Source organism: Zootoca vivipara, chromosome 1, assembly GCF_963506605.1.
Source record: "Zootoca vivipara chromosome 1, rZooViv1.1, whole genome shotgun sequence".
Lineage (NCBI taxonomy): Eukaryota > Metazoa > Chordata > Lepidosauria > Squamata > Lacertidae > Zootoca > Zootoca vivipara.
Window position 1 is genome coordinate 13930377 of NC_083276.1, and position 72089 is coordinate 14002465.

General features: G+C 44.9%; 1 protein-coding gene across 2 annotated transcripts; it reads right to left on the reverse strand.

Annotated features, from left to right (window-relative positions):
- Positions 1-30775: 30775 nt before the first annotated feature.
- On the reverse strand, positions 30776-57565 carry TNFAIP2 (TNF alpha induced protein 2). 2 transcript variants are annotated; one of them, XM_035105438.2, is made up of 12 exons: positions 57242-57459; positions 51945-52332; positions 49030-49669; positions 46582-46696; positions 44701-44823; positions 42921-43021; positions 42131-42226; positions 38966-39086; positions 38522-38644; positions 36923-37078; positions 34947-35068; positions 30776-32500 (listed from the first exon to the last, which is right to left on the reverse strand). In XM_035105438.2, the coding sequence occupies exons 2-12, from the start codon at positions 52321-52323 to the stop codon at positions 32362-32364; spliced, it is 2115 nt and encodes a 704-aa protein (XP_034961329.2). In that variant the 5' UTR covers positions 52324-52332; positions 57242-57459; the 3' UTR covers positions 30776-32361. The 2 variants fall into 2 exon arrangements, with proteins under 2 accessions (XP_034961329.2, XP_034961311.2); XM_035105420.2 differs by lacking the exon at positions 57242-57459 and adding an exon at positions 57466-57565 and having other exon boundaries at positions 30777-32500.
- Between the last annotated feature and the right edge of the window lie 14524 nt (positions 57566-72089).

Below are 72089 nucleotides of genomic sequence, written 5' to 3' on the forward strand. Positions count from 1 at the left end.
CTGACTGGTTGTGTGTAAGAAGGCAGGCAGGTGGGGCTGGTTCAGGGCAGGCTGGGGTTGGTAGGGCACTGTCCTGTTTCCTCAAATGGAGCTGCCTCTGCTGAGGGGAAATGGTGAGGAGACTGCTGCCACCCCCCAGCATCTGCCACCTGAGGCAGCTGCCTCACTCTGTCTAATGGTAGGGCCAGAAACAAACCCCTGTGTTGCAATAAGAACCAATCACAACAATACAAGCACAACACGTAGGCTAATAGTTAGTAGAAAATATACAATAGAATAATTATATCATTCAAATTATAGGAGTAAGCCAAACAAAGTTCATATCAAAGTTCCTCTGTCTTCAACAGAAGACGTCTCAAAAGTCTCTCAATAGTCTTCCGTTGAAACTTTTGAAAGACTATTGACAGACTTTGCTTTTGAAACTTTTTAGATGTCTTCTGCTGAAACTTTTCAAAGACTATTGTGAAACTGTCCTTAGACATCTGTTTTGAACACACAGCTTGACGGTCCTTGCTACCACTCTGTTATATTGTACATATGAACTTTGATTAGCTTACTCCAATAATTTGAATGATATAGCACTTTATATCATTTAAATATAATGCGGGTTGTGGTAGGGCTGCTAGGAAATTTAATATAGGGTTTGGGGCTTTAGCCTAGGCCACAGGTCATGCTGAGTAATGGGGGTGTGGTTATGTAAATCCTGGATCAATGATTGGTCAAGGGGCTTCCCTTTTAACCTTCTGCCCTCCATTTTAGAGCTCACTTTTGCCTTAGCTTTTGAATCCCCTCCCACCCACCCCTTTTTTCCTTGGCAGGTTAGCCTGACATTGCTTTGCCTTTGGGGCCGCCTGTATACAGGGGCCAGTAGGAATTTTTCCAATTGGCTGATTGGCCTTGCCTCTTGGTTTTCGCCTACTGCTTAGCACAATGTCACAACTTGTTAGGTTGGCGGTTAGGCTTTTGGTTGGTTAACAGTCGGAGAGGGGTGTGGCATCTAGATGCCTACCCCCCCACCTTTTGCTCCACATAGAAGTATTCCGTTAAAGGAATCCCGGGGCTTACGCTCTTGTCCTTACCATCCAGCCATTGGCAGGGATGGTGGGCCCAATTATAAGAGTACGAGCCTTGGGGAACATTTTTGGGAAAAGAGAGGAGGGAATGCCTGAGCTCAGCCACCTCCTCTCCCAGAGATGTTCACTTGACTTCCCAGGAAGTTGGAGCAGGTACTGTCCAAGCGGACAGTGGTGAGTCCTGTCCCTTGGGGGCAGCTGAAATGAGTCCTGCCCCAAGTTGGCAGATGATGTGAGTCCTGTCCGAAGGGGACAGATGGTTGAGTCCTGTCCCAACTGGACAGATGAGTTGAGTCCTGTCCTTAGAGGACAGATGGAGATAGTCCTTCTTAGGGAAGGACCAGTGGTTAACCAAAAGCCTAAGCCAACACTTGGATTAAAATTGTGTAATTAAAGTTGTGGCCTAAATTAATTGCCAAAAACCAAACCATAATTCTTGTGTCAGTGTGAGTTATTTAAGGTTAATTTCTGGTAAGCCTCGACACACAACATTATTCTACTACAGTCGTACCTTGTTTTGCGACTGGGATCTGTTCTGGAGCCTCAGCTGCTAGCCAAAAAGGACACAGGGCAAAGTGTTGCGCCTGTGCACCCGCGTGGAGAGGTTTGCGCTTCTACGTGTTGTGTTTGTATTGTCGTAATGGTAGGGCCAGCCTTGGCTGACATACACATTTTGCAAAGCAATTTCCCCACATATAATGCATTTTGGGATGCTGTTTTTTTTAAAAAAAGATTCATGTGCACATTTTAACGCACACTTTACCCTCATGTATGTATTTTTTTATTTTTTTTAGTGATGTATGGAAGTGAGAGCTGGACCATAAAGAAGGCTGATCGCCAAAGAATTGATGCTTTTGAATTATGGTGCTGGAGGAGACTCTTGAGAGTCCCATGGACTGCAAGAAGATCAAACCTATCCATTCTTAAGGAAATCAGCCCTGAGTGCTCACTGGAAGGACAGATCGTGAAGCTGAGGCTCCAATACTTTGGCCACCTCATGAGAAGAGAACACTCCCTGGAAAAGACCCTGATGTTGGGAAAGATGGAGGGCACAAGGAGAAGGGGACAACAGAGGACGAGATGATTGAACAGTGTTCTCGAAGCTACGAACATGAGTTTGACCAAACCGTGGGAGGCAGTGGAAGACAGGAGTGCCTGGCGTGCTATGGTCCATGGGGTCACGAAGAGTCGGACACGACTAAACGACTAAACAACAATGTATTTTTTTTATATATATATACATTACTTGTCTGGAGAAGTGCACCAAACACCTCGGGTTACAAACACTTCGGGTTACAGACTCCGCTAACCCAGAAATAGTACCTCGGGTTAATAACTTCACCTCAGGATGAGAACAGAAATTGCGTGCTGGCGGTGCAGCAGAGGCGGGAGGCCCCATTAGCTAAAGTGGTACCTCAGGTTAAGAATGGTTTCAGGTTAAGAACGGACCTCCGGAACAAATTAAGTTAGTAACCAGAGGTACCACTGTACTACCATAAGCTACACTGTGCATAATTTGTAAATGTGTAGCTCAAAAGAGGAATGCTGTGCTGCAACCACATTTTAAAAATACAAGGCAGTATCTGAATAATTTGTTCCATCAGCACAAGGATTTCTGCTTTTACAATGGAACTTCCTCTCTCTCCGCCCCCTAAATAGGTTCTGGGGTTTCTGGGGATTTCTTCCACCAGAAATCCTTGTACTGATGGGGAACAAATTTGTTGGATATCATTGCTCATAGGATGAGGAATCATGTGACGTTTATAGTTCCGGTATTTGCTATCCTTTTTTTTTTTTGCTTTCGTTTTAATCAGGCTTAGACATAAAGTGGTTTGTCTTTTAGGCGGATATTGGGAGGAAGCAAATGTTAAAAAGAGTCTTTTGTTACTGCTGGGCACTGGCAGAATGAAATCAGCCCTGAGTCGGTAATCCCTTTCCTCTGTCATGTGCTACAATGACTACACTGTGTTCTAGCAAATGGGCAGGCCAAAACAAACAAACAAACAAACAAAATACAACCTCAGTTTCTGCGTTATACGGTATATATGGGACTACGTCACCACCTCAAACTCTCTTATTAGCTGAAATGCTTTTCAGCAAAAGTATCAATATTTGGCGAATCATAAAAACAGAATTCTAAATTTAATTAGGTCTTCCAACTGTGTCGTTATTCCATTTGACACTTCCTGCAAATGGTAGCAATGTCCAAAAGCAGATTTTAATAGGACCCATCCCCTAATGAGGAGAGAGTATTATTAGAATTACTATCACAACATTTATTACTCACCATTTCTCCCAGGAGTTCAAGTTCTTGTTCATGGGTATTTCCTTTCCATTTTATCCTCGCAACAACCCTGTGAGGTAGGCAGGACTGTGGCTGTGGAGACTGATCTGGGAGAGACATGTTTTGTTGCAGCTGGGGCAAATGAAGGCATCTGGTTGTGCTGATGCAGGGGCACCGTGGCATTTCTTCTCTCTGCGCTCCTGCCAGAAGTCATTCCTTCTCTGGCCACTGCTGTGGATACACGACCCGACTGTCTAGTCTCCAGGCAATGCTGTCTGGGATTCACTTGTACATTACCTCTGACTGTGGAGGTAGAGCATAGCCATCAGGGTTAGTAGCCATGGATAACAATATCTTCCCTGACCCTTATTCACTCTGTGATCCCTCACTACACTTGCCACATGGCTTGCAGAAATCCTTATGGAAGCTGCCACGTGGCTCAAAGCCGTCGTTTGATTCTTTTCTAAAAGTAGGCGAAAACGTTTGCAAACTGCAGCACATGGCTTGGGGTGAGCTGAGCAAGTGGGTGCCATTTCACCACCCTTGTCAGCTGCAGCCTGGGACTCATGCAACATATGTTTCATCGCATGAGAGGGGTCATGTGACCGGACCTTGGCATGAATTTCCCCACTCGGCATGCAGCCCAAACAAGCCATTGTAATTTTTTTGTGCTCTTTTTGTTATGCAAAATGACACCATGCCTAGTCTAGACTATTCTATAGCCCAGCATTATTCTACAGCCCGGCATTGTCAGCGAGGTCAAGGGAAGTCATAGTCCCACTCTATTCTGCCTTGGGCAGGCCACACCTGGAATGCTGTGTCCAATTCTGGGCGCCTCAATTTCAGAAGGATGTTGACAAGCTGGAACGTGTGCAGTGACCAAGGGTCTGGAAACCAAGCCTTACGAGGAGTGCTTGAAGGAGCTGGGTATGTTTAGCCTGGAAAAGAGGAGACAGAGGGGAGATATGATAGCCATCTCCAAATATCTTCACATGGAAGAGGGAGCATGCTTGTTTTCTCCTACTCTTGAGGGTAGGACTCGAGGCAATGGCTTCAAGTTACATGAAGGGAGATTCTGACTAAACATTTGGAAAAACTTTCTGACAGCTCGAACTGTTTGGGCAGTGGGATGGTCTCCCCCGGAAGGTTGTGGACTCTCCTTCCTTGGAGGTTTTTAAGTAGAGATTTGATGGCCACCTGTCATGGATTCTTTAGCCGAGATTCCTGCATTGCAGGGGGGGGTTGGACTAGAGGACCCTTGGGTCCCTTCCAACTCTAAGATTCTATGATTGTATGATTGCATGTGATAGTGGATAACAAGGTCCTAAATAATGGGATTTGGTGGTTGGCGATTACTCAGGGCCGGCCCTACGGCCAGGCTGGGTGGCGCAGGGCACATGGTGCCGGCCCGCCAGGAGGGTGCCGCGAGCTGCGCCCGCCCACTGGCCGGCCGGTCCGCCGCGCAGCTGCGCCTGTGGCAGCCGCGCTGCGTGCTGCGCCCACCGCGCTGGGAAACGGGGCAGGAGGGCGCCGGAGAGATTGCGCTGTGCCTGCCTGCCCGCCCGCCCGCCACGCAGCTGCGCCCACCCGCCCACCGTGCTGGGAAACGGAGCGGGAGGGCGCTGGAGAGATTGTGCTGTGCCTGCCTGCCTGCCCGCCCGCCTGCCGCGCAGCTGCGCCCACCCGCCCACCGCACTGGGAAACGGGGCGGGAGGGCGCCGGAGAGATTGCGCTGTGCCTGCCTGCCCGCCCGCCCGCCACGCAGCTGCGCCCACCCGCCCACCGTGCTGGGAAACGGAGCGGGAGGGCGCTGGAGAGATTGTGCTGTGCCTGCCTGCCTGCCCGCCCGCCTGCCGCGCAGCTGCGCCCACCCGCCCACCGCACTGGGAAACGGGGCGGGAGGGCGCCGGAGAGATCCGGCGCACCACAGCGCCAGGGGCGCTTAAGACGGCCCTGCTTACTTATAAATCACAGGAACGTGTGCCCCACCTCATCTGTCTGAAAGCAACACTTTCCACTCACAAACTGGATGTAAGCAATGGGTGGCTACTTGCCTTGATGGCTATGTTCTGCCTCTGAATGCCAGCTGCTGAGAATCGCAGGTGGGCAGAGTGCTGTTTCAACTGGGTTTCAATTGGGTCCCACTTGCAACCTTGCCACGTATGGGGCACTGGCCTGGTCCAGGAAGCTCTTCTTATGTTCTTACATGCTCCTAAGCAAGATGGTACGGGGAAACAAGCCTACCATTTGGAAGATTGCTGGGGAAAGACTGCAGACAGGCTTTGGATGGGAAGTCGAGTTCGGGGACGGAGAGCTGCGGTGGTGCTTCTCTGCAAGCAGCAGTTGCGGCAGGGCATGCAGCAGTGGCAGAGTGGGTGGTGCAGGGAGCAGCAGTGGCAGCAAGTATGGCAAGTATGGCGGTGGTGGGAGCGGTGCCTGTGGCAAGAGTGGTACGGCAAGGCGGCACTCCCCATTTCACCTGAAGTGGTGAAATGGGACACTCAGCCCATACTGGGGAGCCATGCCTCGGAAATGTATAATAGGCCAGCAAGACCCCAGTTGGCTCCACAAGTCACCTGGTTCCTCCCTGGTTGACCAATGATGGTTTTTTTCCCCTTGCCACTGTCACGGGGGCACTGTGGAGCAACAAAGCTCAGACGCACCAGTTCGTTCAGTTGTTCAGCTGGCACAGAGAATATGTTACTTGGCTCCGACTGGCAGATCCTCTGGTATGAGCCCATACCATTCAAAACCATAGAGACCAGTCCGAACCCTCTTTGGCTATTGAGATACATAGGCTCAACCCATAACCTTTAGGGTTAAGGAAGTATGGGGGAAGAAGGTGAACCTACCAAATTTTCAATTTCTGAAATAGATATGTGAACCGCAGCACAGCTACCCTTGGAGGCAGCACAGCAGGGAGTTGGGTTTGCAGGCAGATAAGCACAGAGGGAGACAGAGGCATGGATGGGATTTTCCATCCAGCAGTCACAAGACGCTTACTGGGGCAACCGAAAAGCAAGAGAAAACAAAGCTAATGCCTAATGATAGCAGCAGTCATATTGTGCGGCAAAACTTTGGAACGGTTGTCAGGAGTTTGCTGGATTTTTATTTTATTTTTTAAAAAAAGCACCAACCAACAACATTATTGCCTCAACAGATTTGCCAACAGACTACTGTACACTTATTTACATAGGGCTGCTTGTCACAAAAGATTGATCCCTCAAAGGACTTTGCAGAAGAGAGCCTTCTGCACACACACAGTGTACGCACCAGTGCGCTGGCAAATAGGCATTGACACGACTGATGTGGCTCTTTCTCCATTGCCCACAATGTGCCCGCAACACTGTTTTGCCCTGGCAGTGGAGAACCTCTGGTCTAATCCAGCCTGCCTGGCCCCTCCAGGCCATTTCTAGCCAACTCTGCCCTACCATCAATAAGGTGACACCATTTTGACCTGCCCCACAACTTTCTGTCAGTTCTGCCCTTCTACTTCCGCCACTTCCTTTGTGCCAGGCCTACAATTTTGTCGGTGAGGGACTGACTGTTAAACCACTCTGAGAAGTGTAGCTCTCCGTTGTAAACTGCCTTAAAATAATAATAATAATAATAATAATAATAATAATAATAATAATTTATACCTCACCCATCTGGCTGGGTTTCCCCAGCCACTCTGGGCAGCTCCCCACAGAATATTAAAAACATGATAAAACACCAAGCATTAAAAGCTTCCCCAAACAGGGCTGCCTTCAGATGTCTTCTAAAAGTCAGATAGTTGTTTATTTCCTTGACATCTGATAGGAGGGCGCCACTACCAAGAAGGCCCTCTGCCTGGTTCCCTGTAACCTCACTTCTTGCAGTGAGGGAACTGCCAGAAGGCTGGACATTTTGGATTTTTAAATGAAAAGCAGCCTGGAAATGGAATGAATGAATGAATGAATGGTCAGGGTTGTGCAACTGGGATCTCTTGCAACCCCAGCAGCAAAGATGAAAGGAAAGCAAGATAACTCACAACATGCAGAACAGAGCAGCCCTCCCCAACCTAGTGCCTTTCACTCACACAAACACATGCCACCTGATATCTATGGAAAAAATTGAAAATGTTATGGTAGATCTATTACTTGTATACATTGCTTTTGGGCATATATATTTTCTCAGCTGAAACACAGCCAGCTCAGTGTTGCCTGTTGAAAGGATCTCAGACAGAAGGGCCCAGGAATACCACATTGTAAATTAAAAAAGACATACATAGGGGAAAATTTTTGAAATCTAAAAATGTAAACTGGCTTGCTTAAGCCCTGCAGTTCTTTTCATTGCTTTCATTGGTGGTCTTCAGAACACCTCTCCACATAGCTGCCAAGTTATCCCTTTTTTAAAGGGATTTTCCCTTATGCTGAATAGGCTTCCTCGCGAGAAAAGGGAAAACTTGGCAGCTATGCCTCTCCAGCTTCAGACATACCTGGAAGGGAAAACAACAACAACCAGGGACAATTAGTGGGATAACTACCACCTGGCAGTATCACTCAGACACCTCATTTGGCTTCTTCCTGGTGACTTCATCTGCTAACTTCATCCATTCATGAATATTCACCAGTTTCCCTTCACACACACCCTGTTTTGTCTTTCACATATCACATCAGCAAACACCAGTCACTTCAAAGCCTCTCATGCCCTCACACATTAAACATTAAACAAAAACTTCCCTATACAGGGCTGCCTTCAGATGTCTTCTAAAGGTTGTCTACCGGTAGTTACTTATCTCCATGTCTCGGGGGTCATTCAGATAACTCTATACCCTCCAACATTTCCCCAACGAAAATGGGGACATCCTAAAGAAAAGTGGGATCAAATCAGAAACTGTGACGGCTTCTGTCAATCCGGGATCATCCTTGGAAAACAGGGACACTTGGAGGGCCTGTGGCTTCAACCCACAAATCTATCCACCGGCTTCTGTTGACCGGCTTCTGAACTTCAGCCAGCTGAGATCCACAAACATCAGTTTGCTTCAGCGTTGCAGCATCCACTGGCTTCCAAATGCAAACGCCACCAGCTTCCACCCACCAACTCCTGCCTGCTTCTATGAGGTCCATGGCTAGGCACCAGCCAGCTTCTGACGATGGATATCAGCAGCCTTCAAGCCACAATCTCCCACTCAGCAAGCAAACTTGCCTTATTATCTCTCCACAGCATCCCATTGCTGGTTGATCACCTCCTTCCATTCACAGGTTCGCCTCTTCCAAGTGGAAGGAAATTGGGCACAGCTGATTGTCACAGTAGTTGCCAGCTTTGTCCTGTGGGGAGGAGAAAAATGTCTTTCTCCTTGGCCTGCCTTTTTATCAGCTCAGCTGCCAAGTGCAATGGCAGCAGCTGGGGACTCATCTTCTTCATCTCTTCGGGCCTCACAGTTATGGGAGCATCTCAGTAGCGATTTAACTGTCTGCTTGTTTATTATGGAAAGAAATTACAGCCTGCTCTTCATCTGCCCTGATAATGGGCCAGGGGACATCATAAAACTGGGGCAGGGCATGTTTTCCAGCACAAGGGCCACATTCCTTTGCAGGGAACTTTCCAGGGGCCGTATGCAATGACACACAGAGTGGGTGTCACTCTAGCTCTGCAGAAGCCAGAGCTTTCCATGCCCCCTATAATCTCTCAATCCAGTCAAGCAAGAAGCATCATCACAGTCGAAGGAAACTTTCCAACCAGGCAGAAGTTCCCGGGGAGAGTGCAGAGAGAGGCTGGTGAGGGACACGGCGTGAGAAAAATCTTGAGGAGCAGACAGAATGGCCTGGAGGGCACATTTGGCTCACAGGCTAAAGTTTCCTACCACTGCCATAAAATAAATGATAACTGTAGCTTGTTCTGGTTGCTGAGAGTTGTTGGGAGATGCCCTTTCCCCTCACAGAGCTACATTTTCCAGATTTTCCTGGGAAATTGGGTGCTCCCTGTCGGGAGTATGGGCAGGGGTCAGGCTCTGGGGCCTGTAGTGCTTTGCAGGACTGGGGCCTGCCTCAGCTTGTGCTGGAGAAGCGAGGAGTGGCCACTCAGGTGAGGCCACTTGATACCTCACTGCACCTGGTGGCAGGAGCTGGGAGGGATGAAAGCTCAGCATTTCCCTTCAGCTCTTTGCCACAGTAACGCTATCCTTGCCTGGTTGCCTCTGGCCTCTTGCTCCTTGGACCCTTGCCTTGCTGACGCCTTGATCCTCGACCCTTGCCTTGCCGACGCCTTGCTCCTTCACTCCCAGACCTTCGCCTCTGCCTTGCTCCTTGACCCTGCGACTGTCTGCTGCTGGACCCTCAGCCCTGCACCTGTTCCTGCTTCTACACCACCATCTTGGCTCTGGTCCTGACGTCCTCAGACAGGGCTTCAACCGCCCGCCGACCGGACCGTGACACTCCCTAACAAGAGGGCATGTGTTGCGGTGTGACCTGGCGACCAGACCCTGTGTTGTGGGTGGGAACGTTTGGATGGCCACAACACCCTATTGGAGGTCCCTCGATGCTGGGTGCAATTAGACCAATGGGATGCCAGCAAATTTATATCGAGGGACCTCTATTTAACCCGATGCATGTGTCCCTGAGCTTCCTCTTTGGGGACAGTGCATCGGAACACCCGCCCACCTCTCCCTATATTTAGGGCTTGCATGCATGACCTTGCTATGCCGTTGTGTGTCGTCTGTCTTGGGACAGGGGCACGGCAGGAATTTTCCCCACTTGGCTGATTGGCTGGTGCCATTTGGGTTTCGCCTGCCGCGTAGCAAATCACACAACTTGTAAGGTTGCGGATAGGCTCTGGTCATAGCTGCCAAGTTTTCCCTTTTCTCACGAGGAAGCCTATTCAGCATAAGGGAAAATCCCTTTAAAAAAGGGATAACTTGGCAGCTATGGCTCTGGTTCAGGTGGATAGGGGTGGCAGAGCGGTCTGGCTATCCCTATGCAATGGGTATTCCATTAAAGGAATCCTGGGACTCTTGGTTGGTCAACCCTGAGAGGGGTTGTGCCAAGAGCCAGAGTCCAAGTGGGCATCTGGCTGGTGGACTGGCTTGACCCTGCCTTCCACTAAGCTGGGTGTTTACCCAAGGCTGACCTATGGTGTGCCCTGGGTCAGCGCTGCCTGCTAGGGTGAAGGGAGCTAGTCGAACCAGAGCCTATGCAACCACTCGCTTTGATTGTAATCAATAAAGTTATGACCTAACTTCTGCCAAAAACCAAACCAAAAATTTGAGTCTTGTCTGAATTTATTTGGGGAAAGTTAATGGGTCTACACACACAAGAGGGATTGATTGAAAAACCACTCAGGGAATTGTAGCTCTGCGAGGGGAGCAGGGATCTCTTAACAACTCTCAGCACCCTTAATAAACTAGAGTTCCCAGGAAGCCGTGACTGTTTAAAGTGGACTCTCCTTCCTTGGAGGGTTTTTAGCAGAGGCTGGATGGCCATCTCTCATGGATGCTTTAGTTGAGATTCCTACATTGCAGGGAGGCTGGACCAGATGACCCTTAGGGTCCCTTCCAACTCTACAGTTCTATAATTCTATGGAATTTGGTTGTATTTACAGAGATCCTGTCAGCTGCAGGAGGGTGAAAACATCCAGAGAAAATGTACCAAGTGCCACCTAGTGGGGATACCATACAAGGACGAAAGAAAAATAAAAAAAATTCCTTCAGTAGCACCTTAAAGACCAACTAAGTTTTTATTTTGGTATGAGCTTTCGTGTGCATGCACACTTCAGAAAGCTCATACCAAAATAAAAACTTAGTTGGTCTTTAAGGTGCTACTGAAGAAATTTTTTTTATTTTACTTCGATCCAGACCAACACGGCTACCTACCTGTAACAAGGACGAAAGAAAGAAACTGAAAAGTTGGTGCTTTCATTTCTGTATTGCAGGGGTAGCCTTCTCGACATTGTGGACTATGTTCTTTAGTGTTCCTGGCATTGGGCAATGGGGACACATTAAGTATTCTGCTGCCCAGCAGTCTCCCTGTCTCAGCTGACAGAGCTGGTCTTAGAGGAGATATTGAGGACTCCCAAACTGCTGGTTTTGGGGGACTTCAACATCTATGCCAAAGTGACTGGCTTTGGGGTAGGTGAGGACTTCATGGCTACCATGACAACCATGGGGCTGTCTCAACATGCCATTGTGCACACTCTGGACCTTGGTTTTTTTTTTGGTATAATTTTAGTAAGTTTTTCTATTTTACATTTTAGATTATTCATTTAAAAAACCTTCAATCAATGACATCCCTTCTTCTCTTTCTGTGGATCAGTTTACATACCATAAATCCCTGCATATTTCACATAAGCTAAACCATTCAGTATTCCATTATTACATCCATCAAATTATCTATACTGTTGAATTCATCTTAATGCTGCCAGTGTTTTTAAATGTACACATGCCCACCCATATATTTAGTAAACGTTTTCCAATCTTCTTTAAACGTATGTCCTTCTTGTTCTCTTATTCTATACAGTGGTACCTCGGTTTATGAACACAACTGGTTCCGGAAGTCTGTTCATAAACTGAAGCGTTCATAAACTGAAACAAACTTTCCCATTGAAAGTAATGGAAAGTGGATTAATCCGTTCTAGACGGGTCCGCGGAGTACTCAACCTGAAGCTTACTTAACCCGAAGCATGGGTGTAATTGGTTCCGGAAGTCTGTTCATAAACTGAAGCGTTCATAAACTGAAGCAAACTTTCCCATTGAAAGTAATGGAAAGTGAATTAATCCATTCCAGATGGGTCCATGGAGTACTTAAACTGAAGCGTTCATAAACTGAAGCATCGGTGTAATTGGTTCCAGTTCATCAACTGAAGCATTCATAAACTGAAGCAAACTTTCCCATTGAAAGTAATGGAAAGTGAATTAATCCGTTCCAGATGGGTCCGCGGTGTTCGTAAACCGAAAATTCGTAAACCGAGGTGTTCATAAATCGAGGTTCCACTGTATATTAAATCTTCAAGCTGCAGATATTCCATCAGTTTAAGTTGCCAATCTTCTTTGGTTGGGACCTCTTGTTTTCCATTTCGGGGCTAACAAAACACGGGCTGCAGTAGTGGCATACATAAGAAACCTTTTTTGAAACTTGGGCATTTCCCATCTGAATTATCCCCAACAAAATGGACTCTGGTCGTTTTTGGAAAAGTACTTTTAAACATTTTTTTCCAATTCATTATAAATTATTTTGCAATACATCCTGGACCTTGCGTTCTCAACTGAGCCAGAAGAGGATGATCTGAAATTGACATCAGTCCCTTGTCATGGTCAGATCACTTCCTGTTGAGCCAGTTATTGAACCTTGGACTGTCTGTTGGACCCACTGTTCAAGAAATGCTGGGTAGACAACCAAATGTATATAGCAAATTCCTGGATTGAGGGCAAATACCTGAAGAGGGAACTTCCTGTTGGAGTGTGTGGGAGGAGGAACCAAATGTGGTTCCCATAGGCCACACCATACTATGCCCTGTTCTGGGCGTCACAAGTTAAGAAGGATATTGACAAATTGGACTGTGTTCAGAGGAGGGCAACCAAGATGAACAAGGGTCTGGAAGCCAAGCCTTATGAGGAGCTGCGTATGTTTAGCCTGGAAAAGAGGAGACTGAGAGGAGATATGATAGCCATCTTCAAATATCTCAAGGGCTGTCACATGGCTTCAAGTTACAAGAAAGGAGATTCCAACTAAACATCAGGAAGAACTTTCTGACAGGAAGAACTGTAGAATGGTCTATCCGCAGGATGTGGTGGACTCTCCTTCCTTGGAGGTTTTTAAGCAGAGGTTGGATGGCCATCTGTCATGGATGCTTTAGCTGAGATTCCTAAATTGCAGGGGGTTGGACTAGATGGCCCTCGGGGGTCCCTTCCAACTCTGCAGTTTTATGATTCTATCCTTCTATGAGTAAGCAGGGATCCTTGGCTATTGGACTTAAATAAAGCCAAAGTGTTTCAAAGATAGGCTGCCCTGCTGAGCAACGACACAGATAATGAGCCAGATGGATCAATCTTCTGACTCAGTATAGGGCATTTCCTGTGTCCCTGCGCAATGGGGCCTCAGATCCTGCTGTCAACTTTATGCTGCTATAGAAACCTAGCAAACTGCCTTATACCAAGGGCACTGCAGGAACTCCTAAATACAGCACATCAGACCATTTCCAAACGTTTTGCTCAGCGTTGCCCAGCCATGCTGCAGTGTGAGCACATTTGAAACCGAAAGCATGGAAAGAGTGGCTGACTTCAAGAACGGCAGTGAAAGATAATCCCTCGTGGTGCAAATAAAAGGTCACCATGACGGCACTTGGCTTATTTACTTTAAAAAAGAACAAGACTCCGAGGTTAATGCCCTTTAACTCTTCGTAGGACTTTCCCCAAATTACCAAAGAGTAACACCTGTGCTTTCTAGAGCTGGCTGGTTTCAGTTTTGGTTCTCGGAAGCGAGGCCATATATGCAAAGCGAGCAACAAGTTAGGGGGCTCAAAGAGAATTTCACTGTGCTCCAGGAACAGGAACTATGTTGTTATAAGAATTTTGAGGTCATATATATATATATAATAATTGTTCATAAAACATGTACATGAATGTACAGAAACATGTCTGAAGCAGCACAGGAAAACAGGCCTGACTGACACCATTTTGACTCTCTCTGACCAGGTGTTCCTCTGCAAGGAAGAAGGGGGGTGGGGGGAACCTTCTCATTGTCTCAGGAATTAAAGTGATAATCCCTGGCATCCTGATACCTGACTGCCAGACAAAAGGGTGTGATTAACTTGGCTGGGAAACAGGGAAATGTAAATATCTCTCAATTTTGTTGATTAGGTTCTGGGGGCAGGGGGCAGGGTCCAGGGTGCTCAGATTACTGCCACCAGACCTCCCCTTTCATGATGTACCTATGATGAATCTAGGGAGGGGGGGTCTTGGGCTACACCCCTTCTGTGACATATGGATGATGCTTCTGGGGGGTGGGCTGAAACCAATTTCAAATCTCTTTTTAAGGGCAAGACATCTTTGTTTGGGGTTCCTTCCTTGTTCTCCTGTGTGAGAGGAAGGACCCTGTTGCAACAGCAATAATAAAAGTGCCTTGCTTCGCACGTCCTGGTTTGGTCTCTGTTATTTGGTGGGCAGGAGACGCTTAAACTTTGTCTGCTTGCCAGGATACCTGGACTCTTCCTGGGTCAAGGATCCACTTAATTCTAGGGCCGTGTAGCTCTGCAAAATTTTTACAACAGTTTGGCGACCACTTCGGGGACCCAGTTTTGCCTTGAGCTCCGGGTTCACTGAGGAAGGGGAGCCCAGCGCGCCCTTGCCTCTTTTGCAGGGGGGTAAACCAACCTCAGGACCCGAGGCACTTGGTAGTAATTGAGAGTCCAAGCGGGACCCCCAGGACGAAGCAACGTTTAAAGGGACAAGGCTGTTTTTTTTTTAGGAACCAGTTGGAAGCTGGAGACAACGGGATTCGACTGAAAGGATCGGTCGTGAGTATTAAAAGGGGACACCTTGGGTGAGCTAAGAACCACAGCAACTAAAAATCTATTTCTCCACTTGGACTATCCTTTTCTACTCTCCTCTTTGGACCTTAGTTGCAGCAAGGCTGCCAGGCACAGTTACAGAGTAGAACTGAGGTCCCGGGCAACAGTCTTTACGTTAAACGCAGAGCTTAGAAAGACTGTCCCAGCTCCCTTCTGCCAAACTGAGCAGAAGTCTGAGCAAACTGTCGCTTTTCTACCAATCTGGGAATCTGGCTATCCCAGCTCTGTTTCCTATTCCTCTGCTCTTAATCTTCGGGTGAAGACGCCCCCCTGCCACGGCGACCCTTGTTGGGTAGGACCCGTGACCAGGGAATGCAAGTGCGCCTGTTCCTTTCTACTCTGTATTCCTCAGTTCCGACCTGACATTGCGTAGGCAAGCGTTCAGTAGGACCTGAGTCTAGTGTGTAAGAGGCAGGGAAGTTGCTGTGGAACCCTCAGGCAATTGATGACCAGTGGGAGGGTTCCAATAGGGTTTTAGCTGCACCAGGCCGCCTAGTAGTTAGTGCACGCGAACGGCAGGCAGGAACACCACTAGGACGTGGGGGTGAGTCATAGACTCGGGAAGTTAAGAGTGTCCAGGAACAGGGTCGGGGACCCAGAACTGCAGTATAAAAGGACAGAAGTAAAATGGGTGCAACCCACTCTAAGGAATTCCTTTCCCAGACTCCCAACCGAGGCAAAGCACAACTGAGGCTTTGCTCCGGTAAGGACTTTGAGGATGAAAGTCCACTCCAATTCGTTCTCTTAAATTGGCATGAAATCCCCGGGGCGGACAAGCTTGAAGGGAACCAATTGCAAAAACTTTGTAAGAAAAAAACATAGGGTCCGATTTACTATGGACCACCCAGATGAGGGGAAATGGCTACCAGGAGGTTCCTTTAACATACAGTGAATCTCCGCTTTAAAATTAACCCTGGTGAACTCTGAATGGGAAAAGTTTTGTGAGGAATCCTGCAAAGTATGTTATGGTATAAAATTATATATGTTTGCATGTTACATGTTGTCTGTGTTGTCTGTTACGTGTATGTGCGTCTGTTCCTTGTGTCTGCTATAGATAGTTGTTTCCTTTAAAGTAAATGAGAGATATAATCCAGGTTTAGGAAATTAGGGGTTTGTGTTTAAAATTTGGCCATGACACCCACAGACTGCCTTTTTTAAAGCATGCATAGTTTAAAATAATATAAAAATTAAGGCAAGCTTGCTTAAATAATCTTATGTAAGGGCTTGATCAACCCAAAAACATGGCAAATATTTAAAAGAGTGGAGGTAGTGTGTAAAGGTTTGTTTTAAAGAGGCTGTAGAAGGCCATTGTTTCCTCTCCAAAAGTAAAAAGAGGGGGCAGGATGAAGGAAAATAACGAGCTGTAAGTTTAAAAATGCTTGCTCAATGCTTTGAAAATATTTTAAACTTGAAAATGTTCATAAACTCCAGCTATAAGTGGATAAGAGATGTACTCAAGGTTTAGAATGTTATGGGGTGTGTTTAAATTGGCTACAACATCCATAGACTGCCTTCTTAAGTGTGCATAGTTAAAACTGCCAACTTGTTTAAATTTCTAGTATAGAAACAATGTTGAACCGATCAATCTTAAACATTATAAATATGAGAATGAGGTGTGCAAATGTTTGTTATTGAGAGAGGCTCCAAAGGGGAGTCTTTCTCCAAGTGACTAGATGAATATTGACTAAAGGAAAATTGAACAGCTATTCCAATAAAGGTGATTTGTTTGTCAAAGGTAGAGCTTCCATAGCCAGGAATTGTCTATCTGAGTCTAGTTTTAACTTCAATTGTGTTGGACAGAAGGGTTATTGTTGGGCTCCTAATATCAGTCTCTTAAGAAAAAAACAACTCATCTGCTCAAGGGTTCTGTATAAAGTTGGTATTTTCATTCAAATCTTGTGAATCCTGTATCTTAGAGGGTTAGACTAAATGACCTCAGGGTCCCTTCTAACCCCCATTTTAGAGCTATGTGAAAGGCAATGTGTCTGATGTGGTGATGGGTTGAAATTCAGCCCAGCTCTGCTTTCTGGCAAGGAAAGATTATTGGTTTTCAGAGTTGGAACAAGAGTGTAATTGTTTTTTTTATGGAGTGATTATATAAGTTTTTATCACGTTGTCTATTAAGGTTTAAAGTTTAAGCACATATGAAAGTCTTGAACATTTCCCAATCTTTATCCAATCTTAAGGTTTGCTAAAGGCTTCTATATAACGTTGGTACTTTTAATCTTCCCCTTCCTTATTTTTCCCTTAGTACACACATGTGCTTCCGTGATAGGGCATAGCCTGTGTTTCCTTCCCAGTCAGGCGTCTGTACTCAAATGTATGTGTATCCTAAGGGCAGTGATAGTGTTGAGATCCCCATATTTCAGAAGGGGGGGACTAGATTACTCAAGATCCCTTCCAACCCTTTCCAAACTTAGAAAAAGGAGGGAGAGAAAATGTGTTTGTAAGCACTGAAAAGTGAGTTTAAACCCTGGTGGTATAGTGAAATGGCCTGAATTCAGTCAAGCATTACTCTTTGGTGGAGAAGGATGGAAAGATAGATTTTTAAAGTTTGGCATGAAGAGTTTGAGGTGCCATTCAGAAAGAGGTAGAGATGGTATATCATGCATTGAAAATGAATGTCTGGTGTTATTTTTTCCACCATATTGTCAGCTATTTTTTTTAACTGCAAAACTCCAGCCAACAGTTCAAGTAAATAAAGGGCCAGAAAATTTTGTCTGGAATTGGTAAGGCTGAAAATCAATGAGAATGCAAAGGATTTTATGAATTCTGGCTCTATGGCCATATTACCCATAGATAAAGGGGCAGAGAATTTAGTCTGCCATGGCTGTAATAAATTAATTAAAAACAAACAAACAAACGAAAACATTTGCAATTACGAATTCACCCCGAACCCTGTAGATAAAGGGGGCAAATCAAGATTTATTTTGCCTGGGGTATGAGGTGTTTATTTGGTGACTTCATTAGGACTTTAATCTGACCCAACTTTTATTGCAGCTTCCAAGTTAGTTTAAGGTTTATAAGCCTGCTTCTTAAGCAGCAAGAAACAAGAAACAATGTATCAAATTGTATTAGGACTCCAAACAAGGAAAAAGAATTTAAACTGGCTCTGGGAAAAAAAACACTGCTATGTTTCTATCTTTTGTTTGAAATCTAACCCTACTTTAAAATCTACTCTTTCCCCTTCCCTTCCTTTATTCAGATGGTAATGTTGTCAAGAGGTACAGCACTTTAAAAAAAAAAAAAAAAGGGTATAATAGACTGCCGAATCATGAACTCTGTACATGCACAGAGGCTATGTCAGCTTGAAGAGGAAAATAGAGGAGAAAAAGGAGGTTTAAACTAAGGGGCGAAAAGGTTATAATCTGCTCATGAAATATTATTCAAATTTCTTAATGTAAAGCTTTGAACCACTGAGGGAAAACAACCTCATGTATGTTACTGGTCCATCAAAGTTAAATGGTTGCCAAGTTTCAAAATCTTAACATGCCAGATTCTTTCCACAGGTATAAATAGCAGAGTACTACTATAAGTCTGTCTCTTGAGTAGTTTATAAATTAATTAAGAGGTTCAAGGTTATGCTTTGCACATGAAACTTAAATTTAAATTTCTTTATGTAAAAATAAATAAATAGATAAAGAACCATTGAGAACCATCAACTGTTTAGAAGCTGCCAATTCCAGTTCAACATGCAAAACTCTGTACATTTTAGGAACATTTCCTGACTGATTTTCACATGAAATAATTTTCCCTTTCCAGCAGGATACTGAGATTCAGTGTGCAGAGAAATTCTTTCAGAACCTTAATGCAAAATTATCTCCCAATGGGGGGGGGGACGCCACCTAAACAAGCCCCCTCCACACTTGGAAATTCATAGAAAATTGCTGTCTACCAGTTGACAGACTATGCAAACAAAAGGCTCCATTTCTTTCCTAGCAGGTACTCAGGATGGATACTTATCTCTCATTTGCATTTCACCCCGAAGCATTACCCTATGTTAATATAACCCTCCCTTTTCTAATGTAGCAATGATTGAGTGTTTTGCCAATTTTTTTCTTCCACAGCAAAAAAAAAAAAAGAAAGAAAAAGTGAGGAGTGAGGAGATACAAACAGTAATTTCATTTCTCTTTGGCGCTTCTCTTTAGCTTATAAATAATCTGCTTCCATTTATTAAATCAGTTTTTCCATTATGTCTATGAAATTATTCTAACAATAACCAGGTATTGTTTTGTGACTGTATTTTGTCAGGTAGTCTTGCCTGAGTATTTCTTATTATGATGAATTTCAAAGCTTTTTCCGTTATTTTACCATTTTTCCATCTTAATTGGATATTTCACCTTCAGATCTTTAAGGTTCCTCTCCAATTTATAATGTCTTTGTATTATTTAATGATAATTCTTTTTTTTAAAAAAATCTGATATCTTTGTGTCAAGTCCAATTTCATTTGAAAAATTGTTGTGTGAGTGGTAATCTAAATTTTATTGTTTTATTTTTGTATCTTTTTTTTGGTATTTCTACTTTTTCTTTCTGTACATACAAATGTAGCATCTAACTCATTCTTTCCTGTAAATAATAATAATAATAATATTAATCCCTTTCAAACAAGATACGTGAACCTCAAAGAGAATTCAGAACCACATAAGGAAAATGTTAATAACTTATCGATTGTGTCCTAATTAACAAAATTTTTGTCCTTTGTTTCCTCCACAGCCAAACTAGGTGAAGTAAATTAAACTGACTGAGCAGACAATAACAGCAGTAATTAAATATGAATGATAATAATAATATTTAGATGAATAAAATGCTTAACTATGATCTTATATTCTTTGCAGCTTCCCAAGAAGAAATTTCTAGAATATTCTCCCCTTTCTTGACTTTATCATTATTATACTATTTATTATTATTATTTTTTAACTAATTATATCTTCAGACCCCAACCCCCTGCAGGCCTATTTTCAAAAGGATGTTTTACAGGAAACCAAATTGACATTTTATCTCTTTGATCACAACCTAAGAAGGAGGACCTAGAAAGCTATAACGTTTCAGCAAGGTTTAGAAGTGCTGGCATAGAAGTACTGTTAACTTCCTCCCAGTGACTCGAAGGCAGACAAGAAAACCCCCTTGTTGGAGATACATGCAAAAGCAGCAAGAATTATCTCAAGTTCACCTGATTGCCTCAAGATATACAAGTGGCGTATAATTAATAATTTGAAGGTTTTGTGCATTATGTGTTATATAGGAACACTGAAATGTGTCAAATGACTTTGGGACAAAGGGGGAAAGTGAATTGCAAGGACATTCTCTCTCCTTGACCTCAAGACTCTGTGCCCTAGGATTTAAAAGCAGCCGGAATTGTCTCAAGATCATGATGGCCTCAAGACATACAACTGATATATGATTATGTTTTATGTTGTGTGATATTCGACAGAAACATTGAACTATGTCTGACAGTATGTTATTTCCACAAGGAGGGGGGGGTGAACCAATTTTGTGTTTAATTGTTTTTTTATGTTTAATGTATAGTGTCCCAATGATTTTTTTTGTATTATTGTATGCCTTTTAAAGGATCAGGATATTGCATAGTCCAGTATTTAGATTAGATCAACTTATGACCACGTTTTCTTGTCCCACCTGGCACTCTGCAGTGTGCCAGCCTTCTTACACAATTTTAGATTGTTTTAAATCATTTTACCAAGAATAAGCCCCAAGATCCATGAAACACCAGATAAATGAAGGTATTTATGTCTTGATTTAACAGGAATGATCCCTTTTAGAGTTAAATTTGACTAATTTGGACATGTTTTATGGGGCTGTATAAATTCTAATTGGGTCAGTTCTAATTGGGCAAGTGTATCCAAGGTGCAAGTAGCTTTCTTCCTTTAAGAGCAACTGGGCAACTCCCTACAGTGCAAGGCCAGAGCCTATAATAAAGGCCCATAGGAAGCCCAAGGCAAAGGCATCTCTCTCATGACATGTCCAAACCTGTGGCAGCTATGGGGGGTGCCAGGCGACATGGTCAATATGAAAGCCCTAAGGGGATTCACCAGGGATTGTTGCTGTTGTGCCACGATGGAGGTGTGCGACCAGAGGAGAGCTAGCTTTTGACACCTGAAGAACACACAAAAGGGTAAACAAACAAACTGCACTTTCCAGTCAATATTGGTGGACCATCCTGTTAAATGAAATACGTAGACCATTTTTGAGAAATGCTTCTCCCAAAGTACTAAAACAACACATCTGGTTATTCTTTTGTGGGGCAACAATTTTTAAGAAAAATTATAGCCCCAAATGGGGGATATTGTTATAAGAATTTTGAGGTCATATATATATATATAATAATTGTTCATAAAACATGTACATGAATGTACAGAAACATGTCTGAAGCAGCACAGGAAAACAGGCCTGACTGACACCATTTTGACTCTCTCTGACCAGGTGTTCCTCTGCAAGGAAGAAGGGGGGTGGGGGGAACCTTCTCATTGTCTCAGGAATTAAAGTGATAATCCCTGGCATCCTGATACCTGACTGCCAGACAAAAGGGTGTGATTAACTTGGCTGGGAAACAGGGAAATGTAAATATCTCTCAATTTTGTTGATTAGGTTCTGGGGGCAGGGGGCAGGGTCCAGGGTGCTCAGATTACTGCCACCAGACCTCCCCTTTCATGATGTACCTATGATGAATCTAGGGAGGGGGGGTCTTGGGCTACACCCCTTCTGTGACATATGGATGATGCTTCTGGGGGGTGGGCTGAAACCAATTTCAAATCTCTTTTTAAGGGCAAGACATCTTTGTTTGGGGTTCCTTCCTTGTTCTCCTGTGTGAGAGGAAGGACCCTGTTGCAACAGCAATAATAAAAGTGCCTTGCTTCGCACGTCCTGGTTTGGTCTCTGTTATTTGGTGGGCAGGAGACGCTTAAACTTTGTCTGCTTGCCAGGATACCTGGACTCTTCCTGGGTCAAGGATCCACTTAATTCTAGGGCCGTGTAGCTCTGCAAAATTTTTACAACAATGTCAATTCATATGTGCAAACCCCCATTGTATACAAACGCCTGGCCCCCAGAAGCCATTTTGCTGTCTCAGGTGACGATCAAGATGACATTCTTCTTCCCACCCCCCAGTACAATTTACTCTTTGTAAAATACCTTTTCTAACTATTACAGTACAAATGCTAACAGGCTCAGACTCCCACATCTCTGGCAAGGAAAGGCTATGAATTCAGAGGGCATCTCGGTCCAGGGGGAGACCTTCTTAGAACTTCCAGCACCAGGCAATGCCTCAATGCCAGCTCTTCTCCACCCTGAAAACGTTGCATTAGCATCTTCAGACCCTTGACCCATAGTACAAGACTGGGGACAGGGTAGATCTAGCTGGCAGGCCTGCTAGGCTAAAGGGAATTTGGAGGCACTGCTAGCAAAGCCCTGGGCACTCAGCCGGCCTTCGGTGTTTGCATAATTCCAGGAACGGCTGTGCGGGCAAAAAAAGAGTCACTCGATGCCATTGTGATGTCAGGTGATTGACAGCCCTGCCCTCATGCCAGACCTGACTTGGCAGTTGTGGGGGAGATGAGGATCCAGCTTAGTGATCACCCATGCAATAGATCGTGTGTGTATTTGTGTGTATGTGGAGAGGTAAATGATGCAGATCTGTTGTTTTGCAGTAGCCCCGCATTTTCTGCAGTGTCAAATTCTAGCGTCAAAAGCACAGGCCAGGGCAGGAAGGAAAGAGGGAGTTTTCAGTTGGTTGGTTCGCTATCTCCAGAGTTAAAAGCGCCTGTCTTTCCTGCGTCTTTGAGCAGGTCTCTGCTACCTGTGTGGGCTTGCAAAGTGACCTTTCTCTCAATGCAGTTGACTACACAGTAAAATGAAGTGGCACGTTTCCCACTAGGTGGTGCTCCAGGATGCAGGCAAAGCTCTTTCAGTTTGAATTTACTGCTTGCTGTCTTTACCCTGCTCTTGTGTGGCTTCTTTCCCTCTGTCTCAAAGTGATATTGGATGTTGCAATGCTATTTTATTGCTATTTTTTTTGTTTGGTTTTCATCCTCGTGCGGCTCCCTGGGGTGGCCTATTGATTGTATAAATAAACTAGCTGACCCGGCCACGCGTTGCTGTGGTTCTTTCCTGTGATTCTCACACTCTGTCTGGACAAATGACTTATCCTGCCCCCCCACCCCCGGCTCATCCCTGTCCCGACCCATGAGGTATCTAGCCCCCTCCCCCCACCCCACGGGACATCCATGTGACTGGCCCCACTCTGTCCCAACCCATGAGTTATCGAGTCCCCTTCTCCCCCCCACCCCTCCAGCACATCCCTGTTACTGACTCCACCCTGTCCTATTTCATGAGCTATTGAGCCCCCCCCGTCTGAGTCCTCTGTTGTCCCCGGGGAGTGTTGGCCCCTCTCCCCTGTATCTCCATATCTTGGCCCCCACCATTGGAGAAGGAACTGTCAGGTTCTGGGTTCTATTTCCCAGTATGCACTTTTGTCTGAGCCCTCTGTTGACCCCAGGGATTGTTGTCCCCCCTGTATCTCCATACCTTGGCCCCCGCGGAGGGCTGAGGAGAGGTGAGGGTCCTTGGGGGGGTCTTGGTCTTGTGGGGGTGGGAGGGTTGAGGAGAGGTGAGGCTCCTTGGGGGGGTCTTGGTCTTGGGGGGAGGGTTGAGGAGGTGAGGCTCCTTGGGGGGTATTTGTCTTGTGGGAGTGGGAGGGTTGAGGAGAGGCTTTGTTCAGTGGGGGGTCTTGGGGGGAGGGGAGTGTTGTGGAGAGGTCAGTGAGTTTAGAGGGTATTGCTGTTGGGGGTGAAGGTTGTGGAGGAGGTTTGTTGCGGGGGGGGGGGAGTTTAGAGGGGGTGGGTCTGCATAGGTATGTGAGTGGGGGGGAGATTTGTTACATTAATGGTTCAGCAGTTAGGGAGAAAGGCTGTTACATCTGCGCGCGCAATGCCCACATTTTAAATATATATATATATATATACCGCTCTAGCATTGCCGTCAGATAATCTTTAGGTAATAAAAAGTTAAAATTCCAATGAAATGCTTATGACGTAACAACACATTTGGTGGCCAAGAGAGGGGGGCACACATCCGGACTTCCTTTTGTGCCATGTTTCTAGGCACAGTGTTGGGGCACTTTTGGTCTGTTTGTTTTTTGCCCTGGCACATTCCCGGCAAAAAATGGCAAAAAACTGAATCGGGGCAAATGGCAACCTGCAGAAAACCCAAATTTGTTCTAATTCAGTGTCAATGTATTCCCAGGAAAAGTGTGTGTGTTTCTGCAAAGAGCGTTTAGACACAGAACTTCAAAGTGCCTGGAAAGGGTGGGGCAAAAGATAAGTGAGGATGAGCTCAGAGTGCACCCTAGTTGGGGTCTGCGGTCGGCAGAAATGCAGAAAAGTGGTTAAACGTTTGAAACACACCCGAAATTCAAGAAAAACATTCTAGGAAGTCACATGGTTTCTTGAAAGCTGTTGCCTTAGCCGTGAGGCAGGCTGCAAATTACAAATGCACACAGACAAAAATATAGAGGCAAGAGCTAGTTCTCAGTCACGCACTTGGCAGAGATGGGTTTTTCCCTAGAGAGCATTTGCATCTCTGCAGCTGTCACTCCGGATCTCCAGGCTTTGCACGTAGGTAAAATCCCCATGTTGCGGACTAAAGTGTTTGGGAACTGCTACCCCACATAGATATGAAGCCTCCTGTTTGACCTCATAAGGGTTTTTCTTTACCTTTATGGGGTTAAACAGTGCTTCAGTTCAAGTCAAGACTGGAGTACCATCATTAAAAGCAATGTGTTCCCACTTTTAAGCCATTATGGCTTCCCTCAAAGAATCCTGGGAACTGTAGTTTCTTAAGGGTGCTGAAAGTTGTTAAAAGATCCCTGTAGGATCCCCAAAAGAGGATGTATCTGGGAATTCCCGGACATACGGCAACCCTACACTAACTGCAATGTCTGAACCGACTTCAAGAGTAGCCCAAGAGTAGACTACGCATTGCAGTAGTCCAGTCAAGCTATTCCTGTCCAGGAGCAGCTATGAAGCTGGAGAAAAGTAGTCTTGGCCACTGAGGAAATCTGTGCCTGCAGTCACAAGGATAGACCTAGGAGTATTCCTAAGCCATATACCTTTATGGGCTGTGTCAGTCAAGAAGGGCGAGGGTTGAGAATGCATGCAGACACCTGCATACTAAGAAGCACCTTCTCCATGCCCAGGCCCTAAGCTACTGAAGGGGCCCATTATATGTCCAGCTGTCCTTTGTCAACAACAAATTGTCACTGTTCTTTGTGTTGAATATATGCTATATGATAATATATGGACCTACTAGGTATCTAAAGCCATTTGCACATGTTGTCATGCAACCAGTCCATGCAGAATGTAGGCTCTCTATATATAGAAATGAGCAAACCAGTGGTATTTTAGGGCGCAAGCTAGCAGGCAGGGCCCATAACTTACACCATAGGAGCCTACACAACACAAAACTCTGTTGTTGGATGTAGGTTTTATTTGTTTTTTTTATCTTATATTTTGGAAATGTACATCCAGGTGTTTTTTCCTTTAAATTTTTTGGGCCCCCCCAAGAGAGTGGGGCCCTAAGCTACAGGCTAGCTTGTTTAGCTTATACATAAATCTGGCACTCTCCCTGGACAGCATCAACCAAAACGGATCCCAGGAAACTCAAGTAGATGGAATGTTGAAATCCTCATCTGGACATGCTATAATCTGCGGTGATGGATTTGGGGTCATGCCTGAGCTTCTGAGCGGTGTAAGAGTCGCTCCGAAAGAAAGGGAAAGAAAAATCCCATGATTTATTCAACCAATGAATAAGTTGCATTGGTGAACTTTACACAACCTGGCCCGCCCACCCAACGGGGAAAAACCCAAATTCCCAAATGACACTGTTAGAACCAGATGAATACATAGGATGGTTTGTGATTCTTACTGAATAAACAAAACAAACTGACTGTTGTCAAGAGTGAATAAAGAGGCCTTGCCTTCTTTAGAATGCAATTTGTTCTTTCCCCCGTTTAGTATCTCTGCTGCTTTTTTCCATCGAGTTTGGAATTTCCACTCTTCTCCAAGAGTTTTGTATTGTGGTTTGCAAGAATACTGTGCCATTTTAGAGAATGCCTTTTGGCTTGTAAAAGTTCCCTTACATGTAAATGCAAAAACATTTCTGTGGCCCAGATGCTTCATTCTGTACTTTCCTTGCAAATTAAGACAGTTCTGCCAGATCAGGCCAAAGATCTTTCTATCCAGCTTCCTGTTTGCCACTGTGGCCAGCCAGATGCCTCCACGAAGCTCACAAGCAGGGCATGAGCGCAATAGCCCCCCCCCTCTCATAGTTAGTTTTCCAGAGGCTGGTATTCTGAGCTTTGCTGTCTCAGGTCCTGGATGCAGCATAAGGCCAGAATGACTCATAGAATCATAGAGCTGGAAGAGACCACAAGGGCCATCCAGTCCAACCCCCTGCCAAGCAGGAAACACCATCAAAGCATTCTTGACATATGGCTGCCAAGCCTCTGCTTAAAGACGTCCAAAGAAGGAGACTCCACCACACTCCTTGGCAGCATGGGCTCCATGGGCTGAACACCTGTTTGGCCCACAGGTGGTCCCTGGTTCAGTCCCCAGCATCTCAAGCGGGATGTCCCCTGTCTGAAATTCAGGAGAATCCATGCCAGTCATTGTAAACAATATTCAGCTAGATGGGAAAGCCATGTGGGCAGGATTCAGCTAGCTAGTCCTGCTAGCAGAAGCCCATGCAAGGGCTTTTTCTAGTGCAATGGGGCTTCCCCACTCTTTCCCTCTGCATGTTCCCCATGTCTGTCCTGCCCGCTGCTGAAGAATGCAAATTCCTAGGACCCTATCTACCAAAGACTTTAATGCACAAATCAGGTTGGAGCTCAGTTACAGACTATGACAACTATGAGCTTTTGGGGGGGCGGCGGCGGCGAAATTGTTGAGCTTTTTTGTGGGGACACCATTTTCTTTTCACAGCTCAATTCCAGGGCATGTATAGCAGCCCAAAGATGGCCCCATATTTACAGGTTGCAAGGTGCAGCAAGTACTTAAGAGTTATAGACATAGGGCAAAAGCACAAGCTAAGATGTTGATCCAACAGGATCCAACAGGCAACATGCCCCCCTGCCCCTTCCTTTTGAAGAGTGGTGTGGGCACATAGCTGCCAAGTTTTCCCTTTTCTCGCGAGGAAGCCTATTCAGCATAATGGAAAATCCCTTAAAAAAGGGATAAGTTGGCAGCTATGTGTGGGCACAGTGTGGCAAGCAGAGTCCCAGGACTGGGCAAGCAAATGGGCACTCCCTTGCGTGGGTCTTGTCTGCAAGGCTTGCTTGTCCTGGGACTGGCGTCTTGACGTCCTTGAACCCCAAGTTCAAGACCTGTTGAGAGCTGAGAGCAGCAATTTCTTTCTGCTCCTAAATGCCAATTCAATTTGCCTTAAACTAACACAGTATACAAATGGATCTTTATTCAGTGATCCAGGGTGGGGGAGTGGAACTTCCTGTGCAAAGACAACCTGAGCTTCTGGGGAAAATTTACAAGGGGAGTGAGTGGTGGAGGGGCTAAAATCTAAGATCTGATGGGAGGAAATGGGACTACATGATCCACGCATTCCGCAGTGTTAATTTGCTGTTTTAGTTTAAGTGGATGAATAAGTGAGCCTCCATCAGGCAGCTGAACAAAGACAGGTTTTAAATTGTGCAATAAACACAAGAAGAATGCTCTGAAGGCCATGGTATTCGCTTACACAGGCCTGTTTCTGTAGGGTAACTCCTCTGTTTGTTCATGTTAGCTAAGACTTCTCCCCAAGTACTGCTTTGTGCTAAATGCCAGATTTACCACCCAATGTTCTGCTGACATTGATATGATTCCCACCAAGGTCACAGGCACCAGGGTGGAGTGGAACTAACTGGTGCCGTCCTCTGTTTAGGACTGGCCTGATCATGCTTCAGTCGTAGGCACGCAACTCTCCTTTTGGTCTAATTTCTTTTTGTAAGTACGCAGCCCATCTTCTTGCATCTTCTCGTTTTTATTTTAGCTCAGTGGTTTTCCACGTGGTGCATCTTTTATGATCATGGGGTCTGATTCCTCATGTTCAGAGGGTAAGACCATGGACCTGGAGGGAGGACAAGAAGGAATTGCCCACAGAGCCAACCAAACAGCAGGTCCTCACTGCCCCAAAAGCTCCAACTAGGAATTGGTAGGGGAAGGATTTCAATTTGCATTTAAAGGCAAACTGACCTAATTCACACTCCCCAAAACAATGAATGAATGAGAACACAGCCATTCTTCAAAAGTCACCCTCCCCCAAATTCTGCAATGCAGTTCTCCAGCCAAGTAATGTGTAAAAAGAAAACCCCACACAAATAAATGCTCCAAAAATAAGACACCGTCTTATATTTATTTTTCCTTAAAAAACAAACAAACACTATGGCTTATTTTCAGGGGGTGTCTTATTTTTTTCCCTCCTCCTCCTCCTCCTGCCACGGCCAGCATTGCTGCTGCGCCTATCACTATGTCTTATTTTCGGGGTATGGCTTATATTCCTTGAATGCTTAAAATCCTGCTATGGCTTATTTTATGGGTATGTCTTAAAATATGAGAAACAGGGTATTTGTGAAGTGAAACTTGTGTAGGGAAATGGACTGTAGTAGGAGAAATGCTTTGCAAATATGTAATACATTAGGGGAAAATGCATTCAAAAATGTGTCTTATGAGAAATTCGCACTAAAATGCTGATGAATTTAAGAAATAAATGAATCACTAAAGGATGTGGAAATGTGGAGAACTTAAGACTTTAAAAATGTGAAACAGGGAGCAACTGATTTGCCCATTCCTACATATAGCACACTAGCCATGCACTGTGGCCTGTAAACTCTCCCTCCCTCTCCCTCTCCCTCTCCCTCTCTCTCTCTCTCTCTCCCCCTCTCTCTCTCTCTCTCATATTCTGCTTTTCCCCCAGACAGGGACTTGAGGTAGCTTATAGAAAACACAGAAACAGCTAAAAGATCACACACACACAAACAAGCAAGTAAACACACACCACTCTTGTTTATTTTATATCCTTAAGCTGGATCATGTGACTCCTCCTTCTTCCTTCATCCACCAACCATGAGCAGCAGCGGTGGGAGAAGATGCTGCTGGTGGGATGTTCTCTTCCATGGGACCCTCCTAGACATAACAGCCCTTGTCTGGACCTGAAAAAAAACCTGATTGTGTCTTTCCATAGTTGATCCAGCTTATCCACACATTTGGGGTTTGCATGCCATCTCAAAGGTATTCTCAAGACGCTCCAGAAGCAACATTTTCATGTTTGGGGGAAGTAGCCATCCCCACCCTTTCTCACCAAATGGCTTTCAGCATCTCAGAAGCACTTTTGAAAGCTCAGCCATTCTACAGGAAGTCCATTTTCTTCTCACTTAAGGCCGGCTGCTATGTTAGACTCTGGCACATGGCATTCGTTAGCTCTCTGGCTCGGTTACACAAATATTATCTGGCCCAACTGTATGTGTTTCTCCTTCTACAGTTATGCTTTTCAGTCTGTCGTCTGGCACATTTCTTTCATTGAAGCCGCAACAGGCAGTCGTTGCAAGAGGGATGTGAAAAGGCCAGGAAGAGCAGTGGACAGGAATGATTGCTAAATTATTATTTTTTAAATAATTTTGGGCTGGGTGTTCATCAGTATGCAGATGACACCCAGCTCTACCTCTCTTTCAAATCAGAACCAGTGAAGACGGTGAAGGTCTTGTGCGAGTGCCTGGAGGCGGTTGGAGGATGGATGGCAGCTAACAGATTGAGGTTGAATCCTGGTAAGACAGAAGTACTGTTTTTGGGGGTCAGGGGGTGGGGGACTCCCTGGTCCTGAATGGGGTAACTGCGCCCCTGAAGGAGCAGGTGTGCAGCCTGGGAGTCATTTTGGACTCACACCTGTGCATGGAGGCCCAGGTTAATTCTGTGTCCAGGGCAGCTGTCTACCAGCTCCATCTGGTACGCAGGCTGAGACCCTACCTGCCCCCAGACTGTCTCGCCAGAGTGGTGCATGCTCTAGTTATCTCCCGCTTGGACTACTGCAATGCGCTCTACATGGGGCTACCTTTGAAGGTGACCCGCAAACTGCAATTAATCCAGAATGCCGCAGCTAGACTGGTGACTGGGAGTGGCCGCCAGGACCACATAACACCGGTCCTGAGAGACCTACATTGGCTCCCAGTATGTTTCTGAGCACAATTCAAAGTGTTGGTGCTGACCTTTAAAGCCCTAAATGGCCTCGTTCCTGTATACCTGAAGGAGCGTCTCCACCCCCACCATTCAGCCCGGACACTGAGATCCAGCGCCGAGGGCCTTCTGGCAGTTCCCTCATTGCGAGAAGTGAGGTTACAGGGAACCAGACAGAGGGCCTTCTTGGTAGTGGCGCCTGCCCTGTGGAACACCCTCCCATCAGATGTCAAGGAAATAATCAACTACCTGACTTTTAGAAGACATCTGAAGGCAGCCCTGTTTAGGGAAGTTTTTAATGTTTGATGTTTTATTGTGTTTTTAATATCCTGTTGGAAGCTGCCTAGAGTGGCTGGGGAAGCCCGGCCAGATGGGCGGGGTATAAGTAAATAGTAATAGTAATAGTAATAATAATAATAATAATAATAATAATAATAATAATTCAATCAGCACAGACAGGTGCTGACCCAGGTTTTGGGCCGGGGTTGAACTGTGATTTGGTGGGGAGCATTAAAGAAAAAGAGGAGGGAGAAAGGTTGTTTTCTGCTGCTCCAGAGAAGTGGACACGGAGCAATGGATTCAAACTTCAAGAAAGAAGATTCCACCTAAACATTAGGAAGAACTTCCTGACAGTAAGAGCTGTTCGGCAGTGGAATTTGCTACCAAGGAGTGTGGTGGAGTCTCCTCCTTTGGAGGTCTTTAAGCAGAGGCTTGACAGGCATATGTCAAGAATGTTTTGATGGTGTTTCCTGCTTGGCAGGGGGTTGGACTGGATGGCCCTTGTGGTCTCTTCCAACTCTATGATTCTATGAAATCCCCTTGACATTGGTGGGTAGCAAATACTCCGGTCTCCCTAAAGTGTAAAAATCCATGATTTAATTGCGTCCCAAGAATTTTGATCCCATGTTACACAACAGTAGGACCTGCCCTGCCTTCAAATTCGAGCTTCCAGACTTTTTTCCTCTCCTGTCTTACTTCCAGCATAAACCACGTATCTGTTATTGCTTTCTACTTTCTCTAGTAGGCAAATTCTAACCCTTGGCTTTCAAAACATGCTCCTAAAAGCTGGAGGATTGGAAGGGATCAACGACACCTTTACTAAATATTATAAGTGCATCTTTATTTTATACAACTTGGTATACAATGGCAATTTGGGGTGCCATTAACTAAAAAAAAACGACAACCACACTGGATAGCAAAACAATCACTATGGACCAGGAGACTGAGAAGCAAACACTGAGGGAACATCTGTACAGTGGCATATTTACAATCATATTATAGATACATTATTATTATTATTATTATTATTATTATTATTATTATTATTATTGACATTTGTATCCTGCTTGTTCCAAGCAGCTCAAGGCAGCGTACATGAAAATACTTCATTGATTTTATCACAATAACCTTGTGAGGTTGGCTGTTTATCTTATTTACAAACTGCTCCAGAGACTGACGCCGTCAAAGTGGTTTACAAAAAGGTTTAAAAAAGAGAAATGAAATACAGAGGGGGCGGGCTGGGACAGAGTGACTTGCCCAAAGACCATCTTTTGTGGACGAAGCAGAAACTTGAACCCAGGTCCAAGTGTAGCACCGAATTCCTAAGCCACACCACCAGCAATCCTTATATCACACAGACTGTCATCGAGATGCTAGTACGTTATCAATACATACTATTGAGCAAAACATCACAATTTTCACAGAAGAAGAAGCTTTTGGGAGTTTCTACTTCATTTTGTTTTTAATAAAAAATAAATCAAGACTACATTCCAAGTGTGTTTACATTTTGAGGAGTTTTCCATTTTCCTCCATCCATTTTACAAAGGATTCTTTCTATTCCCCTTTAAGGAAGAAACATGTCCGAAGAGCTACTGCGCTTTTCTGTTAAGTGCTTTAACCAGGAACAGGAAATGAAGGCTTCCATTTGGCATGACATCATTACCACCCAGGTGAGGTAGCCCGACAGGAATTCTGTCCCATTTTCGAGATGGGGAAAACAAAGGCAGCAGAGGAAATGCTGGAGACTTCGCAGGACCTTGAATCTGGCGGGACCTCTAAGGCGATGAGCCAGCCAACTTCCATTTTATCCTGGCATTCTGGTAGCGGCATAAAGATCAAGCTGCTTTTTCCAAAACCAAGACCTGGGGTTGGTTTTCGAACTAAGTGGCTGAGTCTGGAAGGAGGCTGCTGCTGAATTCAGGTCTCCCATGAATGGCAGCTGTTTGAGTCAAGCAAGAGGCAACAGGCAAGCTCATCACGCCCTGATTGTTGAAAACAAGTGTTTGTGGGGTAAGGTAGCAGTTACCTCAATGTCCAGCACATCCAGGATGCTTCTGGTTTCATTGTAGGACAAGTTTCCTTTGATGTACAAGATGGCGGACAGTTGCTTCTTGCTGTCAAAGAGGAAACACGGAGCGTTGGAATTTGAAAGAATGCAGCAACATAGAGGCAGTAGAAATATTCAAGCACAACTGGGACTCTCAACTCTCTGAACTCGACTATTGTCCCTGATTTATCTAAGAACCTAAGAAGTGCATGCAGAAAACAGGACAATGGCCCATCTAGTTCTTCAGCATCCTGTTCTCACAGGGGCTGACTAAGATACCTGTGGGAAGTTTGTAAGCAGGCCACTGAGACCATATAACACCGGTCCTGAAAGACCTACATTGGGTCCCGGTATGTTTCTGAGCACAATTCAAAGTGTTGGTGCTGACCTTTAAAGCCCAAAACAGCCTCGTTCCTGTGTATTTGAAGGAGCGTCTCCACCCCCATCGTTCTGCCCAGACACTGAGGTCCAGCACTGAGGGCCTTCTGGTGGTTCCCTCACTGTGAGAAGTGCGGTTGCAGGGAACCAGGCAGAGGGCCTTCTCGGTAGTCAGATGTCAAGGAAAAGCAACTATCTGACTTTTAGTAGATATCTGAAGGCAGCCCTGTTTAGGGAAGTTTTTAATGTTTGATGTTTCATCATGTTTTTAATATTCTGTTGGGAGCTGCCCAGAGTGGCTGGGGAAACTGGAACTCTGCAACCTTTCCTCATAGGGAAGTTGATCCGCCCCCTTGATCAGTTCAGTTGCCCTACAGATGAGACTATTAAAAGATACACGTATTGGTATTGAATAGTATTTCTTCATGTCTTTCCTAGCAGGAAAGGCAGCAAGTGACAGGATGTGACTAAAAGAGGAAGGACCTTGTTGTTCAACAGGTATTTCCTGTCTGGGGAGTTTACAGCCAACATTGCAGTTCTCTTGACATTAACCCTGCCTCCTGTGCTCATGAGGACTAGCAGCAATCAGTATGAGAAGCACCCTTTTTTTGCATGGGATGTGGGGAACTGGCACTCTAATTTAGAGTATCAATTCGCCACCAAAATGCCAGGTGTGGAAGTGTTGTTTCATTGAAGTGGAAATAGATTCCCACCATGCAGCTAAAACACTGTGATACCACTTTAAATAGATACCGTATGGCTTCCGCAGAGCTGCAATTCCCAGAGTTCCCTGGGAAGAAGGATTGATTGTTAAACTGGGAATTGTAGCTCTGTGAAGGCAATAGGGGTCACCTAGCAACTCTCAGCACCTACAGCTCCCCGAATTCTTTGGGGGAAGCCATGACTGCTGCTAGATGTTGGAAAACATCTGGACATAGATACTAGAGTACTGGATTGGGCTGGACATAGATACTAGAGTACGGTCATCCGCATTGACTGAGAAATTAACAAGCCAGGCCAGAGTGGCAAAGGGCAGACGCAACCCCTTTCCCCTTTATAACATGTGGCAAATGTTTATTGAATACGTAAATTGTTCAGACTGAGACAGGAATCCACCCAACGCTCATGGGAAAATGTGGCATGATCTCTTAGAGCGATCAAACAAAACTTTATTACATAGCACGACAAAAGTCTGTCATTTTATCAGGGCAAGTTATTTGTTGTTTACTGTTGTAACAATTGCTTTCTCAAAATGTATCATCTGCACCATGAAAAATAAACAAAAACATTACAAAAAAGGTACGATTGTGCTTTAAAGGTGCTATAGTGTGCATTTGGCCTAATTTAGGCCTCGTCAGGCTATGTCTGGAAGAAGCGAGAGAAGAGAGAAGTGTTTGTTGAGGGAGCAATCTCATGCTTTCACTGCATGAGACCAGGCATAGGCAAACTCAGCCCTCCAGATGCTTTGGGACTACAACTCCCATCATCCCTAGCTAACAGGACCAGTGGTCAGGGATGATGGGAATTGTAGTCTCAAAACCATCTGGAGGGCCGAGTTTGCTTATGCCTGCTCTTGACCATGTGAAGATGGCAGGCATGTGATTATATCAGCAGTTAAGTCTGCCTGCTGCAAAAACTTCCTAGCTGGATTATACTACTCAAGTTTACCAAATCTGTGGTGTCTTATTTCATGGGGGTGGTGCTGAGCATAGCTGCCAAGTTTTCCCTTTTCTCGCGAGGAAACCTATTCAGCATAAGGGGAAATCCCTTTAAAAAAGGGATAACTTGGCAGCTATGGTGCTGAGGCAGTGGCTCAAAGTCAGCAACCAGCTATCTTACCTAGGTTTCCAAGTAACCCAGGAGTTGCCAACCTTTTGGGGTCCATGGGTACATTTGGACACCACCACAAAATGGCAAACCCAACCCAACATGCACACTGGACCTCACAAAGCACAATAAAATACCCATTTCACAGAAGGCAAACTGGTGAGGCTCAGGGATGAGGAACCTGTCCGAGAAACTGAATGAACGGCTGCAATTCTATGTAAGCCCCAATCAGGTCTAAGGACACCTACGTAGGGTTGGCTCTGTGTTGGCAACCTGAGAAGTGAGGTCATAAATTCTTTTCCTCTTACCTGATATCTGGATATTTACTGGCAAGCATACCGACTTCAACCTTGACGGTATCTGTACCTTGGAGTTTGATGATTTCGGCCAGGCTTGGGAGAGCGTAACTCAGCCATTTGGCATTGGAGCCCTATCAAGTTAAAAAGACCACATTGAGTCAGTCAACATGCAGATCCCCAGTTAAAAATTAGGCCATCCGTATACTCAAAATATAGCATCACAAGGCTGGAAAGGGCTAGACTGCTATGGAGACCTGGAGACCCTCAAGGCAGATTCCCCACCATATTTGAAAACATCTCAGAAGATTCTTGGCAGACAAGCCATATTGGGAACATATCCCATGAAGGCAAACAGGTTGAAAACTACATTGCTGTTTATTTATTTATTCTGCTAAAGAACATTCCAAAACACACACTTCAACTTTTGCCAGATGTCGAATATCTGACACCCTCAAAATGTCCCCACCCCTTCAGTTCATGTTTCTTGCATCCCAGTTCCCTGCCCTATAAAAGTACACAGAAATTCTAGACTGCGGCACTCCAGCTTAACTTGTCTACATTTCGCACCGAAGACGTGGATATGAATACAGACACCTGGCTCCATTATAACCATGATACTTGTTATCAAATTATACATCTTAAATAATATTTTAACAGCTTAATATACAGATGTGGTATATATTTTGCCAAAGATATGTTTTGCTAAAATTTGTTCACTGGAAGCCAAGAGTTGTGAGTCCTGAGACATTGCTGGGCTCAAGGATGAAGCAGAAGGCTGAGATAGAGGAGGAGGAATCGGAGAATGACCTGAGGGGGTTGAGGCCAGGGCACAGAGGCTGGAAGAGACAGGATGTGGCAGTCCTGGCTGGGGAAGCAGGTATCCCATTTTCCTTCTTCAGCCCTGGAGACTGGAGCACAGCAACCGAGGGAGAGCCCACCACTAGAGGTAGAGGAACCAGGGTCAGAAGTGGGGGGCACAGCCTGGTTGCCCCCACCTCAGTTCAGTCTGCATACTCAACAATCTCGCAAGGCTCAGGAGCCTCATGAGGAAGCTCACCTTCAAAGCTTGGTGAGTGGGCATGCCAACTTGTTGGGTCAACTGTGTGGCTTGCATGCAGTTCTGACCTCTTCCTTGCCCTGATCTTGGACTCCTTAAACCTGGACTTGCGGGTTCTAGTCTGGCTAGCTTCACCTTTCCTGCCATTTTTCTTTGTCAACTCTCTTGCTGCAGCCTGTGCATGTGTAGGGATGACCCACACCATACATTTAAAGCAAATGGCTTCCCCAAAGAATCCTGGAAACTGTAGTTTGTTAAGAGTACAGAGAACTACAGTTCCCAGGATTCTTTTGGAGAAGGCATGTGCTTTAAATATGTGTTGGATGTGCTTTAAATGTGGACCTGCCCTTATTTAGAAATGAGGATGTCAAACAAGGCTTATTCCCAACCGTACGTGCTGAGCATTATGCGCAACAAAATGCTTCGTAGCACCTAGCGACGGGTGACTATCAATTTTGATTTTTTTCTAATCTTCAGTTCTCCACATTTGCCCATCAGTTTGTGATTACTTTTTTTTAAAAAAAACATCCCCACAAAAATTCACAATCACTTTGGTGTGAATTTCTCCTAATATATAGATTTGTAAGCAATTTTGCCCAACACAGGAATATTTGCAAATAGTCTTCCCCAAGGCAATGCAATTTTGTACATTATTTTCACAAATGTGTGTATTCTTATGCACACAGTACATGCATTTCTGTACACATTGCTTGGCTGGAGAACTGCATGGCAACATCTGGAGAAGTGTAAGATTCGAAGGATGGCTGTGCTTCATTTTGTGCATTGTTTCAGAAAGTGAAAATTGGGTAGGTTCATCTTTAAAATCAAACTGAACCACATTTCTCCCAACAGCATGCAGCAGTAGCTTGTTAAATGTCAGGGGCTGCATGTCGAGACCGAAAAGCCCATGGTGGAAAACAAGACTTACATTCTCGAAGCAAAACGTGCACAGAATAGAGGCATGCTGTTGGACAAGCTCAGACAAGTTCTTTTGCAGTTCTGGGGTCCTCAAGCTAACCTTCTTCTTCATAAGCCTTGAAATGTACTCTTGGACCAGAAAGAAGTGAATTTTCTCAATGACAGCCTACAGCAAAAGAAGCAAGCAGTTAGTCCTTTGCGATCAGATGGAGAGAGAAAACACACACAAATCAATATACTGTAGCTTGAATTCTAAAAATACCAAGAGAAAGACTTTCCAAACTTGCCTAACTGGTTATTCTGAAAACAAACTGGTTTTTATAGAGCAGGAATGGGTAGAAGGCAGATTGGGGTTTACTGGAAGATCTCTTGAGTGATCTGCATTGGATTGCAAAGAATTTTAGTCCCCAATTGCTTAATGATACCAGCAACAAAACATCTCCTCTCTAAATTATATAGCTAAAATGCAGAAAACTTTTTTGGTGTGTGTGTGTGTGTGTGTGTTATTGAACCGTAAGCATGTTACCTTATGGGCTCTCTTAATAGCCCATAATTTGTTCCAAAAGGACTTCAGAAAAAAATAAACATCAAGTGAGTTATGACCGCGAATGATGTATGAAGCATAAGAACGATCAGATGGGAATGATAAACTTCCCCCCTGAAGAGTTCCTGCTGAACGTTGCCTGTTGGCTCTCAGAATTAACTTCATTAGCTTGGTAGATTATTTTAAGTAGGAAAGTAGGAAATTTGAATGAATGACCCTTCCCTTGTGAGTTTACTTTGGCTTTGTGGAATGAAAAGCAAGCTTTCAAAGGAAAAGGGCTCTTGTGGTTTGGTCCAGCCCTTGAGCTTCTGAAACTGGAAAAAGGTCAAGGACAACAAGCAGTGGAGAATGATAAGTGAGTGCAGCTGAATTGGTAGGCCAAGGAATTGAAACAGAGGAGGTCTCTTCTTTGAGCCAAACTTAAGATGCTCGGCAGAAGGTCTAGAACTGTGAATGCTGGATCCCTGCAGAACATCAACAAAGTTGTTGCAGGAAGGGTAGTTTAAAGGCACTGAATCCTTTCCCCAGCCTTTCACTTCTCCCCTGAATTTCAATACATTTTCACCTAGAGCCTCCATCCTTTTCTTTTGGGTTTCTGGGAGCGATACCTCCAGTCTAGGAAGCCTTTTTAAATTTCTCCAACAGTACACAGTGCATACACTCATACCTAAGGGAAATGTGTATGTACAGCATCAAAGGCAAATCCTTTCTCAATTTTAAACTCTCTTATAAACTACAGTGGTACCTTGGTTAACGAACTTAATCCGTTTCGGAAGTCCGTTCTTAAACCAAGGCGTGCTTTCCTATAGCAGCGGGGGACTCGATTTACAAATGGAACACACTCAACAGGAAGCGGAACATGTTCTGCTTCCAAGGCAAAGTTCACAAACCAAAACACCTACTTCAGGGTGTGCAGCGTTCTTAATCCAAGTTGTTCATAAACTAAGCTGTTCTTAAACGAAGGCACCACTGTACTGCCCATTTTCAACCTTAGGCTACAGGAACTGATTAATCCTAGTGAAAAATCCTTTGAAAAAACGTAAAACTTCCTCTTCATTAGCTTACCTGGCGAAGAGGGTCTTTGAGAGCTCTCAGTGTAGAAATGTGATGTAGGACGGTTGCTATGATTTCATCAATAATATCAGTGCAGGAAGCCCATTTCCTCTGGGTAAACTTTCTAAAAATAGGCTGGGGGGAAGTTCAACACAACAGAGTGGTGAGTTATTTCTTTTAATCCTCTTTCTATGCACACCCTTCGACTGGCTGAGTGGTGTTGTCCTAGGAGCGGCAGTTCTGCCACCTCCAATATATTGTAGTAGATTAGAATCACAGAATTGTAGAGTCGGAAGGGACCCCCGAGGGTCATCTAGTCCAACCCCCTGCAATGTAGGAATCTTTTGCCCAACGTAGGGCTCGAACTCACAACCTTGAGGTTAAGAGTCTCATGCTCTACTGATTGAGCTATTCACAGGGCAAACCCAGAGGTGTATCACACAGCTGGAGGCTTACCTGCAGTTCCTGAACCACGCATTGAACGAGCACATCACAGCCGGTGGTCTCAATGTCACGAAGGGCATTAACAATTTTCACTCTGATATAGTCCTGTCCAGGCGTTTTTTCAGCGTGGGACCTGAAGGGAAGAAAGAAGGAAGCTGTGGTTTGTCCTACCGTTGTTTCACGACGTCACCTGCTGCCTTTAACTCTGCTCTTGCAGCGGCAGTTGATGAACTCATAGAATGATAGAATTGCAGAGTTGTAAGGGACCCCAAGTGTCATCTAGTCCAGCCCCCTGCAATGCAGGAATCTTTTGCCCAACATGGGGCTCAAACCCATGACCCTGAGATTAAGAGTCCCCTGCTCTACCAACTGAGCCATCCCGGTGGGATGCTAGTGAACCCAGTGCCATCAAATTCCTAAGCAATGAAGCAGAAAAATCAGCATAAACAAATTAACAAATTATGTTTTCTTGCCCGTAAAGTGCCACAGGACCCCTTATTTTTTTGTTAGAGCCAGGCAAGTGAAACCTGCGTTGTGAGAGGACCTTGTGATGTAAGTCTAGCAAACTAAATTGATGGATTTATGGCAGAGGTGGAGCTTCCCTCTTAGCCAATATAAAACATCTCTCATAAGCAAGTAATGAACCTTTGCCTGGACTGATTAACATTTTATGTCCTTTTAAATGTTTGCGGGAGGTGGGTTATGGGTTTGTTCTTGTTTTTATTTGGCATTTTGTGTTCTCATTTTGTATTTTTATGTTGCAAACTGCCTTATGATGAAGGGAGGTACTGTATATGGAGGGACCCAGGTGGCGCTGTGGGTTAAACCACAGAGCCTAGGGCTTGCTGATCAGAAGGTCGGCAGTTTGAATCCCTGCAACGGGGTGAGCTCCCGTTGCTCGGTCCCAGCTCCTGCCCAACTAGCAGTTCGAAAGCACATCAAAGTGCAAGTAGACAAATAGGTACCGCTGCGGCGGGAAGGTAAACGGCGTTTCCGTGCGCTGCTCTGGTTCGCCAGAAGCAGCTTTGTCATGCTGGCCACATGACCCGGAAGCTGTCTGCGGACAAACACCGGCTCCCTCGGCCTATAGAGCGAGATGAGCGCCGCAACCCCAGAGTCCGACACGACTGGACCTGATGGTCAAGGGCCCCTTTACCTTTACTGTATATGGATTTAATAAATAAAATAAAATACAGTGGTGTCTCGCCAGATGAATTTAATTCGTTCCGCGAGTCGCTTCGTATAGCGAAAAATTTGTTTTGTGAAGCGGCTCCCATAGGAACGCATTGAAGTGCGGTTTCCCATAGGGTGCCTCGCAAGACGGGAAAAAAAATCCATCTTGCGAGGCACCCTATGGGACGGGAAAAAATTGTCTTGCGAAGCGCGCCATAGGAAACTTCGTCTTGTGAGTCTCCATTGAAATTGCAAAACGCATTCGTCTTGCGAAAAATTCGTCTTGCAGGGCATTCGTCTTGCGAGGTACCACTGTATATGGCTTGCCTGTTTGTGGGGCACATTTTAATGTATTTTAAAAAAATCTTTGTTGGGAGATGGGTGGGGTATAAATAAATTAATAATAATAATAATAATACAGTAATAATAATAATAATAATAATAATAATAATAATAATAATAATAGGTAGCCTGTGTGCAGAGCTGCTGGCATAGCCTCTGAATGGAGGGCACTGGTGGAGTTGCTTGCCATTTTCCTGCTAGCTCTGCATTTTCAATGTGTGTTTTTTTCTCTCTCCTGGGCTGAAGACACAGCGGATGTGAGAGCTGCCCCACTGGTGCCACAACACCGTATCTTCAGCACCAGAGCAATGTGACTACAGTATTGCTCTGTCGGGGAGACGTATGTAAACTAACATGGTGCATCTGAGCAGAGGCAGGAGCAGACCAAATAAATCTGAGCAGGAGCTGGAATCCTCCGGGAATTATTAGAATGCCAAACCAAGGTTTGTTAACAGCAATCTGTTTCCTTTAATATAAAATGAAAGATTGGCATAGTTTTGAAAGTAAAATGGTAGCAGGTAGTTGTTTTTTATTTTAGAAAAAGATCTTAGATTTTTGCAAAGGGAGGGGTGTTAGGATCTGATGGACTGCTATTTTTTCCCAATTTTAATACTGTGTATAAGTGTGTTAGGGACCCAGGTGGCGCTGTGGTTAAACCACTGAGCCTAGGGCTTGCCGATCGGAAGGTCGGCGGTTCGAATCCCTGTGACGGGGTGAGCTCCCGTTGCTTGGTCCCAGCTCCTGCCAACCTAGCAGTTCGAAAGCACGTCAAAATGCAAGGAGATAAATAGGAACCGCTACAGCGGGAAGGTAAATGGCGTTTCCATGTGCTGCTCTGGTTTGCCAGAAGTGGCTTTGTCATGCTGGCCACATGACCTGGAAGCTATACGCCGGCTCCCTTGGCCAATAATGCGAGATGAGCGCGCAACCCCAGAGTCGGTCACGACTGGACCTAATGGTCAGGGGTCCCTTTACCTTTTTATAAGTGTGTTATGCAACAATTCTGATATTTAGTAACATTGCTACTTAATTTTTAAAAGGTAATGCACACATGCCTTACATTATTATTATTATTATTATTATTATTATTATTATTATTATTATTATTATTATACTGTCCTATACACACAGGTCTCAGAGTGGTCCACAACATGAAAATCACTCTGCACGTGCTCAGGGGCACCCATAAAACAGCTGGTGTGGAAAACCAGATTAGGAAAAGTGTTCCTTCCTATTTATGAAAGGAAGGCTGTGCCTTTTTTCAGATGGTACTTGTGAGCTGCATGTTTGACTTGCATTCAAAATAGTAATTAAAAAATAATAATAATGGGGTCCTCACTGAAACACTTGCAACCCGCCCTGCAGGGATGTGATCCAGCACTGAAGCTGATCCATTTGACCATATTCATTACATAAACAAAGCTTCCGTCTTCTGGGACAGGGTTGGACAACTGAAGTATGAATCATTTTATAGATGCTAGTCATTGATATGTCTGCAGAGGCATCTGGAACTGGCCATGGGGAAACATGGGATTCTGGCCTAAATTACAACTGGCTGACCCTCTGTGACAGCCTTCGCCAAGCTGGTGCCCACCAGACGTTTTGGACTCCGACTCCCATCAGACCCAATCATCACAGCTAGCGTTGCCATTCATTACTTACCGAAAACCCAGGCAACTGTTCATGTTTGTAACTACTGTCGCTTCAAAGTATAGGTTCTTCTTCTCCTTCATGAAAATGTCCAGCGCCTTCTTGTAGCTAGGGAGGCAGCGGAGGAATGAGATAAGGATTAGAAAGATGGCCTCTGTATATAATTCGGCATTGATATTGTTGAGTCGTGGGAAAGACGAATGAAGACACAGCTCTTAAAACAACCAGCTCTTTATTTCAGCTCTGAGTCCTGGGCTGCACAATAGCTTAGCCGGCTGGCTTATATAGTACTCAGTAACTTGCAACAGTAACAAACTCCCCGTAGTTACCCAATCCGTGAACAGCAGTCTCAATCCTTCATTTGCATGTTGTGGACCTGAGTGAGAACTGCAGCCACGGTGGCCAGAATGAGTACTGCGGTCAAACTTAATACATAATACATAACAGATATACAGTCATACCTCAGTTTACGATCGCTGTGGTTTGCGATTGATCAGTTTGCGACCGCCGCGGACCCGGAAGTGCTTACATCCGGGTTCTGTGGCGTGTGGGTGCGCAGAAGTGCTCTATCGGCGCTTTGCGCACGCGCAGAAGAGGCACTCCATTTACGACCTGCTCGGGGAGCAACCGGCTCCCCGGAACCAATTGAGGTCGTAAACGGAGGTACCACTGTAATGAGGCTTTTATTGGATTATTGTAACTGAAAACTAATAAAAAATTCTTATTGAGAAAGCTGGCATCTGATTCAGAGCCTGCGGTGACATGATCCGAAATGCATTCCTTTGTGATCTTGCTATCCTACCTTTTCAGAAAGGTCAGGAACTCTTCCAAAACCAGCGTTGACATTTGCTTGGCAAGCTGTGCAGAAATGCCTTCAGCCTCTTTTTGTTTGTTGTGGATAATCTAAACACAAACACACACACAAAAAATCCAAGAGTCACCACTGCAGCCCAAACTTTAATATCTGCCGATCCATAATTAAGAACATAAGAACAGTGGTGGGCTGGATTCCAAAGATTCCACAGATTTGCAGAGTTGGAAGGGACCCTGAGGGTCATCGAGCCCAACCCCCTTCAATGCAGGGATCTTTTTGCCCCACGTGGGGCTCGAACCCATGACCCTGAGATTGAGAGCCGCATGCTCTACAGAAAGAGGAATGGACGGACCAGTGGCACCCTCCCCTCCTGTGGTTTCAAGCAACGCATGTTCAGTTGCTCTGATTCTATGATCATTCTTTATTTATTTAATTTGTATACCACCCTTCATCCGAAGGCCTTAGGTCGGCTATCCTTCTCATTCCCTCTAAGTGCAAACTCAGATGGTTGAGTGCCAAGCTCAAGTTAAGTCCTGTTCAACATACACAGTATTGTGCTTCGCTTCCCACTGATTTTGACGGGATTTAGAATCGTAAGAGTTGGAAGGGTCAGCCTAGGCCACCAATCCACTCTTCCAGCATTCCTCAAGAGGATCCAGCTAGGCATTGGATCTGGGGCTGTGGCTGTGCAATATAATAAGCACATAGGAGATAAAGGAAAATGGTGACAGGAAGGAGGGAGGGACAAAAAGGGACGAGGGGAGGGAACCCCATCCCTCTGCTGCACTGCTATTTTCCATCAAAGGTGGGACTCTGTTTCACTTGGTTCTAGATATGTCACCTCACCGGCCTGACCGTGCAATTTATATCCTCAGCTGATCTCTGGCAAATGTAACAGAGATTAATCAGATAAAGTTGAGGTGGCACTTTAAACCAGGCACCCCCAAACTCGGCCCTCCAGCTGTTTTGGGAATACAACTCCCATCATCCCTAGCTAACAGGACCAGTGGTCAGGGATGATGGGAGTTGTAGTCCCAAAACAGCTGGAGGGCCGAGTTTGGGGAAGCCTGCTTTAAGCAGTCAAATAGCATTTATTCCTATTGCAGAGAATCTGTAGAATGTGGCCTTCTAAGATGAGGTTTTTTTGGGGGGGGGGCGCTTCCCTGTCTCAGGGGACCAATTTTATTGACTTCCAGGATCTGTTGGGATTGATTGACATAATAAAAGGTAAAGGTAAAGGGGCCCCTGACCATCAGGTCCAGTCGTGTCCGACTCTGGGGTTGCGGCGCTCATCTCGCTCTATAGGCCGAGGGAGCTGGCGTTTGTCCGCAGACAGCTTCCAGGTCATGTGGCCAGCATGACAAAGCTGCTTCTGGCGAACAGAGCAGCGCACGGAAACACCGTTTACCTTCCCGCCGGAGTGGTACCTATTTATCTACTTGCACTTTGATGTGCTTTCGAACTGCTAGGTGGGCAGGAGCTGGGACCAAGCAACGGGAGCTCACCCCGTTGCAGGGATTCGAACCGCTGACCTTCTGATCAGCAAGCCCTAGTCCTGTGGTTTAACCCACAGCGCCACCTGGGACATAATACCAAATCCAAATTTGAATTCAGGCAAGGGCAAGTGAGATAAGTTCCCTATGAAGAAGGAAAGCATTTATTTTAAACAGCTGATGGTGTAACTCTGTGTATTTCGCTCTCTCTCTCTCTGTGTATTTCATATACATCACACACACACACACACACACGCATGCACATATTTTATTACCTGGATGGCATCTATATGAAGTTCGCTGTGATAGTGACCAGCTAGTTTTGGTGGCTCGTTTCCCTCTGCCCACTTCTTGACTTCCAGTTGCAGACAGTTAGCAAGGGAGCGTTTAGCTGCATCCTTTATAAGGAAAGAAGAAAACGCCAATTCACAGATTAGCAGCAGTGCTCACATTTCAGTTACTCTGTCACCAATCGCAGGGCCAATCAAAAGTGTCTGAAGGGTCTTCAGGTCCAGGATTCAACTTTAAGTTGGCCAGATGCAAAAGAGGGCGGGACTCCTACACATTTAGTCGCATAGAAAGGGACATTTCAGCACAAGTAGCTTCTACACAACTATTAAAGGGCCAGGAGTCCTGTCCTCCTTTTCACCTGCTCAGCCGTCTCCTTTGGGAGGGAATGAGATTTGCCGCTGTGAGCTCTTTCACCTGCCTTTTGTTTGCCTGTTCACATGGAATGCTGTTTGTGATTGTATAATTATCATTTAATGTTCCGAATACTGATTTTAGAGTGTTGTTATTTCCTGTGTTATTGTGTGTTTCCCTAGCCTGGAACTATATATGGTGAAGGGCAGATTAAAAACCCCATTTTTTTTAAAAAAAACTTCAAACAATAACCACAAATTCTCACATAGAAAGATGGCATTTGTATGCAGGTGTATTTGATGCATTGAATAGAATGAAAGTTTATGAGTCACGGCGGAGGGGAGAGCACATGTACAAATTCAAGACTTTGTTTTGTTGCTATTTTGTTAATGTTTTTAAGATATGAATGCTGTTGTACTTTGGGAATCCTATAATATGATTTCTGGTGTAACTGTGATGTTTAGCTTATTTTTTAGTTGTTTTGTTAATAGTGTTTCATAGATGGTAATTGTTTTCTTTGGGATTTGGGATTGTTTTACTGATGATTTGTTAAGTATTCCACACGATTTATGCTGTATTCGTGATGTTCCATTATGTTATTTTTTATCTTTTGCTTGTAAGCCGCTTTGGAACAAAAAGTGGCATAGAAAAAGAAGCAGGAGAAGAATAAAAAAGAACCCCTTTTCCCACAACCACTAACAAAAATGGAACATGGATAGTTGGGGAGAATAAGAAAGAGAGAGAGAGAGATTTGCTTCAAATTAAGCTCCTGTGTGCTTAGGAGAATGTTTGCAAGGTACTTTGCAAATGTAAATGGTACAATTTTCTGCAAGTCACCTCTTCCCCTGTAGTTCTAGTTACAGGTAGGTAGCCGTGTTGGTCTGACGTAGTCGAAACAAAATAAAAAAAATTCCTTCCAGTAGCACCTTAGAAACCAACTAAGATCATTGGTATGAGCTTTCGTGTGGCATCTGAAGAAGTGTGCATGCACACGAAAGCTCATACCAATGACAATCTTAGTTGGTCTCTGAGGTGCGACTGGAAGGAATTTTTTTTATTTTGTTCCCCTGTAGACAGCCTTCCAAGTTCTTCTGCAGCAACCAGAGAGGTTGTGACCTTGCACAATCACAGCAGTTCCCCAGCTCCATCTCACAATTCTCCCTCCCCGCACAACACATACTTTCATTTCACGTACAAGATAAAAAAATGACGCAGTCACATTATTTTAGCGCAGAGAATCTAAGCCCACCCTGAGCACCAGCTATGGTTGGACTCAAGCTCACATCAGTGGACAATTGTGCCTGCCTTGGGTGAGGCCTGGCCAACTCCTGTATTCCACGACACACCCTCTTACTTTGGGACCTCCTATTACAACACAATAGGGGCCACAATAAACATAGCAGAAAGTGAAAAGGCGCTCTTATTTGCTCCAACACAAACTGGGTGGACTACAAAAACTGTTTTGTCACAGTGCCTGGACTGATTACGAATAGAAGACAAAACAGGCCTCTTACCACTTCATTTGTCAGGTACGCTGCTTCAAACTGTCTGATCTGCCTGGGCGGCAAAAGGCTTTCGAGATGGGCTTTGTCTAAGTCTTTCACTAAAACGGGGTGGTTTATGATTTCACTGAAATGACAAAAGAAGATCACATTCACATCCCTTGCAGTTCATGGCAGCTGCTTATTCCGATTCTGATTCCCAAAGAACAACAGATGTGAAAACAGACTTGACTACAACGCCACAGAATACTTGGCTCCGATGTGAAGCCGGTCTATGTTGTATAGCCAGTGTTTTTACATTTCTGACTTGTTCACAGCCCTGAGCAAACAGTTGATCCTGGCAAATTCTTTATTGGGGACTCAAGCACAGTACTTTGCATGAGGCACTGAAACAGTGGTGGGGAAAGGATTTTGAAGGACTTGTTAAGAGAGCTGAATGGAACTGCTTTTCAACACACAAGAAATCCGAAAGGGAATTGGAGTTCAAGCGAAGTACAGTCATACCTCAAGTTGCGTCCACTGCGGGTTGCGTTTTTCCGTGTTACGAACGCGGCAGACCTGGAAGTGTTTACTTCCGGGTTTCGTCGCGCGTGCATGCGCAGAAGCGCTCTATTGCGCTTTCATGCATACGCGAAAGCGCTGCTCGGGTTGCAGACTTTTTGGGGTGCGAACAGCACCCTGGAATGGATCGGGTCCGCAACCCGAGGTATCACTGTAGTCATAAGGACATAAGAAGAGCTTGCTGGATCAGGCCAAGGGCCCATCTAGTCCAGCATCCTGTTCTCACAGTGGCCAGCCAGATGCCTTCAGGGCCTGCCACCCTGAAGCCAAATCTCAGGGGCATGTGAGATCCCCATAAGTGCCCCATGAAAAGATCTCAGTGATCAAGGTGGAGCACAAGGAATCAGGCAGTCTGTAAGGAACTTTGGGTCCAAGTTATATAGGGCTTTGCGAATTAACACAAGAATTTCGAACCTGACCTGGTGGCAATTGGGTTACCAGAAATATTTGAAATGTTTAGCCATACCCTCATGCCGCTGCAAACCGTTGCTTAATGATTCCCATTAGAATAAAAATAGGTGTGTGTGTGTGTGTGTGTGTGTGTGTGTGTATACACACACACACACCCCGTATTTTTCCGTGTATAAGACAATACCCCCCCTATTTTTTCAAGTTTAAAATTGGGGGATCATCTTATCCACAGATAATGCAAATGAGGGATTTCTTTATTTGGAGTCCCAAAAAATAGGGGTTGTGTTATACACGTGTTATACACGGAATTTTTCGTGTTATACACGGAAAAATACGGTATATATTTTCTCATCATCATCAAGGATCCAAATGTGCAGCAGCAGAACATGCCACAGTCAATTGAGCCCTCTCCCCCCATTCTGATCAACAGAGCAAAGGACACTGCTTCATATACTAGATCAGATGATGTAAAGGAAGCTGTTCTGCTCAGTTCCTGTTCGCCCTGGCTCAGTCTCTCCTGCATTGTACACACCCACCCACCCACCCACTGAAACATGCCTGCATTTCATTGGATGTCTGGATTGTTTCAATTCTGCTCCTTAACCTTCAGAACCAGCATTTTTTAAGGGTGTAGCCTGCCATGGGGAAAAGAAGACCTATAAGCCCTAGTAAACATGCAAAACATGTTTTCAAATCTCATTTCTCCATTCCATTTTCTGCAGTGTTCTTTCAGAATTAAAGGATGTGAAGTGAACACAATCAAGCAAGTTTCCTGTTTTATTGGTTCGAGGAACATAGGAAGCTGCCTTTTACCGAGTCAGGCCATTGGTGCACATGGCTAAGTTCTGTCTACGCCAGGGCAGTCTTGAGCAGGTCGGGCGCCCTGGCGCTGAGGGGCGGAGATCGCTCCGGCGCCCCTGCCCTCGCAGGGCACAGCATGGCTTCCGCGCCGCTTCCACGCGCAGCGCCCCGCCTACCGGCCCGGCGCCCTGACGCACCGCACCACCGGGACTCTACCTAGAGCCGGCCCTGGTCTACGCTGACTAACAGAGCCTCTCTAGGATTTCTGACGGGCACATTCCCAGCCCTGCCTGGAGAGGTTGGGGATTGAAGCAGAGGCTTTTGCATGCAAAGCAGATGCTCTGAGCCACAGCCTAGTCAACAGCATAGCTCATTTTGAGTGCAGAGTGTAAAGGGGACAGTCCAGAATAGCTCGGTAGTAGAGCACACTCTTCGCATGGAAAAGGTAGACCTGAGTAATATCTCTGTCTGAAACCCTGAGAGCGACTGACAGTTAGATGCACTAATGGGCTGACTCTTTACGAACCAACTGCCCGTGGCGTTGGTTTGATGCAGAATTTGGATGGTAGATGTTGAGATGTGGGAGAGGGGAAACGGTTCAACCAGCGAAGAGAGAGGCACACTGTCTGCTTTGGGGCTGGCCAGACTTGCAGCGTTACCCGGACGCAGGGCAAAACTGCTACTTACTTTGGATAGATATTCTGCACCCAGGTGAGGAGCAGGTAAGTGTCTTTCCTGCCCAGTTCAAACTGAGCAACCATCTCGAGCTGAGAAGAGAAGCATCGGTGGTAGATCTGCGCATAGGTGCTGCACACTTGAAAGTCCTCCGGGTAATGGCACTTGATGTATTTCACCACAGTGATCAGGTCATCTTTCATAGTCTTCCCCATGTGCAGGAAGCTGTGGGCAGTTGTCGAGAGGCCCTCGTTGCTGTCAAACGGAGGCTCTTTCATTCTGTCGGTTACGGACTCCTGGACTGTACTCCTCCACTCGTCCTTCCATCTTCTGGGCCGGCAATGCACAGCTTTCCCAGATGCCTTTTCTTCCAATGCGCATCTCCTGTCCTCCTCCACCTGTTCTGCTATTGTCCTCACTGCATCCCTCAGGAGTTCTGGCTCAGCCTGTGTGATGCTAACAGACGAACGTATGATCCTGAGGACCGCTTGCTTCAAAAGCCCAAACAGATCTTCAATTTCACTCTGATGGTCGACATTGTCCTGTTTGCGCTCGCTGCCATTGTCACTGCCGTATTCCCTCTCCATGGCTAGGAGATGTTGGCTGGCATCGAAGAATCTTTGATCTTGAATCAGCTCCCTGATTTGGCCAGCTGGCAAAACAAAAGGAAGAACAACTTGGTACCCAGTAACATTGAGATTCAAATTTCATTCGTCCATGCATTTAACTTACATCCTGCAGTACCAGTAGGCGTATGCGCAGCCCATAATTTGAGAGTAGAAACGATAGATGTCATGTCACTGTTTCCAGCAATTTATGTTATTGTTTCCAGTAACCGGTAGCCAGAGAGAATTTGATCTTGCCAGGACTCTTCCTCTGCCAAGGGAGGGGATGGAGTCTTCAGACATTACCATGAGCTCAAGACAGTGAACGCGGGACTGTCATGCCCGAGTTGGGGTGGGTGTTTGAGTTCCTGCCTTAGCATACACCAGAGTTTCCCAAACTTGGGTCTCCAGCTGTTTTTGGACTACCATTCCTATCATCCCTGACCACTGGTCCTGCTAGCTAGGGATGATGGGAGTTGTAGTCCAAAAACAGCTGGAGGGCCCAAGTTTGGCAAATCCTGGTGCACGCTAAGGATGTGTACACATCACTAGCTTAAAACACAGCAAAGTAAAAAAAACCCTGCAGCAGCATTTCAAATCACTTCTGCTTATCATTATAATGTTCAGCATGGCTTAATGTATTTTCAAGTTGCCCACTCTTCGTCCACACCAGTGGGCATGAATGACTTCATATGCCTTAAGTTTTCCTATGGGATAGAAGCTAATTTTAGGGGGGGAATGCATCGAAACCCACTATTTCTCAAGAAATGACACGACAGAGGTGGCTTGTGGCTCATGTTGTGAGCACAAGCCTTCACAAACCAGCAGTGGGAGTGCCCTGGATATATATATATACAGGAGAGCAAGGAGTCTCACAGTTTCCCAAGTTCCTTCTGAGGTTCAGAGCAGAATTGGTAGTGCCATTCTCTTAAGCTTCTGAAAGCCTGGCATCACGGAGAGCCCTCGCTCTTCACCAGGCCTGGGAGAAGGGAAGAGTCTCTCTTTGTGCTCTCCCAGTGGCCAGAGCAAAAGTGGTGTTCGCCAGTGGCGAGCGCATTTGTGGTTCCTTGCTTATTTCTGTAAAGCACTTAAAAATGCTAATTGTGGCATGCTGCAAGATCTCGGAGGGTGTGTGCACATAAACCCCTATACTGCTTCCTGCCTCTAGCTTCAACACCTGAAGCTGTGGGTCCTAAAGAGTCCTCACTCCCCTTGAGTCTATGATTCCCTGCAAGTAGAAAACGAGCAAAGCAAGCAAAGGGTTGAACTGGAAACTTTCCCCTGATGTGCTAGCTTTCTTTTTCTCATGCACGGGCTCTATTGCCTTCTCCTCTTGCATTTTTAGATCAGTGACACAGGAAGGAGCGATACTCTTAATACCTAGGGATGCAGGGACCAGCCCATGCCAAGTTCATGTGTGTTCGTTCATTGTTGTTGTTTAGTCGTTTAGTCGTGTCCGACTCTTCGTGACCCCATGGACCATAGCACGCCAGGCACTCCTGTCTTGCACTGCCTCCCGCAGTTTGGTCAAACTCATGTCCGTAGCTTCGAGAACACTGTCCAACCATCTCATGAGATGAGATGGTTGGACAGTGTTCATTCATAACTCTGTTCTATCCTCTTTCTGCATCAATCTTGTTTTGTTTTAAAAAAAAAATCTGCAGAAAAATCTATATTTAAATAGTTGTATGTATATAAGTACATGCTTTTGAATGCATTTTCTATACTGTATTATATAAGAAGGTAAAGGTAAAGGGACCCCTGACCATTAGGTCCAGTCGTGACCGACTCTGGGGTTGCGCGCTCATCTCGCATTATTGGCCGAGGGAGCCAGCGTATAGCTTCCAGGTCATGTGGCCAGCATGACAAAGCCACTTTTGGCGAACCAGAGCAGCACACGGAAATGCCGTTTACCGTCCCACTGTAGCGGTTCCTATTTATCTACTTGTATTTTGACATGCTTTCGAACTGCTAGGTTGGCAGGAGCTGGGACCGAGCAACGGGAGCTCACCCCGTCACAGGGATTCAAATCGCTGACCTTCTGATCAGCAAGCCCTAGGCTCAGTGGTTTAACCCACAGCGCCACCTGGGTCCCTATTATATAAGAAAACATTTTATAAAATATTTTTTTTCTCTGAGTATGCGTTTCTAAATGTATTTTATACATTTGGAAACATACGTAAAAGGGCACCAATGCGCCCATGAGCACCATGTTGGAAACCCCTGCTCTAACTGACCAACAACTTTGGTCAGAAGAGAATCTTAACTGATGGACAAATTTATGTTGGGGGCAGGTGGTCCTTCTGAGTGGTCATACTGTACCTGTAAGTGGTTTGCTTTCTTTTTTGTTTGAAGGGTCCTTCCCTGCTCCTAGGGGTTTTGTTCTGGTTTCCCCAAGTGCAAAGTACTTCAGACCATCAATGAGTTTTTCCTGCAATGGTCTCCTCTTCTTTTTCTTCTTGTTATTTTGCTCAGGAGTACAATGGCATGTGACATTGGTTTTCGAAGGCAACCCATGACTTTCAGTTTCCACCTTGTCCTTCGGCAGAGCTTCTTCTGTCGAGGATTCGATTGACGTGGAGTCAAGTTCTGATTCGGAAGACGTTGAAGGCTTGGGGGCCTCACTTTTGACCTTCGATTTTGAATCCTCAGCTTTTAGAGGACTGCTAGAGAAGATGGTGAACATTTTCATTCCCATCATCTTCTAGGCCTGCAAATCACAATTAAGAAGTTGTTAGAATATATTGAGACAACATTTTGAAAATTAAAAGAATAAACCAGTAGATTCGGAACAACTGATATAAAAATCAATTAGTATGGACAAAGATACAAATATATAAAAGAGAATGTGTTCATAATAAGGTAATATACAAACAAATGTTTAGTATGGAAAAGACATAATTGACAATATGATGCATATTGACCAAACAACTGCACAAAGATACCTAAAAAAACAAAAGACGGCAAAGAAAGGAGGGAAGTCATCAACGATCTGAAATTTGAACTGTAAAAATGAAAGAGGATAAATATATTGTAAAATTTATGGAAATTGTTGAATATTAATGTTGTAAATGGTGTTGAGGGGTGTGTGTGAACAGAAAATCAATAAGAATTATGTTTTTTTAAAAAAAAAGAAAAAGAAGTTGTTAGGTTTCAGGATTTGCATTCAAGAAGCCGAAAAGTAAAACCATCCAGTGGTCAAACTTATATGTAAAGGTAAAGGGGCCTCTGACCATCAGGTCCAGTCGTGTCCGACTCTGGGGTTGAGGCGCTCATCTCGCTCTATATGCCGAGGGAGCCGGCGTTTGTCCGCAAACAGCTTCCGGGTCATGTGGCCAGCATGACAAAGCTGCTTTTGGCGAACCAGATCAGCGCACGGAAACGCTGTTTACCTTCCCGCCAGAGCGGTCCCTATTTATCTTTGATGTGCTTTCGAACTGCTAGGTGGGCAGGAGCTGGGACCGAGCAACGGGAGCTCACCCCATTCGAACTGCTGACCTTCGATCAGCAAGCCCTAGACTCTGTGGTTTAACCCACAGCGCCACCTGGGTCCCAACTTATATGTATATAGATGTAAATTTAGAAGTAATTACTGTAATGGAAATAGGAAGACATCTTACCATATTGGAGAAGAGTGTGGCCAACTGAGCTGTGTACGTGCCCAGTCTGGTACCCAACTCCCAAGCCCATCTGCTCTCCCTCCCCACAATTCTTTATCTTTAAACCGCACATGGACCATACGGCCCTTCAGATAAAGAGGACTGTGAAGTATGAGATGAGGCCATCCTTTCCTCTTGAGTTTTCTGTGCCAAATACTTTTGAGTCTGCCAGTGGAATAGACACCATTATTAGCAGAATGGGTTTCCCCTTTTCGGCAGTTCCTGTGCTCCCCTAAAAAAGTGGGGGCTGCATTGGGGGGGGGTGGAAGAGGAAGGGAAAGTCCATCTGTGCAATGATGATGCCCAGAATCTCCCCCACACTAATTCATGGAAAAATCACAGTGAGCACCAACTGATTTCATTGGTCCCAATGGAACATTTGTCACTGACTTCAGCAGTGTTTGTTTTTCTTTCTTTTACTCTTTTGAGATTTTCCAGTGAAGTGGGAAAAGTGTTCAATTACTTGAAGGAGAAGAAGAAGAAATGATTCAGGGACATGTGAGTGACAAGCAGCCTTGCCACTAGAACAGTCACGCGGCATGGTTTCTGGAATAATGTATTTTTAAAAAGGCAAACTCTCTTGTTTATTTTCACGGTGAAAAGGAAGCTAGACAGGCGTCTCAAGGGAGGGATACATCTTTGATGCAACACTAATTATATTTCAGAAACAATGGCTGTATAATTTTCCAAGTTTATGTTGCTCAAGAAGGGTAGCGGAAACCATGCAGTTATCCTTTTGTTAAACTGCACTCCAGAATTCCCATTAAAAAAACCCTTTTTTTAAAAAAAGTTTCACATTATATTTATGATTACTTGGTAGAATCATAGAATCATAGGATTGTAGAGCTGGAAGGGACCCTGAGGGTCATCTAGCTCAACCCCCTGCAACGCAGGAATCTCAGTGTTTTTTAGTAGAGGATTATGCACGGGGACCTTGTAAATCAGGGTGAGTTGGTTTGAAAACTTTAAATCGAGGCAATTCAAACAAGCAATTTATTTTTTAAAAAACCAACATGAAAAAAGGGGGGGGCAGATTTGAACAATTGATTATGATCGAGTTCCCCCAATGACACACAGTCTACTTCCACAACAATGCATGTAAGCATGTCTATGGACAACTAAATATACCACCTGCTGCATCTTTGCATTGCCTTGATTTAAAGTTTGCAAACACATCATTATAAAAAAGGAAGGGAGGAGCTGATATGAATCAGAATAAAATCAGGTTCCCCAATGGCACACCATAGATTTCCTAAATAATGGTCCATGCTAAGTGTGCTCATATGCAATTAAATTTATTTATTATCATCATCCCATGTATCAACTGCTTTTCCTCCCAAAGGAACCCAGCATGGCATTTGCTATGATATGTTAACTCTTTCCAGTGCTGCTCCTTTCAATTTCGTTTTCAGTTTCCCCCTAAATCATCTGTTTCAATCCCACCATTGCTCCCACTCCAAAACCTAACCTTTGCTCATGCGGGTCATCTGTTTTGGATTAGGGACAACTTATTTGATTACAGACGGAACTTTTCCAAAGCAAACAGCTGGTGGCATTTATTTTCCTAAACTGAAAAGGAAATGCCTTTTGCTTATACAATTGCAGGCTTAAGATAATTCGGGCTGCAATACAGTTTTATTCACAGTTCCTTGGGAGTGGGATGCATTGAACTCAAAGGGTCTTACTTCTGAGCATATAGTATGTATGGGATTGCACAGTAAAGAGTATAAAGAGTACACACGATCACTCAGTTGGACACCGCAAATCTAGGGGGTAATGTAGTCAAACGTCTTCCTCAGTGAAAGACACTTGCAATCACAGAATCCCCGCTCAGAAAAGGAACCTTGCAACTGCCGATTCCCAGACACACAGCCACCCAGTTTCCCATGCCCCATATGATTGCTTCTATAGAAGTCCCTCATCCTGCTCTCACAGTGGCTAACTCAGGGGCCAGCAAACTTTTTCAGCAGGGGGCCAGTCCACTGTCCCTCAGACCATGTGGTGGGCCGGACTATATTTTGAAAAAATAAATGAATGAATGAATTCCTATGCCCCACAAATAACCCAGAGATGCATTTTAAATAAAAGCACACATTCTACTCATGTAAAAACACCAGGCAAGCCCCACAAATAACCCAGAGATGCCTTTTTTTAAAAAGGACACATTCTACTCATGTTAAAACACACTGATTCCTGGACCGTCCGCGGACCGGATTGAGAAGGCGATTGGGTTGGATCCAGCCCCCCGGGCCTTAGTTTGCCTACCCATGGGCTAAGCAGTTGACAGTAGGAAGTCCACAAGCAGGACATGAGTGTGATAAAACACTTGTGATTTCCAAGTCATGAAATGAACGCACCATTTACATAAGAGCTTTTTAGGAACAGGAAAGGCACTGTGCTTGACTTTGGTTAGGTTGCCGTATTAGTAAATCCAAACCTACTAACAGCGTCTTTTTTGGGGTGCTTTGCATTTATTTTAGCAAGGCATCAGAGGCTCCCGAGACCTTGCCGTGTATACAGCACTGAGAGAAGCATGCCAGCCCGCTCTCTTCTCCTGCAAGCAAACTGGATTAAAAGGGTGTATCTGTGCAACTTTCTTCTTTTTCACACAACCTTTCCTTCTCAACGAGTGCAAAACAACGACTCCCAAGGTCTTTTCATCAATGGATTTCACCTCCTGGGTTTGCTTGGAAGTGTTGAGGCAGATTATGTTTTTTTAAGCCTGTGCAATAGCAGAAACTCCCTGTTGTTGAGTAATTTTCCTGATAAGCTTACTGCTCTTTGCTTACACTAAATCAAGTAATGCGAACATAAAACATTGGCCAGGTCTGCTTGTGAGTAAGTACGCTTAGGATCACCGAGACGACAGAATTCCACATTCAACATTGCAGTCACACAATCCACACACAGCACATGCGAGAGTCTCACGTGTGCTTGTCGGTGTCACATGTGAAAGAGGTACAGTATTTGACACTAGGGTGAACTAGCGTCAACAGTGTGGGACAAGCTCAAAGACTGCATGGAAACCTCTCTGTGCCCTTGCCTATTCTGTGCTATTCTGAGTTGAGCAGGAGTTCCAATTTGGATCATAAAATCATAGAACTGTAGAGTTGGAAGGGACCATGAGGGTCATCTCGTCCAACCCCCCCCCCCCCTGCAATGGAGGGATCTTTGGCCCTGAGATCAAGAGTCTCATGCTCTGCAGACTTGAATTATGGTCTAACCCAGAAATGCTAGTCAATAGATCTCAAAATTTAGGTCCCATAATCAGAGTCCCATAATCAGGAGCTGTGTGCCAGATCCAGATGCATCAACATCTGGATGGCAGAGTGCAATAGTTACACCAGGGGTAGGAAACCTATCTCCCGCTTGAGGTAACTGGACTTCAACTCCCACCATCCTCCACTGACCATGTTGGTTGGGGCTGATGGGTGTTCATCAACACCATCAAGAGGGTCACAGGTCCTCCATCCCAAATACAAAGCCACATCTAGCTGAGACCCATAGCTGTCAACCTTTCCCTTTTTTTAAGGGAAATTCTCTTATTCCGAAAAGGATTGCTTGTGAGAAAAGGAGAAAGTTGACAGCTATGCTGTGACCATCACTGCCTGCTACAGTTGCAAGTCTGACCTCACTTACCTGGGAGTAAGCCCCATTGAATTCAGTGGGATTTACTCCTGAGTAGACACGGTTAGGCTTCTACAGCAAACCACCACACACCTTGCCAAACCCAGCGCTGCCCAGCTTAACTTAATTTTCACACGTTGTTGCCGCAATGAAGTGACACAACACTCGGAAGCACCTGAACATCAGCCACCCCCTGCCCTCTTCCGGGAGCTCCAGGGGCAAATTTTGGATGAGCCTGTGAAGGTTGCCGTTAGAAGGGCATCAGTTCATCAGGACGGGGGGGGGGGGGCATCAGCCAGAGGGGGGTAAATAACAAGTCCTGGCTGCACTCACTTGGAGAGTTTGTTGTTGCACAAGACCACCCGGAGAGATCGGTTTACAGCAAGCTTCCGGGCTCCCAGCAGAGAGCAAGGTAGGGGCGGATCAAGTTGACCAGCGAGGGGAAGAGGGGCTGGCGACCCCTTAAGGCGGTCTGAGATCAGCCACGTGGAGGGAGAGAAGGACCCAGCCAGCCCTGAGATGATCAGGAGTTAGGGAGCGGGGCAAGACGGACTTACAGTGGATTCTGGTTGACTCTGATCGGGGATGACCGGATTCCTCTTCCTCGCTCTCCGTCCCTCTCCTTGCGCTAGCTGCAGCGCGGTTTCTAATTTCTAGAGAGCACCCAGGGTTATAAAGCAGGGAGGAGGAGGAAGAGGAGGGGAAAAGGCGAACTTGCCACGCCCGCCACCTTCCCCCGCTCCCGCGTGGGCGCCCGCGGAAACTCCGTCTAAGCGTCAGGTTAGGTAGCTAGAGATGCGCAAGGAAATTCCAGAAGGCGGGATAGATTTCCTACTCTGGTCTGGAGCGCAGGGAGAGAATTCAAGGCAGAGCAAGAAAATGGCCAGGAGTTGTTCTCTCCTCAATGGCAGCAAAAAGCCTGGGATAGGCATCGCAGGAGGTCTGCGCTAAATGATTTTCAGAGCGAGTGATTTATTTGGAGAAAAAGTCAGGAAGAGGAGACACGACGAAAGTTTATATTAATAAAAAAATCATGCGTGGCAGGATGGAGAAAGTGGGGAGGGAGCAGCTTTTGGTCCCTCTCTCGTTCATAGCTGCCAAGTTATCCCTTTTTAAAGGGAAATTCCCTTATGCTGAATAGGCTTCCTCGTGAGAAAAGGGAAAACTTGGCAGCTATGCTCTCGTTGCGCTCAGTGAAGCTGAATGCTGGGAGATTCAGGGCAGATAACAGAAAGGCGGAAGGGGGGGGAGCAGCTGCCCCCTAAATCAAGTAAATAAATAAAAATACTTAACCCTTTGACCAATCGCTTCGCAGATAGCTCGATTTTGTCCCTGCAACATAAATCCTGAACCCCTAACATAAATCCTGGCTACGCCCAGGAACTTGGATGGCTTTAAAAGGGGATTGGACAAATTCATGGAGGAAAGGGCCACGAACGGCTATGCTTCTGAATAGCGGTTGCTGGAAACCACAGGAGGGGAGAGTCGCTCTTGCGCTCAGGTCTCGCTTGAGAGTCTCACCCAGGCACCACCTGGTTGGACACTGTGAGAACAGGATGCTGGACTAGATGGGCCATTGGCCTGATCCAGCAGGCTCTCCTTATGTTCTTATGCATAGGAGCCAACTCCTAGCCACTGAGGTCTCTCTCTGTCATTCAAATGGTGTGCGTGTGTCATGTCATGTGATTGATTATACAGGGCAGGGCTCACCTGCCTCCCCCCCCCAATATTTTATTCAGGTTGGCAACCCTGCTCTTGTGATTGGTAGGAGTAATGCCACAGAATGTCCAGAGTCTGAGGATTAGCTGGTAGAGCCTAGGAGTTCTGGAGGACATCGCAACAACAAAAGACGGAGATCCTTTTTTTTGAAATGCACAGGGTGGGGTTCAAACAACAGTCCTGTGTCGTCCTCACACCCCCTCAGGTGTATTGGGAGCAGTGAGGCCTCACCTGCCGGTCCTGCCTTCAACCATTGCCCATATCTGGTGTCGAGGTGTTCCCAGCAAAACCTGAAAGGCGACACCTATAATTGTGCAGTTTTTGATTGGGTGGAGAGAGCTTGCACACATGAAACTGTCCCCAGGAACCATCTCCTCTGTCACCTTGTCACCTTGATGCATAGCTGTCATTTTGGGTTGGGGGGGGCATGCCTTTGTTGTGGGCTAGGGTCTGTTAGTGTGTCCCTATCTCCACGGTCCTTCACATGGAAGGAGTTCAGCCCTGTATGGGGAAGTGCATTTTAATATTCCAGAACTTCTTTTTTAAAGTCTAAGTGACTTCTTATTTTTAACAAGAAGATAAAAACCACCACTGAAATAGGCACACCTTCCCTTTCACATTTATCATTGTCCTTTAAATAAATTCCATAGCAGGTTTGGTAAAATGAGGTTGTCTGGTAATGTATGTGTTATTGTCGCAGGGTGTGCTTCCTTCCAAGTTGTCATTCATTCAAAGTACCTGTTCATTCAACCGATTTAACCAATTGCGTTTTTAACACTAGTTTAGCTGTTCGGACTTTCCAAGGAAGGATTATTCTTTTCCCTCTGGGGTTTTCCACAAGTAAGTTAAAAACATCCTGATTTTGCTAAAACTATAGATGCCTTTTTAGATCTGTTTACTTCTGTAAATATGGAGAAGTGAAGGGACAATATTGGAACACAGAAGTGGAAAATACATTCGTCCAGGGAGGTCAAAGCTCAAAACAAGCTAGAAAGGGGAAAGAATTTGGGCTCATGCTCTGCTTGTGAGCTTCCCATAGGACTCTGGAGGACGACTGTGAGAAGAGAATGCTTTGATATGATCCACCGAGGTTCTTCTTCTTGGGACTTCTCTACAAATTCATCTAGCATGCTTCCAGATCAGGATCCTGTATCACAAATGGATCTTTAATTGCAGTTTTTCTATGTGCATGCACATTTGGCCTGTTAGAAGTAGACGAAGAGTTTGGATTTGATATCCCGCTTTATCACTACCTGAAGGAGTCTCAAAGGCGCTAACACTCTCCTTTCCCTTCCTCCCCCACAACAAACACTCTGTGAGATGAGTGGGGCTGAGAGAGTTCAAAGAAGTGTGACTAGCCCAAGGTCATCCAGAAACTGCAAGTGGAGGAGCAGATACTCAAACCCGGTTCCCCAGATTACAAGTCTACCACTCTTAACCACTACACCACATTCCTGTTTTCCCAGTCATTGCTGCTGAGCACATTGCTGTCTACAGCAGCTTGATGGAATGTATCCATAGGTTGACTTACTGCAGGAACAACGTCAATTTGTAGCTCAACGGCAGAGCAAGGTTGTTCATTTTTGCTATTTAAGTCATTAAAAATACAATAGGTACTCTGCATCGGGTTCCCAAACTGTGGTCTGTGGGCCGCATGTGGTCCTTAAGCTTCATGAAGGTGGTCCATGGCACATGTGCAAGGAATGGCAGGAGCAGCAGCTGTGAATGGCAGGACAAGTCATTCATTCATTCATTCCATTTACATACCCCCCTCCCTTCCAAAGGAGCTCAAGGCATTCTGAAGCCTTGAATGCTGAATCTGACCTCAGACTCAAACTGACAAATATTACACTGAACATCAAAGAATTTTAGTTACAGGTAGGTAGCCGTGTTGTTCTGACACAGTCAAAATAAAAATAAAAAAATCCTTCCAGTAGCACCTTAGAGACACTTCTGAAGAAGTGTGCATGCACACGAAAGCTCATACCTATGACAAACTTAGTTGGTCTCTAAGGTGCTACTGGAAGGATTTTTCATTTTTATCAAAGAATTTTGTTTAACACAACAGGCACATCCTGTGTGGTGTGAGACTTGGATTGGTGTAGCGAGAGCCAGTGTGATGCAGTTGCTGGAACATTATACGAGAAGGCAGGAACTGAAGCTGACTTGGTGTCTTTGGACCTGTCTAAGAACTCTCAGCCTAGCCTACCTCACAGGGTCGTTGTGAGGATTTATATGGAGAAATGGGAAGAAAGGCAGGGTATAAATGCAAATAAATGAAAAAGAATATTCCTATTGGTTTTTAATTGTATTTATTTTACTTCTTCTTTTTTCTTGTGTTGTATTTGTATTGCAGTTCTATGGAATTCATGCTGCAATGCAATCAAATGCAACATATAATAAATCAAACCGTAGAACTGTAGAACTGGAAGGGATCCCCAAGGGTCATCTAGTCCAACCCAATGCAATACAATACAGGAATCTCAAGAACTTGATACAGTGGAACCTCGGTTTATGAACACCTCGGTTTATGAATTTTCGGTTTATGAACGCCGCGGACCCATCTGGAACGGATTAATTCATTTTCCATTACTTTCAATGGGAAAGTTTGCTTCAGTTTATGAACGCTTCAGTTTATGAACAGACTTCCGGAACCAATTACACCCATGCTTCAGTTTATGAACGCTTCAGTTTAAGTACTCCGCGGACCCATCTGGAACGGATTAATCCACTTTCCATTACTTTCAATGGGAAAGTTTGCTTCAGTTTATGAACGCTTACTCCGCGGACCGTCTGGAACGGATTAATTCACTTTCCATTACTTTCAGTGGGAAAGTTCGCTTCAGTTTATGAACGCTTCAGTTTATGAACAGACTTCCGGAACCAATTGTGTTCATAAACCGAGGTACCACTGTAGTTTAATGTGGGAGCACCTGCACTTTTGAACTCGCAGCCTACCTATTGATATCAATCATGCACCTTCTCTGTATTCTTTTTGGTGCCTGCTGAAAACATTCTTATTTAGGCAAGCCTACCCAGATGCTTAGAAATGCTTACGTGGATTTTAATCTGTTTTTAATATTTTAACTTTTTTGTGTTTTAAAGTACTGCATTTTTTTCTTGATTTTATTGTTTTACCTTTTCGTAAACTGTGTTGTTTTTGTTTTTTTACAATCAAGCAGTGTATGAAGTTTATGAAATAAATAAATTAAAAATCATACAGCATCTAGCACAATGCCTTATAATTGTTACAACAAGCAGAAAAAAGTCACAAAGTGGCCTGCCAAGACCCTCAGCTATTTTCAAGTGGTCTGTAGAGACATTGCACTGTGTGATGTGCTGATTGATTTAAAAACATTCATACTGTATCCTGCTTTTCCTAAAATGTTCAGGGCAGCTAGCAAAACAACAACAACAAACATTTAATAAAAACACACCTAGTGATTCTCTTCTAAACAAATGTGATTTTTGTCTCTAGCACTGAAATTGGCATTTAGATTTTTTTTAGGTAACCACCATCTTTCTCTGCAAAGAACTTCCTCTTTCAGCCAGGCAGAATAATCATGACTATTCATGGCACCTTTTGAACCTCGGTGTAAAAGTTGTTGTTCTGTTGACAGCTTCCATAGAAGGTTGTCTTATCAGTATAGCATACCTTTGGTATGCATTGCCCACAAATACCACATCCTGGCATTTCACAAATCCTCATGGCAGAGGGGCATGAGATTAAACCACAAACATGGGCACCGCCTTCGACACAAATTTCAGGGTGAGGGTATCCAACCAACTGCAAATAGGGAAGGGCCATAGCTTAGTGGTAGAACACATTCTTGGCATGCACATGGCAAAATGTCCTGACTTCAGTCCTGGGTATCTCTGGTTTTAGCCGTCAGTTTCAAAACCGCATCAATTTTTTTGGTGTCTTGGAATTTCCGAGCATGTATGAGGCTGCTAGGATGCTATGGAAAACAGTCTAGTTGGTTTTACTGCTTTTGGTTTTATTGCTTGAGGTTTTTCCTGCTGTTTAAACGGTTGGTTTTACTATCGTTTTATTGTTTTTATCGTGCTCCTTCATCATCTTTGATATGTTTATCTAATCTGTTTAAATTATTTCATTTTTATAAAACAATTTAAGCTGTGTTGGAAGTCTTTGTGCCTAACCCCATCTGACAGATTAGATAGATGGAGTCTTATTTTAAACTAGCTGTACCCGGCCACACGTTGCTGTGGCTCAGTCAGGGCCCCGTTTCCCAGGACAGGCGTACGATGTAACGACACCCCTCTCTCTGTTTTCCCCAGCCCATGATGTCATATTTCCCCATATTAGGTCGCCCTCCACCCCAACCCCTCTCTCTTTCCCCCTCACACACCGTATGAACATTTTGGGGATGGTCTGGGTGATTCCCCCGGCGGATCCCAATGACAAATTTAAGGTAAAGGTAAAGGGACCCCTGACCATTAGGTCCAGTCGTGACCGATTCTGGGGTTGCGGTGCTCATCTCGCATTATTGGCCGAGGGAGCCGGCGTACATCTTCCAGGTCATGTGGCCAGCATGACAAAGCCGCTTCTGGTGAACCAGAGCAGCACACGGAAATGCCGTTTACCTTCTCGCTGTAGCAGTACCTATTTATCTACTTGTACTTTGAAGTGCTTTCGAACTGCTAGGTTGGCAGGAGCTGGGACCGAGCAACAGGAGCTCACCCCGTCGCAGGGATTCGAACTGCCAACCTTCTGATCTGCAAGCTCTAGGCTCTGTGGATTAACCCACAGTGCCACCCGCGTCCCCCTATGACAAACATAGTTGGTCTCTAAGGTGCTACTGGGATTTTTTTTTTTTGACAACACCAGACCAACACGGCTACCTACCTGTAAGTAAAAAAAGAGAGAAGCTATTCTTCTTCAACAGAATCAGACTCATTCCGTAAAAATTCTGAGTGTAGGGCAATCAAAGGAAGCTGCTTCATATAATAACATCTTAAATTACGGAATCTATAGTCACTGGATATTATTAATGGTCTCTCACACACATAAATGTCCTTAAGGAGAAATTCTGTGTCCGATGAGTTTAGGGGTGTGGTCTGCATGTGTGCTGCCTGCATGCCCCCCAACATTTCTCTGATGAAAATAGAGACGTCCAAAGGAAAAGTGGGACATTCTGGGATCAAATCAGAAACCAGGATGGCTTTTATAAATCCGGGATTGTCCCTGGAAAATATGGACATTTGGAGGGTCTGCTACTGCATGTGTGCATACGCATGGGGGGGAAATGTTGGCATGCGATCCATGGAGGAGGGCTGCCTGCCAATGTAGCCCTCATAACACCCCCCCCCACTGTATACAGAAAGTTGCGTCACTGTGATTCAATAATCTAGAACCAAGTGCTGCTGTGTAAACATGCCTATTTTGCCTGGGGGAACACACAACGCCTAGGATTAATGGCGTTGGCTCTCTCAGCACAAAGCCATCGCACAAAGAATTTCTTTCAGTGCTGGAAATGTCACCTTCCATCTGACAATAAGCTTCTTGGCTGCAGCGGAGCAGACTGGCTCTTGAGTACCTTGGGTGTGTAGATATCTGCTAACAAAGGAAAGGATTTATGCTTTTTCTCCTTCCCCTTGGGAGGCCTGATAATGATCTGGGATGCAGATGCCGGTTTCATCCGGAAGGGAGCAAAGGCCCACCGCAGGAAAATGGGTAGACATTTCTCAGAGCTTCCCTTGTCCCTTAAATAAGAAAAATTCCAAAATGCGTATTACGGCAATGATGCTTTTATTAGGCCAAACGAAACGTCACCAAATAGTGTGCAAGGTTTCCAGTACAAAACAAGGAAGTCCTTACAATAGGAGGCACACGGTATTTATGGAAGTCTGCTTTGAACTTTGGGTGTATAGATATATTTTGTTGCTGGAAGATAATTTTATATGGTTATTGTGTTAGGTGGTTGTAGCAACCGACGCCACGTACTGCTTTTTAGTTTCGGGGGGAAAGGCAATTAAGGGGTGGCTGCAGGGAGGTGAATAAAATTATGAACAGGAAGAAGGACTCTTCCTTTATTATAATCCTAGAACCTGGCATCATTCAACGAAGGTGAATATTGGAGGATACAGGACAGAAAAAAAGAAAGCACTTCTTCATAACAGGCAACTCCCATTTTAGGCGCAACCAATATGTGCACGATTACGCACATGAGCACAGTGCCGAACACTGAAGTGACTCATAAGGACATCACTGAAACATCACTAAACGGGCAGGACAGGGTGATTGCAGGCTTTTTCAACGGGTTTCCGATTTCACGTAATTTCATGCAAGTGTGCAATGACCTGGAATGCAAGCCCTGCACAAATGGGGAGTTGCCTGTATCGTCATTGCTAAGTGATGCCCCTTGAGCTGGTGGGGCAGAAGGCAGGGAGCCCAACTGCAGTTGGAACCAGAGCCTATGACAGGGAGAACCAATTCAAGTTTTGTCCCCATCCTCCAGTTGGGTTGAGTTCTACAAGGGCAACACTGAGATGAAAGTGGAGGAGGCTGACAGGCAATGCCACGCCTTTGAGTGAGTGTGTGTGTGTTTGTGTGTGTGTGTGGAGAGAGAGAGAGCTGGCTGAGGGCAAACTGAGGTTGGTGGAGCAGAGCCCCATTTGCTCTCCTTGGGCAGGCCTCCGCTGCATAGTTAAATGATAGTACTTGCTTCTACAAGATGACCACCAACTCACACAACTTCAAGAGTGTTGGATTTTTTGAATAGTCAAGTTACTTTAGAGCTGGTCTAATGTAAATACTGTCTGTTTAAGAGAAACAGGTGCAGGTGATTTCTGTTAATTGCTCACAGGCGTGGGCTCTGCTTCTTGTATATAAGGCTCTGCCAGAAAGCCTTCTGTATCTCTTAGTTAGATCTTTCAGTTTGAGTCATCTCTAAGTAGATCACTCTCTCAGTTGTTCTCAGTTTAAGAGATTCCTCAGTTGAATCTTAGTATGAGAGTTGCTTAGTTATAATGCTAGTTTGCTGTTAATTTTTGGGTAGTTTAATGGGAGGTTTTGAATGTGGGTAGATTACATTGCTAAGAGAGAAAGCATTTATCTTTAGTTTAAAGTCTCTTTAGAGTCAGTTTGTTTTTCAGTTAAAGAAACCCAACCGTTTGTATTTTCATCTGCATACTTTTACAAGTGTGCAGCTAGTAAGGGGTTTCATATAAGGGAGATAATACCCTACGCTCTTGGTGGTGTTTTCTTAGCCAGGTCAACTTCTGACTGCATATACTCTGCGTGAAGCGTACTTTAAAGGGCCGCTGTAAAACTGGGATATATGATTTAGGTTAAGCAGGTTTCAATATCCAGTTTTCTACAATATTATTCTTATCATATACATATACATATATATATATATATATATATATATATATATATATATATATATTCCAACACCATTTGGGATAAAGCTGCCAATGGCTTGCAGTGAGGATGGCTAAATGCTACTTCCAGGACTGCAGGCAGCCTGACTGTGAGAGAATGCCATTGCCAGCTGCAAGTTCTACTCGAGGGCTTCCCACAGGCATTTATTTGTTTGGTCATTGTAGAAATCAGGTTGCTGTGCTAAATATGGCCTTGAGCCTGGTCCTCTTCTCATCCTCTCACTGTTCTGTGATCTTAACCACCCTTCGGGCATTTGTACATGCCTGGAGTGTTTTGTGGAAACATTTCAAGCTGCACCCCCCCAAATGCGGCACACAACCACTTGCTTCTGCCCAACCCGATGGGGAATGTGGTGTTGAATGTATTGACAATGGTTGGTTAGTCACTGTGACATCTCTGAGGAGGAGAGGCAATGGACTCTTGCCCCTGTGATAACACCACTGCGTAAGTGTCTTCTACTCGCTAGGAAGTAGGCGTCTTGGTAGGCTTTTGAGCGCCCTTTAAGCCTGGGATTCGCGCTGAAAACAAATCCAATCAAAAAGTGAGTGGGCAATGAACACAAGTGGAACAAGTAACCCCTCTCCTCATTTTTTAAATTTATTTCTTTATATAGAAATGCAAGATATACAACAAACAAAGACACAGCATAAAAAGTCATCTTGTAGCGGGAAAGCCTAACGAAGTGTAGGCATGAATAAATATAGACTTAAGTGTAACTATATCAGATACTGCTCTTTAGTAGCAGGGGCGTCACAATGGGGGGCGATGGGGGCGGTCTGTCCCAGGTTCCACTCAGGGGGGTGCCACTTGGCACCCCCACCCCCTGCGACTCCCAAGCTGAGCCTCCAGCCTCCCGGTACTTTTTACTGGGAGCAGACTTTTTACTGGGAGGCTGGAGGCTCGGCTTGAGAGTTGCGGGGGTGGGGGCACCAAGTGGCATGCCCCCTGCCGCGCCGAGCAGGCTTTTTACCTGGAGCTGGAGGCGCATGGCTTTGGAGTCACTGGGGGCGGCGATACCCTGCCACGTAACATGACGTGCCGCGCTGAGCAGGCTTTTAACCTGGAGTTTGGAGCTGGAAGCGTGCGGCTTTGGAAGCGTGGGGGGGGGGTGGCGGCAATACACACGTGTCATTACGTAGCGCCCCTGCACCCCCCCGGTGCATGTCAATTTGCCGCCCCGGGTGTTGCAGTGGCTAGCTACACTGCTGTTTAGTAGTATGGTTGGACATTTTCTTGAGTCTTATTACATCACTAAGATGCTCCACTTATCAATAAACAAGTCACCCAGTTGTTGTTTTTCTGAGACATATAATGTTTGTTAGCTGTCCTAGCTAGTTAGAAAGCCAGTAATCTATCTATCTGTAGAAGCTGAACACTCCCTGGCCGTATCACTCAAGAGCATGAATGCTGATGTGCATAAAATAAAAACAATGTTGACAACACCAGGCCTGGTTGTTGTTTTTTAAGGGGGGGGTAGTTATGTTAATTTTAATGTAGGTTTTACAGAAGGGCCATATAATATTGCACTACCTTGCAGGGCGGTTGTAATGGATATTGAGATTATGCAGTTCGACTGCTCTAAAGCACTTTCAAAATGTTGAGTTGAATTAGGCTCTCCGGCTGCCGTTTAGAAAGCATTTGCCCTCCTGACTGAGGACACTTTGTTACCTGAAACCCCACTGAGAATAGTTATGCAGCAAAGTCCATTTCACTTTCAGCTTTCCTAAGCCACCTGCCCCTTTGCTGGAGACAAATTTGAATGTTAAATACTGAATGCTAATTTTAATATTGTGACATCGTTCACTCTGTAACTTCCCCCGCTCTTTTTGAACACTCAAAACACATGTATGCCGAAATGCTGCTGTTTATATAACTATCAAAGCCCAGCCTGCATTCTGAGGATGGCGGTGGTAAGGGAAACCTAAATTTAGAGCTGAGGAAAAACCAAGTGCTGATTCAAAAAGGTCACAGGATCCTGTTTGGGCTACACAGCTTTGGTTGGGGAATCCCACCAGATGCACGAGAAAGTATTCCTGGCAGAAAGGTGTTGGGCCTTTAGAGAATTTAGAATCACAATGGAAAAGGGAAGGAGGGGGGGGGGAAAGACAGCGAGGGAGTGATGAAAGATGGTTGGCAAAGATGAGAGAGTCACTTAGCAATGAGCAGGAGGCGGAGGGCTCCTTCATAACATACATTTGTGGAGTCCTGTGTAAATGTCCTGGTTCTATTGAGAGCATTGCATTTGTACTGGGGAAAACCACATGCCCTGTGGATATGAAAGCTCACCCTGGCCGTGGTCCTGAAACGGCAGACCATCTAAAGGAGTTGAAGCGCCAGTCATATTGGACCGGGTCTGGATCTGGCTATAACACTGGAGGAAGGACTCAGTGGCAGGGTGAAGTGGCCTTTCACGAAGAAGGCCCTGTCATTAGAATTCTACTCAATATTGATCCAGAGCAGAACTCTAATGTATAGTTAGCAGAGTAACAACTTAAACATGTTGCAGGATTTCCCCCAAACAGGCCAGAGGCAATTATATTTCATCCAGCAGAGCTTTACTGCTACTGAAGGCAAATGAGCATAATGGTCACAAATCCAAGACATTCAGGATTGACCCTGTCCATAAGAAGTCCAGTTGCAGCAGACTTAACTTAAACTTACAATAAGACTAAGCCTTAACATTACATACAGAACACCATGCCAGCGGAAAAGAGATAGAAACAGAAAATGTGAAATTCAGGCTCCTCCTGGCCTATTATTAAAGTCTAATACTAAATAAATTGGAGTCCTTGGAGAGTTGAGAAAATCAAATGAATAGTAGTGAAATAATTTTTAGAAAGTTTTAAGTTGAGAATAATAAGACAAATTCCAGTAGTAATCCAGTTTTTAGAAATCCAGACAAGGCCCTGTTTCGGTTTATTCTTCATCAGCTCTAGTTTCATAGTTTCAAGGTCAAAGAGAAAAACATGAATGGTACGCTTCCATGATCAGAGGCAACAATGTGTCTAAAAACCAGTTACTGGAAGCACAGGAGGGAAGAGTGCTTCTGTGCTTGGGTCCTGCTTGCCAGTTTCCCAAGGGCATCTGTTTGATCACAGGATGCTGGACTAGATGGACTATATAAATATTATTTCTTTAGCCAAAGCCATCACAAAAAATATGCAATATCTTCTCAGGTTCTGACACTTGATGTGGGGTTTACTTATCACAAATGAAGTTTATTACACAAAATGCCATTTCCCCAAGCATAGGCAATAAGGAGTGCCGCCATATTTATGCAAGGTATCGCACCGAGTTAAACTCATTCTGTTGCCTTTGTCCATGGAGTTTTCTTGGCAGGGATACTGGAGTGGCTTGCCAGTTCCTTCTCCAGGTGGATCACGTTTAGTCAAAACTCTCCACTATGACCTGTCCATCTTGGGTGGCCCTGCACGGCATAGCTCATAGCTTCTCTGAGTTATTCAAGCCCCTTCGCCACGACAAGGCAACCAGAGTCTAGTTGTTTTGTATTTTTGTTCCCTCACAGCCAGCCAAGAAGGAGAATTATGTTTATTCCGTTCCATCCCCTTTGTCGATGGGTTGGCTTCCCCTGTAGTTGCCAGGGCTAATCTAATTTTCCTGAGTTTGTGTCAGCTGCTCAGAGTGTTCAGGGAGAAGAAGGGTTACGGGTGCAAATATACAATCCTCATCCTCGCTCCCTCCAACAGCGAACTTAGCTGGTGAGGGCCGAGAGGACCGCCACCAAGGCGGGGCCAATGAGAAACAAGGTGGGATCAGCATATTCCACAGTTTACAGAATTAAGACACATATTGGGGGAAGGAAAACCTAACAAAAACCCAAGCAAAAGTGGATGGGAAAAGAACCCATGCAACGTTTGGCTTGCTCCAACAGCGGGTTTCCTTTTTTCGTTCCTGTTCAGAATTTTTTTTTAATCCCTTCCATTTCGTTGAGTCTAGCAGGAGGGAAACAATTGCTAGTGTAGTTTGTCCCCCATTTTGGAAGCATTTTGAGGGAAGAGGATGGCTTTGGATTCAGGGAGCCCACATCCTCTCCCAGTGGGTCGTTCCCCCCCCCCAACAAAAACACCTTCCTTTCACCCTCTCTGGGGGAATTGTTGAGACTGGCTCTCCCTCTCCCAAGGGTGGACCTTTCAGAGTGGGACTACAGTCAGAGTTCAACAAAGGAGAGGGATTTCTAAAAGCTGCTTGCTGAGTGGAGTGCAACTGCTACACAAGTTTGCACGGCAATGACCTCCCTGCTGCGTTGTTCTTCCCTCTTTTCCAGTCAGCGACAGTGATTCATCTTCTGGGAAGGCAGTGCTGGATTATGACCGTGTTAAAAGTGGATAATGACTCTGTTAAAGAAATAATCAAACAAAGAGGACTTGCCTGGTGCCCACTCAATGATCTTTTCGGCCTTCATTTTAAGACATACTTTATTCCCTCGAGCATCTTAATGATTTCTATGTAAAGCAGTGATGAGTGAAACCACAAATCTGGGCTTCTCTCAGTTTCTTCATTCTTCCCATCATTAATTTAGTTCTCCAATTTGCAATATTTTTAAAGGCCTCACGAAGATTCGTCAACATTCTGCTAATATGCACATTTTGTATGCAGTTTTGCCTAATACAAATGTCCTTTGCAAAGCAATTTTTCCTAATAGAATGCATTGCTAGATGTTGCTTTCACTTGTATATGCATTTTTGTAGGTTATTGTCACTAATATATGCATTTTTAAGCACACTTTGCCTCAGTAATAGGCATTTTTGTACTCATTACCTGACTGGAGAGCTCTTATTGCAAAATTCAGAGAGGTGCAAATTTTGGAAGACGGTTATGAATTGGCTCTCGTTGTTTTAGAAGGTGTAAATTAGACCCACCCTATTTCTGGTGACTATTTTTTAACTCCAAGCTTTTAAAACTGTTTTAAACTGTATGTATTGGTTTTTAATTGGCTCACAATCCAATTTTATCCACATGTACACTGAACCATATCCCATTGTTTCCAAAGGAGCTCTTTCACAGTCGGGTCACTTTATGTTTAGGATTTATTGTATCACTTGGCAGGAAGATCTCCCTTGCTTGTGTAGAGTTTGGAGCCAGGTTCCCAATGATTACTTTAATTCATATCTCCGGTGGTTAATCTCAAAAGCAGGAAAACACTTTAATCATACCGCTCAAGGCAGGGTATGTAAACAAAAGCATTGACTTCTCAGAAGTGTCTACACATTTTTTTTTAATGGAATCTGTTTCCTTAATGAAAGTTCCAGGAATTTTACCGAAGCCAGTCAGGAAATTCAGTAAACATACCTGACTCCTGATCTTGCTCTCATGCTGATTATGCTTCAGATGACCAGCGCTTTGGGATGTCAGAGAATTCTGGTCGACGCAGAAATAAGTGCGGATATTGCAGCTGTTTGCATACTCGCTCATTGTCAGCACTGGGTTAGTTTCAGAAAAATGCCACCGGCAACTATCACAGCTACAAATATCTATCATTAATTAACTTAACTTGCATCCACGTTAAGTTTCCCGGATGCAAGCTTCAGTGAACCCAGTGAAACTTACTTCTGAGCATCATGCATAGGATTACCTCTGTAATAATAACCTCTAGAAAGAAACATAGTGGGTGGGGAAGAGAGAGAGAGAGAGAGAGAGAGAGAGAGAGAGAGAGAGAGAGAGAGGGTTGTTGCTTATCTGACAGCAACCAGACTTGCAAAGCAATAAACAGGGCTCCTTCTAGAAACAGAGCAGGTGAGGAAGGGGGTCCCCCTCAAACAGAGGTGCCTTCTTTACTCAGTGATCAAGACTTAAACCATAGGCATAAATAAATAAAAATTAAAAATGGTCCAGTAGCACCTTAGAGACCAACAAAGTTTGTTCTGGGTATAAGCTTTCATGTGCATGCACACTTCTTCAGATTCGAAGTTTTATTTATTTCGACTGCGTCAGACCAACACGGCTACCTACCTGAATCTAGAACCATAAGGATCTTGTGCTCTGCTTTCTAAAGGGAGAAAGTTTTCCCTAAATGCAGCAATAATAATAGAAGTA

What these genes read in the sequence shown, in the direction of transcription:
- TNFAIP2 (XM_035105438.2), bottom strand. Translation starts at nt 52,323, where the DNA reads ATGATGGGAATGAAAATGTTCACCATCTTCTCTAGCAGTCCTCTAAAA. An exon ending in AGAAAGCAAACCACTTACAG is followed by an intron (nt 49,670 to 51,944) that starts GTACAGTATGAC and finishes TTGTTTTGCCAG; the next exon opens with CTGGCCAAATCAGGGAGCTG. An exon ending in TCAAAGACCCTCTTCGCCAG is followed by an intron (nt 37,079 to 38,521) that starts GTAAGCTAATGA and finishes CTTTTGCTGTAG; the next exon opens with GCTGTCATTGAGAAAATTCA.